Source organism: Elephas maximus, chromosome 22, assembly GCF_024166365.1.
Source record: "Elephas maximus indicus isolate mEleMax1 chromosome 22, mEleMax1 primary haplotype, whole genome shotgun sequence".
Taxonomy (NCBI): Eukaryota; Metazoa; Chordata; class Mammalia; order Proboscidea; family Elephantidae; genus Elephas; species Elephas maximus.
In genome coordinates, this window is record NC_064840.1 from 62766158 (window position 1) to 62832451 (window position 66294).

The 66294-nt window shown below is 43.7% G+C and overlaps 1 protein-coding gene across 2 annotated transcripts; it reads left to right on the forward strand.

Annotated features, from left to right (window-relative positions):
• The first annotated feature begins 23907 nt into the window (after positions 1 to 23907).
• Positions 23908 to 59225, forward strand: RAB11FIP1 (RAB11 family interacting protein 1). 2 transcript variants are annotated; one of them, XM_049865937.1, is made up of 6 exons: positions 23908 to 24357; positions 41589 to 42031; positions 43455 to 44256; positions 45259 to 47127; positions 48099 to 48207; positions 55813 to 59225. In XM_049865937.1, exons 1-6 carry the CDS (start codon positions 23981 to 23983, stop codon positions 56029 to 56031), a joined length of 3819 nt encoding a protein of 1272 aa, XP_049721894.1. In that variant the 5' UTR covers positions 23908 to 23980; the 3' UTR covers positions 56032 to 59225. The 2 variants fall into 2 exon arrangements, with proteins under 2 accessions (XP_049721894.1, XP_049721895.1); XM_049865938.1 differs by lacking the exon at positions 45259 to 47127 and having other exon boundaries at positions 55813 to 59224.
• Positions 59226 to 66294: the final 7069 nt, after the last annotated feature.

Sequence of the window (66294 nt, forward strand, 5' to 3'; positions counted from 1 at the left end):
GAATGTGGCTCAGGTGAAGTCCTGGGTGTTGGCCACAGTGGGTCAACTGTACGTTTGCCTGGGAGGGGTGAAGAAATCCAGAGGCATTCTCACACACCCCTCCATCAGCTGCTGATTCACCCTCTACACAGCCAAGGGGAGCTTCACCAGCTTTGCCTGCTCTTCTTGGTCATTGGGTTGTATTGATGAGAGCTTCAAGTTGCTTTCACACTGCTCCGAAGAGTCTGAGACTCTACAGAAAAACAGAGCAACCACCTGAAAAACATCTCCTTAAACTTTTTTTTTTCGGGGGGGGGTCTTTTTTTTTTTTAATTTTTTATTGTGCTTTAAGTGAAAGTTTACAAATCAAGTCAGTCTCTTATATAAAAATTTATGTACAACTTGCTATATACTCCTAGTTGGTCTCCCCCTAATGAGACAGCCCGCTCCTTCCCTCCACTCTCTCTTTTCGTGTCCATTGGGCCAGCTTCTGTCCCCCTCTGCCCTCCCATCTCCCCTCCAGACAGGAGCTGCCCACATAGTATCATGTATCTACTTGATCCAAGAAGCTCACTCCTCACCGATATCATTTTCTATCCCATAGTCCAGTCCAATCCATGTCTGAAGAGTTGGCTTTGGGAACGGTTCCTGTCTTGGGCTAACAGAAGGTCTGGGGACCATGACCTCTGGGGTCTTTCTAGTCTCAGTCAGACCATTATGTCTGGTCTTTTTATGAGAATTTGGGGTTTGCATCCCACTGCTCTCCTGCTCCTTAAACTTATTTTTAAAATTTCAGACTTTTATCCAGTGAACTGAGGTTCCAGAAAGCATAAATGGTGGAATATTTGGTGAACTGTGGTACCTTTGAGCGTGTTAGAACATGGGATTAGGTGGCACTCCGCCTACCCTGTGAATCAGTATTGATTGTTTCATGGGCTTTGCCCCCAACAATGTTAGGATTCTGGGGAATGAAAACTAAACACTAGTTTGACAGCTTCAGCAAGTTTTAAAAAGCCCTGCAACTCCAAAGCCCAATGTGCCTTTAGAACTTCATGGTGCGCTGGTCTCACTCTTAGCATACTTCTGTGTCCCTACCCTTGTTTTTCTCCTGCTTCACCTTTCTCTTAGTGTTCTAATTTATGTTGTTTAACTCCATCTATGTGGTTTTGTAAACAGCTTTAAATTCTCTTTGAAATAGGGCAGAGTACAAATAAATAGAAAGAAAAACACGTCTCTAACACGTTAGATGTTTTGATATTGGCTGGACCTTGTACTGATGTAAGGAAATGACCACATCCCTTAGTGACCATAATAACATCCCGAACTCCAAGACTGAGAGTGGAGAAAAGGTGGCATATCCACCCAGCCTTGCCTCTTGACCCCCAGGATTCGTGATTGTCCCCCTCTCCCATCTCTCTAGGGTTGATGCTATTATCAGCAAGCATTAGGGTGAGGTAGGGCCAGGAATGTTATTGTTGTTAGGTACTATCATGAACTGAATAGTGTCCCCCCCAAAATATCTGTCAACTTGGCTAGGTCGTGATTCCCAATGTTGTATGATTGTCTACCGTTTTGTCATCTGATGTGATTTCCCTGTGTGTTGTAAATCCTGTCACTAGGATATAATGAGGTGGGTTGGTGGCAGTTATATTGATGAGAGCTACAAGATTAGGTAGTGTCTTAAGCCAGTCTCTTTTGAGATATGAAAGAGAAAAGTGAGCAGAGAGACATGGGGACCTCATACCACTAAGAAAGCAGTGCCGGGAGCAGACTGGACCCGAGATTCCTGCGCTGAAAACCTCCTAGGCCAGCGGAAGATTAATGACAGGGACCTTCCTCCAGAGTCGACAGAGAAAACCTTTCCCTGGAGCTGATACCCTGAATTTGGACTTGTAACCTACTAGACTGTGAGAGAATAAATTTCTCTTTGTTAAAGCCATCCACTTGTAGTACTTCTGTTACAGCAGCACTAGATGACTAAGACAGGTACTGTCAAGTTGGTTCTGACTCATAGTGACCCTGTATATAACCAAATGAAACATTGCCTGATCCAGCACCATCCTCACAATTGTTCCCATGTTTGAGCCCATTGTTGCAGCCACTTTGTCAATCCATCTCTTTGAGAGTTTTCCTGTTTTTCACTGATCCTCTGCTTTATCAACCATGATGTCCTTCTCCAGGGACCGGTCCCTCCTGATAACACGTCCAAAATACCATCCTCACTTCTAAGGAACATTCTGACTGTACTTCTAAGACAGGCTTGTTTGTTCTTCTGGCAGCCCACGGTATAGTCAATATTCTTCACCAATACCATAATTCAAAGACGTCAGTACTGTGCCACTTTAACTATGTTGCCAGCGTGGATGCCTAGCCTTTCTCTTAGTGCCTTCTAGTAGAGCTTCTAAAGCTCTAAACTCAAATGACTTGTAAAGAGACTATGAACTGAAAACAAACTCATTGCCATCAAGTTGATTCCGACTTACGTGATCTCAGGTGTTGCAGAGCGGAATTGCTCCATAGGATTTTCTTAGTTGCTATCTTTACAGAGAGAGCCCTGGTGGCACAACAGTTAAGTGCTTGGATGCTAACTGAAAGGCTGGCGGTTCAAACACACCCAGAGGCTTCTTGGAAGAAAAGACCTGGTGATCTACTCCTGTAAGGGTTACAGCCTAGTAAACCCTATGGGGCAGCTCCACTCTGTCACGTGGGGTCGCTATGTGTTGAAATGGCCCCTTAACAACATTGGCACCTAACAATAACAAAAGTAATCTTTACAGAAGCAAATTACCAGGCCTTTCTTTCACAGCTCTTCTGGGTGGGTGTGAACCACCAGCCTTTCATTTAGTAGTCAAGTACAAACTATTTGTATCACCCAGGGACATTAAAAAAAAAAAACAAACTCGGAGATAAGCAAAAAAATAAACAGAAAACTAACACAAAACTAGGTCATTTAACTCATAAGCTTACTATTTTTATTTTATTTTCCTTTAGAGGGGACCCTCTTCTCTAGTCTCTAGCAGGGTATGCCCTTGTCTGTCAACATTCACAAGGCCTTCCTCTGGGAAGGCTTTTCCAGTTGCTATCTGAGGATCTGCTTCTTCTCCAGATAACTGACTGACACTTGGAATGACCCCCTACCCTTTCAAGGGCTGTCCGTACCAGAATAATGTACCACATGGTGACCTCGACACTCATACAAAAGCCAGTTGGGGCCGTGGTTATTTTATTATGCCAGTTACAATCCTAAGCAATTCTTAAAATGCAGGATCTAATATTGCCCTCACTCAAAATGACCACCCTTCTAGTCCGTCATGCCAGAGTCACTTTCAAACCAAATAATGTTCTGTAACCTCTAGCACCAGCCTTGGTTTTCAGTTTTAGCTCACCCATTTTTTTCCACTACTAGTAAACGAACGTGGCGGTACTAAACACTTAGAAGTATTTCCTTGCTTTCTCTGAAGTGTTTCAACCAAAGGCTGTGGTGAGAGGCATCTAAGCATTGAAAACTCATTTTGCCACCAAAGTGGAATTAAAAGGGTTTTAGAGATGTAAGAGACCTTGTTGTTAGGTTGTTGTTAGGTGCTGTTGAGTTGGTTCCGACTCCTAGGGACCCTATACACAACGGAAGGAAACACTGCCTGGTCCTGCACCCTTTTCACAATCATTGCTATGTTCGAGCACATTGTTGCAGCCACTGTGTAAATCTAACTCATCCAGGGCCTTCCTCTTTTTCACTGACCCTCCACCTTACCAAGTATGATGTCCTTCTTCAGGGACCTGTTCCTCCTGATAAAATACGCAAAGTACATAACATGAAGTCTCTCCATTCTCGCTTGGAGCACTCTGGCTGTACTTCTTCCAAGACAGATTTGTTCATTCTTCTGGCAGTCCCTGGTATATTCAATATTCTTCACCAACACCATAATTCAAAGGCATCAATTCTTCTTCGGTCTTCCTTATTCATTGTCCAGCTTTCATGTGCGTGCAAGACAATTGAAAATACCACGACTTGGGTTAGGTACATCTTAGTCCTCAAGGTGACATCTGTGTGAACCTCAAAGAGGTCTTTTGCAGCAGATTCACTCAATGCAATGTGTCACCTGATTTCTTGACTGCTGCTTTCATGGGCACTGAATGAGGATCCAAGTAAAATGAAATCCTTGACAACTTCAGTATTTTTCCATTTATCGTGATGTTGCTTATTAGTCCAGTTATGAGGATTTTTGCTTTCTTTATGTTGAGGTGTAATCCATACCGAAGGCTGTGGTCTTTGATCTTCATCAGTAAGTGCTTCAAGTCCTCTTCCCTTTCAGCAAGGGATGCTACGTCATCTGCATATCGCAGGTTGTCCGCCAATCCTGTTGCCACGTTCTTCTTCATATAGTCCAGCTTCTTGGGTTATTTGCTCGTCATACAGATTGAATAAATGCGGTGAAAGGACACAACCCTGATGCACACATTACCTGATTTTAAACCAGGTAGTATCCTCTTGTTCTGTCTGAATGACTGCCTCTTGGTCTACGTACAGGTTCTGCATGAGCACAATCAAGTGTTCTGGAATTCCCATTCTTCACAATATTATCCATAATTTGTTATGTTCCACACAGTCGATTGCCTTTGCATAGTCAATAAAACACAGGTAAACATCTTTCTAGTATTCTCTACTTTCAGCAAGATCCATCTGACATCAGCAATGTTATCCTTCGTAGGAGACCACAGAGATGACTTAATGCCATTCTTTCAGAGTACTGAGACTGGAAGGTCTTAGAACTAAAGAGTTTAGATGAAATTCAGGCCTATTGATTCCCAAACCACTCCTTTTCTCTCTCACCACTAACCAGTTGCCCTTGAGTTGACGCTGACTCATAGCAACCCCATGTGTATCAGAGTAGAACTGTGCTCCAGGGGGTTTTCAATGGCTGATTTTTTTTTTTTTTTTGTCCTTTCTCTGGGTGGACTCAAACCTCCAACCTTTTGGTTAGCAGCTGAGTGTGTTAACCTTCAGCACCATGCAGGGACTTCCCTTGCCTCCTTATACTATTCATATTAATCTCTTTCGTGGGTATCATTTCTAAACACAGTTGTAATTGTGACTGGCACTTTCTTTATAGAAGTAGATGGTATATGGTTCAGTGGTAGAATTCTTGCCTTCCATGTAGGAGAGCTGAGTTTGAGTCCCAGGTTTAATTCCTGGCCAATGCAACCTCATGAGCAATCACCACCCACCTATCAGTGGAGGCTTACGTATTGCTGTGATGATTAACAGGTTTTAGTGGAATTTCCAGATGAAGATGGACTATGAAGGAAGGTATGGCTATCTACTTCCTAAAATTAGCCAGTGAAAACCCTGTGGATGACAATGGTCCACTATGCAACAGATCACAAGGATGGCAGTGTTTCATTCCATTGTGGATGGGGTTGCCAAGAGTTGGGGTGGAAGCAACAACAGCTAACAACAACATCATATATCTACATATAGATATATATAGATACGTAGGCATACATGCAGGATAATACAATTGGGAATTAAAGTAATAGAGGAATGATTATTTGTGTTATGTGTACAATTTTACCTGCTCGCAATTGGTGTTTTAGGGTATGCACAGAAGTAAATATAAACTTCTAATACTGGAACAAATAAATGAATCTGTTAGCCACACTGAGGCTCTACCAAGGAAGAAAGTGGGAGAAGAAAAATTAATTCCATCCATTGAATGAAAGAAGACCTGGTGGCGCAGTGGTTGAGAGCTTGGCTGCTAACAAAAAGGCTGGCAGTTTGAATCTACCAGCAGCTTCTTGGAAACCCTATGGGGCAGTTCTACTCTGTCCTATAGGGTCACTATGAGTCGGAATCAACTTGATGGCAATGGGTATTGAATGAAGAGCTCTGGAGGAAACAAAGAAATTTAGACATGGTCCTTACTCTTTAGGAGTTCATGAAGGGTGGCCACATACTTAAATAATTCTAATGTAAAGCAGACTTTGATCAACACTATCACAGTTTAATAAGGAGTTCAGGATTGTATATGTGGAAAAAAACATAGTAATACAAACAAAGAAATTTATCAGTAAGTGCAAGCAAATTCCATTTTGTATAGATGTAGTAGGTGTGTATATGCAGTAGATTTTTTTTTTCCAGCTGTCCATTCATTCACATACGTGTTCTTATTTACTGCCTGGTAAGCATCCAGTAAACCAGAATGGTGTCACTTGGGATTAATTCTTACACAACTTCTAGCTCAGTTTTACGAATATAAAGAAACTTAATGGTTCCTCTCTTATCTTTTGGTTTGGTTCTATGGTCTGAGGAGATAAATATAGTTATATTTCTAGTTCAGATGTCTCCTCTGACCTCTAGACCCATATATCCAACAGTCTGTTTAACATCTCCTCTTGGGCATCTCAAAGATACCCAAAGCTCAACATGCCCAAAATGGAACTTGATCCTCTTCTAGTTCCGTGGTGTCACTGTACCCACTTATGCAAGCCAGAAACCTGGAGCCATTACACTAGAACGTAATCTCCTTGAGGGCAAGGACCTGGCCTATCTTGTTTTCTGCTGTAGCTTCAAGTCTTGAAACAATGCTTAACACAACCCTGTTGCCGCCAAGTAGATTCCGATTCATAGCGACCCTATAGGACAGGGTAGAACTGCCCTATAGGATTTCCAAGGAGTGGCTGGTGGATTCGAACTGCTGACCTTTTGGTTAGTGGCCAGAGCTCTTAACCACTGCGCCACCAGGGCTCCACCTGATGCAGAGTGGGTGCTTAATTAAGTTGTGCGGATTTACCTCCTAAAAATTTCTAGACTATATTCATTTCTGTCTCCACGTTACCACCCAGTCCAAGCTGCCATAGCCTCACACCAGCACTACTGCAATAGCCTCCTAACTAGTCTCCCTCCAGCCATACATACTTGGCCCCATTTCTATTTGTCTTCTACATTTTAGCCATTGATCTTTTCAAAACAAAAATCTGATCATAAGACAAATTTTCTGGCTGTGACCTCCAAGGCCTCGCATGGTCCTACCATCCTTCCAGCCACATCTCATACCATGATCCCCTTTAATCTCTAAATCTAGCCAGTTTAGCATTTTTTACAATTCTCCCAATCCTTACCCTTTCCTGCCACAGGGCCTTTGCACAGATTGCTTTCTCTGCCTGGGCTATTCTTCCCTCCTTCGCCCACTTAACTTCTACTCATTCTCCAGATCTTGGCTTAAGTGTCACTCTCAGGGAAGCTTCCCTGTCCTTCCTAGGCCACAGCCACTATCATAGGCTCACACAGCACCATTGAAGACAGTGTTTATACACTGCAGGTTGCAGCTAATTAGTGGAGTGTGACATTATTTTAGTGGGTTGTGACCAGCACTTTTTTCCAAATGAAACAGAAACAGAACAAAAAACAACAGAGTGAATCACATGTGATAAGGGTAAGTATTATTTCCCAAAAATCTTGTTCTAGTTTTTTTTTTTTTAGTTATAAATACTTAAGATCTATATACATGTGTGTTTGTGTATGTATACGTACATGTATATGTATGTATATATATGTGTTAATGTCAAATGCATTTGATTGGGAAGCCATAGTCAAAACAATTTGAAAAACACTGACAAGAGATACCTTCATAACACTTGTCACAGTTTCGTTTTTACATTTGTCTGTCTTCCTGTATGAGGTCAAAGGACATGTCATCATTTCTCTGTCTTTGTGTGATTTTGCAAAATACCCCTAAAAATATTTCCCTGTAGTCTTTTCTTGCCCGTCTGGACATAAATCCTTAGAAGATAGGTCTTACTCTGTTTTTGGATTAAAGTTTATAAAGATCCTTCCCTGGTACAATATAAATTGTTAATAATGTTTAATAAAAATATCACACGATGATAGATTGTGAGGTCCTCTTTGGTCCCTGTCTTGTGGGATAGTGTAGTGGCATAGCGGGTTGAATGGTGGCCTCCAAAAAGATATGTCTGTACCCTAACCCCAAGTCTGTGAATGTGACCTTATTTGGAAAAAGGGTCTTTGCAGGTGTAATTAAGTGAAGGATCTTGAGATGAGGAGATCACCCTGGATCATCCAAGTGGGCCCTAAATCCAGTGTTAAACTAAAAAATGAATACAGATGGCTTAAGCATAGTTCAACCATTCAGCCTGGAGACAGGGTAGGGACCTCTGGAAGCCTTTCTTACTCTGCGATGCCAGGATTCAGTGATATCACGCAAAGAAGGGTGTTTCCAGGTCATTTTCTGCCATATATGTCTTCTCCTTTCTTGAAGGGTATAGAAAATGGAATGAATTGACTGAATTTTACATGATAAGATGGTTAGAATCACTCAGATAGACTGGTTGTTTGGTGCCATTGAGTCAATTTTGACTCATAGGGACTCCACGTGACAGAGTAGAGCTGCTCCATAGGGTTTTCTAGGCTGTAATCTTTATGGGAGCAGATCTCCAGGTCTTTCTCCTGTGTGGCCACTGGGTGGGTTTGAAGCACTAACCTTTTGGTTTAGCAGTCAAGTGCTTAATCTTTGCCCCACCAGGACTCCTTTCAGATAAGCTAGATGTCTTAAATGTTGTTATTGTGTACTTTCGAGTGGATTCCGACTCATAGAGACCCTATAGAACATGGCAGAACTGCCCCATAGGGTTTCCAAGATTGTAATCTTTACAGAGTGGCTGGTGGGTTCCAACCACCAACTTTTCGGTCAGCACCTAGCGCTCAACCCCTATGCCACCAGGGCTCCTGATGTCTTAAATAGATCCAAATAAGATATGATAAAAAAGGTTCATAAATCCAATAGGGCAAAAGTCAGGCTATTCAGCAAATTATGCTTTAATAATTAATTAGCACTTTGGGGAAGAAAGTAAATTCTATCTTTACACCACATCATGTAGCAATATAAATTCCATGAAGATGAACATGTAACAGGTAAAAATTCAAAACAAAAAAGCTTATATGAAAACATAGGTGAATATTTATCTGATATCCAGAGAGAGGGAGGCCTTCTAAGCTTAAAAGCAGTAGAAAATGTTACACTCCCCCCTGCACCCACAAAAGAATAGTTTTGGCTATGTAACAATGAAAATTTAATGATCAAATTGAAAGCCAAACAACAAAATGAAGAGAAAAAGAGATTATCTGAAACCATGACAAAGGGTTAATAGTGAAGATACTTATAAATGAGGAAAAAAAGCACTAAGACCCCAATAGCAAAATTGGGCAAAGGATGTGAACAGATAAGTCATGTAGGATGAAATAATTGATTGAAAAACATGGAAAAATATTCAATCTTGCTAGAAGTCAACAAAATGCAAATTATACTACCTTTCACTTGTATAGGAAACCCTAGCGGTGTAGTGGTTAAGAGCTATGGCTGCTAACCAAAAGGTTGGCAGTTCTAATCCACCAGGCGCTCTTTGGAAACTCTATGAGGTAGTTCTACTTTGTACTATAGGGTCACTATAAGTTGGCATCGATTCAACAGGTTTTTTTTCCCCACTTGTATAAGAATTACCATTTTAATCTATCAAATTGGCAAAAATAAAAGTGTATTATCCTCAATATTTGTGAAGGTCGGGTGAAATAGCTTTTACCACACATTACTGGGGGGAGTGATATTTGTCATTTCATATAAAGAACATTAAAAAAAAGTTCACTGTTTTTGACCCATTTCCCATAGTCTATTTCAAAAACGACTGCAGCAGTATATCAACAGGGAACTGCCAGAAATTCAGGCTATTTTCAGAAGAGGATGTGGAACCAGGGATATCATTGCTGATGTCAGATGGATCCTGGCTGAAAGCAGAGAATACCAGAAGGATGTTTACCTGTGTTTTATTGACTATGCAAAGGCATTTGACTGTGTGGATCATAACAAACTATGCATAACACTGCGAAGAATGGGAACTCCCGAACACTTAATTGTCCTCATGAGGAACCTTTACATAGATCAAGAGGCAGTTGTTTGGACAGAACAAGGGGATACTGATTGGTTTAAAGTCAGGAAAGGTGTGCGTCAGGGTTGTATTCTTTCACCATACCTATTTAATCTGTATGCTGAACAAATAATCCAAGAAGCTGGACCATATGAAGAAGAACGGGGCTTCAGGATTGGAGGAAGACTCATTAACAACCTGCATTATGCAGATGACACAACCTTGCTTGCTGAAAGTGAAGAGGACTTGAAGCACTTACTGATGAAGATCAAAGACCACAGCCTTCAGTATGGATTACACCTCAACATAAAGAAGAGAAAAATCCTCACAACTGGACCAATGAGCAACATCATGATAAACGGAGAAAAGATTGAAGTTATCAAGGATTTCATTTTACTTGGATCCACAATCAACAGCCATGGAAGCAGCAGTCAAGAACTCAAAAGACGCATTGCATTGGGCAAATCTGCTGCAAAGGACCTCTTCAAAGTGTTGAAGAGCAAAGATGTCACCCTGAAGACTAAGGTACACCTGACCCAAGCCATGGTATTTTCAATCACATCATATGCATGTGAAAGCTGGACAATGAATAAGGAAGACCGAAGAAGAGTTGATGCCTCTGAATCGTGGTGTTGGCAAAGAATATTGAATATATCATGGAGTGCCAAAAGAAGGAGCAAATCTGTCTTGGAAGAAGTGCGGCCAGAATGCTCCTTAGAGGCAAGGATGGTGAGACTGTGTCTTACATACTTTGGACATGTTGTCAGGAGGGATCAGTCCCTGGAGAAGTGTATCATGCCTGGCAGAGTACAGGGTCAGCAGAAAAGAGGAAGACCCTGAACAAAGTGGATTGACCCAGTGGCTGCAACAATGAACTCAAGCATAACAACGATTGTAAGGATGGCGCAGGACCGGGCAGTGTTTTGTTCTGTTGTGCATAGGGTCGCCATGAGTCGGAACCGACTCGAGGGCACTTAACAACATGACAACAACATTTCAAGGAAATACATCTAAATACGGATAGTATTTTATGCATAAAAATTATTGTATAAAAAATTTTTTTATGCAATTATTGTATAGATGCTATTTTATAGTGTTATGTTTAACAATGGGGGATTGTTTAAAAATTAGTGTATAGTCACATGATGTAATTAAGCCATCATTGAAAATTGCATCCATGAATTTTCCTGAAAAAATGTATAAAAAGCAGTCTACAAAATTGTATATACAGTAGAATGTCGAATATATTAAAAAAAAGTGTGCATAGAAAAAAGGCTGGGAAAAATACACTGAAACAATGAGTTGTGTTTTTACAAGGTGAAATATAAGTGATTTTTGAAAACTTTTTAATACTTTTTTTTGTTTTCCAGATTTTCTATGAAACAATCCTAGCTCCTTTCCTAGGTGAAAATACTGATACTTGTTACGATATGGATAAAACTTAAGTAAAGAAGCCAGACATGAAAGGTCACTTATTGTATGATCCCATTTACTTGAAAAGTCCAGAAAAGGCAAATCCATAGAGGCAGAAAATAGATTAGAGGTTATGAGTCGTCATTGACTCGATGGCAATGGGTGTGGTTTTTGGTTTAGTAGGTGGAAGGAGGGGGGAATTGGGGCTGACTGCTAACAGCTATGGGGTGATGAAAATGTTTTGGAATTAAATAGTGGTGATGGTTGTACAACATAGTGAATATAATAAAAACCACCAAATTATTTAAAATGGTAAATTTTATGTTTATGTGAATTGCATCTCAATAGAAATAAATAAATAAAAAGGGACAAGAGACATGAAAAAATCTAGATGAATGAAACCTTCGGTTAAGAATTTAATAGAGCCCATTTCCAAATGGTAATCTCTTTGTGTGGTGCAGTGGTTAAGTGCTCGGCTGCTAACTGAAAGGTCAAAGGTTTGAACCCACTAGCCACTCTGCGGGAGAAAGATGTAACAGTCTGCTTCCGTAAATATTGTAGCCTTGGAAACCCTATGGGGCAGTTCTACTCTGACCTATAGGTCACTATAAGTCAGCATTGACTCAATGGCAAGGGGTTTTGTGTTTTCAAGGGGGCAGCCATAAAAAGATCTAGGAGGTCCCTTTCTTATTCCTGGCAAGTCTAAAGGACCTCATTGGTTGATCTGTGTGTTGGAGAATGGGAAAGGAAGACAGAGGATGAAGGAAAGGGCCCAAACATTGTTCTCTGGCTCCACTAAGGCTCAGAGTGTTTTATAAATTATGAATGGCTATCTAAAAAAATTAAAATTTAAAACCCTACCTTTTACAATAGTATCATAAAACATCAAACATCTAAGAGTAAGTTCAATAAAGGATGTAGAAAACTTCTACACAAAAAACTACAAACACTGAGAGCAATTAAATAAATGAGAAGCCATACTGTGTTCATTGGAAGATTTAATACTGTAAAAATGCTAACGTTCCCCAAATTGATCGATAAATTCAATGCAATATCAATCAAAATCACAGCAGGTTGTTTTTAGAAATTGACAAGTTTATTCTAAAATATATATGAAAAATGCAAAGGGCCAATAATAAGATGCAAATGAAGTAGAAAGGACAAAGCTGAAAGCTTTCCACTACTAGACATCAAGAGATATAAAGTTATGATAATTAGGGCAGTATGGCATTGGCTCAAGAACAGACAAATAGATCAATGAAACAGAATAGAGTTCAGAAAGAATCCTCACATAATGGCGATACTGAAGAGCTAGGAAGAGAAGCTGAGTCCTTTTTTTTCCTCCATTTTTTATTGTGCTTTGGATGAAACTTTACAGAGCAAATTAGTTTCTCATTCAACAATTTATACACAAATTGTTTCATGATGTGGGTTGCAATCCCTGTGATGTGTCACCACTCTCCCCTTGAAAAGATGGGTCTTTCAATAAAAGGCACTGGGTCTATCGGATATCTATATGGGGGGTGGGGAATCTTGACCCCTCTCTGAAACTATACGGGAGGGAAAATTTTGTGCTTCAGTGGAAAACTGTGTGTTATTTGTAGCACACCCTCTGAGTTATCTGATTTTCATTCCATGGCAGCTATTTTACAACTCTGTAACACATAGATTAGCCCACTACTGTCCAGACCCAGAGGATTCTGACTCAGATAACTGATAGGAATGCAAACTTCATGAAAAATTGTATCTGATGGAGGGATGACCCTCTCTCCTCACTGTGAAAAAACTAGTTTTGCCTCCCATTTCATACTCATTCAATGTTCCTAGCCTATAAATGTTTCTGTTCTTTGGATTCTCCTTTGAACTGGTTGTAACACCTTACTAGTTAGCTCACTGAATTAAATAATGTGTTCCTTTTTATTACTGTATGAGTCATGATATTTTATGAAAATTATCTTTTAACAATGCACAAAAATAATTTCAGATGGATTGTTAATGGAAATGTGAAAGGTCAAGCGATAATGCTTCTAGAAGATTATATAGAATAGCTTCATGACTTCTTAAACAGGACATAAAAGCAATAACCACTAAAGAAAAGATTGATAAATCAAATTTCATTAAAATAAAAACTTCTTGTCATCAAAAAACACCATTAACAGAGTTAAAAGGCAAGCCACTGACTGGGAGAAAATATTTGCATTATATGTTCTTTAGCAAAGGTGTGTATGTCTACAAATCAATAAAAAGACACACAACTGAAAAGAAAAATGGGCAAAAGACATGAATAGGCACATCACAAAAGACCATATCCCAATGGCCATTAAACTTAAGAAGAAGCACACAACCTCATTATTCATCAGGGAAATACAAATTAGAACCTCTGAACATTGACCAGCAGGCCAAAATAAATGATTAACAATACCAAGGTTGACAAAGATAAGGAGAAACTGGGTCTCTCAAGCACTGCTGGTGGGAGTGTAAATTTGTATAACCATTTTGGAAAATTGTTTGGCAGTATTTCTTAGTGCTGAACATATATCCACCCTGTTGTTATTGCTAGGTGCCTTGGCTCCACCGATTCATAGTGACCGTATGTACAACAGAACAAAATGTTGCCAGGTCCTGCACCATCCTTACGATCATCGCTATGTTTGAGCTCATTGTTGCAGCCACTGTGTCAATCCATTTTCTTTTTCACTGACCATCAACTTTACCAGACATAATGCCCTTTTTCAGCAATTGGGCCCTCCTGATGACCTGCCCAAAGTAAATGAGACTAAATTTCACCACCCTCACCTCTAAGGAGCATTCTGGGTATATTTCCTCCAAGACCAATTTGTTCCTTCTTCTGACAGTCCATGGTATAGTCAATATCCTTCACCAACACCACAATTCAATTGTGCTAATTCTTCTTCCATTTTCATTGCCCAGCTTTCATAAGCATATGAGGCAAACGAAAATAGCGGGGCTTGGGTCAGGCACACCTTATGTGTATCTGCATGTACCAAAAGACATATGAGAATGTTCATAGCAATTTTATTCCTAATAGTCCTGTATTTGCTTCTTGTGGTTACCAAAACAAATGACCACAAACTTGGCATCTTAAAACAGAGATTTATTCTCTTGTAGTCCTGGAGGCCAGAAGTCTGAAATCAAGGTGTCAGCTGGACTGTGCTCCATCTAGAAACCCTAGGGGAGATTCTGTTCCTTGTCTCTCCTAGTTTCTAGTGGCTGTTGGCATTCCTGAACACACACATGGCTGCATTGCTCCCATCTCTGCCTCCTTCTTTATAGGGCCTTTTCTTCTGTGTGATCTCCCTCTGCCTCACTCTCTCATAAGGACACTTAACATGGGATTTACGATCTACCCGATAATCCGGGATGATTTCCTTATCTCAAGATCTTTAACTTAATTACATCTGCAAAGACCTTTTTTCCAAATAACATCACATCCACATGTTCCAGGGATTAGGACATGAACATATTCAGCCCGCTAACCCGTTGCTGTCGAGTGGATTCTGACTCATAGTAACCCTATGGGACAGGGTAGAGCTGCCCCCATAGGGTTTCCAAGGCTGGAATCCTTTTGCTGAAGGAATTGCCAGAAATTCAGGCCAGATTCAGAAGAGGACATGGAACCAGAGATATCACTGCTGCTGTCAAATGGATTTGGGTGAAAACAGAGAATACCAGAAAGATGTTTACCTGTGTTTTATTGACTATGCAAAGGCATTCGACTGTGTGGAACATAACAAATTATGTATAACATTGCAATGAATGGGAATTCCAGAACACTTAATCGTGCTCATGAGGAACCTGTACTTAGACCGAGAGGAGTCATTGAAGCAGAACAAAGGGATACCACGTGGTAAAAGTCAATAAAGGTGTGTGTCAAGGTTATATCTTTTCACCATACTTATTTAATCTGTATGCTGAGCAAATAATCTGATAAACTGGACTATATGAAGAAGAACATGGCATCAGGACTGGAGGGAGACTCATTAACAACCTGTGATGTGCAGATGACACAACCTTGCTTGCTGAAAGTGAAGAGGACTTAAAGCACTGACGAAAATCAAAGACCACAGCCTTCAGTATGGATTAAACCTCAACATAAAGAAAACAAAAATCCTCACAACTGGACCAATAAGCAACATTATGATAAATGGAGAAAAGATTGAGGTTGTCAAGGGTTTCATTTTACTTAGATTTCACAATCAATGACCATGGAAGCAGGAGTCAAGAAATCAAATAACACATTGCATTGGGCAAATGTGCTGCAAGAGATCTCCTTTAAGTGTGAAAAAGCAAAGATGTCACTTTAAGGACTAAGGTGCACCTGACCCAAGCCAAGGTATTTTCAATCGCCTCATATGCATGTGAAAGCTGGACTATGAATAAGGGAGATGGAAGAAGAATTGATGCCTTTGAACTATGGCGTTGGTGAAGAATACTGAATATACCACGGACTGCCAGAAGAACAAATCTGTCCTGGAAGTACAACCGGAATGCTCATCAGAAGCAAGGATGGCAACACTTTGTCTCACATGCTTTGGGCACGTTATCAGGAGGGACCAGTTCCTAGAGAAGGACATCATGCTTGGTAAAACAGAGGGTCATCAAAACAGAGGAAGACCCTCAACAAGATAGATTGACGCAGTGGCTGCGTGATGGTTTCGAACATAGCAACAATTGGGAGGATGGCGCAGCATTGGGTGGTGTTTCATTCTGCTGCACATAGGGTCCCTGTGAGTTGGAACTGACTCAGTGGCACCTAACGATGACAATGTTAGATTTTAATACATGTTTACTAATAATTACAAGTGATTAGAACAGTGTCTTTTTTTTTTTTTTTTTTTTGCTCATATGGGCTTAGGCAAGTCCCTTCTCTCAGAAGTGTTGGTTCTTGGACATGTGCACATATTTTTAGTCTAACACATCTTGCAGCCTGTTAGACTGCAAGTTACCGTTGGAAATTTTGGGATTATAAACAAACATGCCTGCAAATTATAGCTGCTGAGGAGAGCTTGGAAAAAAAAAATCAACTTGGAGGATCCAATTGTACCCTGGAACAGGCTGTCTTATAAGTTCCCCCAACTATTCTGTAAGACAGGCCTTAGTTTCACTGACATGCCTTGCTGAAGGCATCCTCCCCACTGAATTGTCGGGGGTCGGGGGTGATTCGGACTTAGGAAATGTATTACGTATCCTAGAATGGGTAATGGGTGGGATTTCCTGAAAGTTCACAGAGATATCTACGAGAGAGTATAGGGACAGGCAAGAATGGGCATTTGAGGAGAGAGCCTGGTTAGGCCCAGTGTTGCCACCTAGAAGGGTCTGCTAGGTAAAGAGCTTTATACTGGGCTGCTGCCCCTTGGTTTTGGGTTCAGCTTTAAGCTTCCAGACCTACATGGTGATTACTTGGAGTCAAAAGACAACATACCCATGTGTTGTGGCATCAAAAGGGAAGAAGAGCAAAAGGGAGGCGGGGCTGCTCACATCTACCTCTTGCCTGGCTCTGCTGTGGAGGGGTCTGTGCCAGGGGGCCTAGAAGTTGAGTGAGTGGGGCCCATGGCTGGTATGGGTGAAGATGGGAAGAGAACAAGACCTAGAGGGGTGGCTTCCAAGGAGAAAACTCCAGGAGGAAAAAACACTCAAAACTTCTGCTTTTCTCCCTCTATGCCAGGAATCTAATTCTGGAAAGGTGGTGTGGCGCTCACATCTATAATGAACACGTATTTCCTTTATAATAAGAAAAAATAACCTTTATATTTTATAAAGATGGTTATACAGGGTAGTGCTAAAAGCGATGGTGGCCGGGGTTGAACGGACTAATGCTGAAGGTTTAAGAGTCATTTGTGTGTGTTCTACTCAACTTGAACTGCTTTCTCTTTGCAAGGAATTGGGGGAGCTAGAAATGGCAATACAAAGGTGAGGGACACATTTCCTGGCTTGGGATGCTTACGAGTGAATAAAATGAGTGCTGAATTAAAGTACAAGAAATAAATGAGGAAACAAATAGCAGTTCTGAATGGGAGAGGCAGAAGGGGAGGCTTTGCACAGGAAGTGGAAAGATAAGGAGGAAACATTTTCTACAGCCTTTTAGCTGAGGACTCAGGGGCTTTCTCTGAAGGAACTTAACAAGCGGAAAAGGTAATATCTTTGCCTAATGTATTATGCCGGCATTTTTTAAACAAAGTAATACTGTAACAAGATTGTAGAGGAATGGTTAGCCATTTACCTGTTGAAGTCATTGGGACTTGCCCCTCCCACATCTCACAGACCCCACAAGGCAAAAAATCCTTGCTGCTCAAGCCTACACCTGGAAGGTAGTGTTACCCAACCGAGTGGGCAGGTGGCTGAGGTATCTGGATCTGGGGAAGTCAGATTGCTGTTTACCAAGTGCCCAGTGAATGAATCATTGTCACCACACTCCAGAGTCTGAGGCAAAGGAGAAAGAAATCCAGCCATTACCAGCTCCTTTCTGCTCCCCTCCCTTGGGATAATAGATTAGCCAATGAGTAGACTGGAGAGTCCTAGCCAGTGCGCCTCATTTGCAGCCACCACCTGTCCATCAGAGGAAGCTTGGGTGTTGCTATGATGCTGAACAAGTTTCAATGGAGCTTTCAGACTAAGATGGACTAGGAGGAAAGGCCTACTTCCTACTTACGTTTTGGAAGTGATCTACTTCCAAAAATCAGCCAATGAAAACCCTATGGATCACAATGCCCTGATCTGCAACTGATCATGGGGCTGTCCCAGGACTGGGCAGGTTTTCACTCTGTTGTGAATGGGGTCACCATGGGGCCCACTACACAGTATCTAGCAACAACAGCCCCCAGCAATGATCTTTGCCTTCTGGTTCCTGCAGCTGGGGGATAAGGAAAAGCTGTGGAGAGGGGTGACTGGCAGCCAGCAGGGCCATGGAAGACTCTCCCTCTGCCTCCTCCCTCCACCCCCAGCATGGCCTTCCAAAATCTCTTATTGAGGAAAACTCTTCCCAGCTGCGCTCCAACACAAATAAGGCCTCCCTGAAGGCACAGCATGGCAGCCCTGTGCATCCTGCCTGCTGTCTGTAGAAAGGCCCAGGACCGGACCGTTCCAGGGGCTGGAAGCCGGGCGTTCTGCTTTGCTGCACTGGAGAAGGGCAGCTTTTCCTGTCTAACCTGCCAGGCACCTTGTCCGTGTGCTCAGGGCTGCCTGAAACTCTTTTCCTCTTTCAGTCAGAGAGCGAGGCGGGGCAGGGTAGAAAGAAAGAACACTCATCTGCCGCACCCAGGCCGTGGGAGGTGTTTACAAACACCAGGCTTTCAGAGAGCCTGCAGGGTTCAGCGCCCCTGGGGCCACTGGCAGAGGGGAGAGGGTGCGCGGGGCAGCTGAGGTGAAGCCTCCATGGGGGGGCCACAGAACAAGGGTCTGCAGTGGCCGGCATCGTCCTTGTGCCTGTGCACCCCCCATTCCAGACTGTGGGTCTGTAAAACTGATAGAAGACAGACTCTTACTCCAGGGTGGTCTGTGAGCGAGTCTTGAGGGACAATGTGCTCTGGCCTGGAGGAGAGTAGAAAAAACAACTAAGGAGTGTAGAGGGCAAAAAGCCAGCTCTGATCCAAGTCCAAAGAGCCCTGATGGCACAGTGGTTAAGAGCTTGGCTGCTAACCAAAAGGTCGGCAGTTCAAATCCACCAGCCGCTCATTGGAATCCCTATGGGGCAGTTCTTCTCTGTCCTATGGAATTGACTGGATGGCAGTGGGGTTTTTCTGGTTTGGACTCAAGTCCTGTGCTTCTCTGACAAATGTCCAATTTCTGCCTCCAGTGAGTCCCACTCCTCTGAGTTAATCCCTGCCAGTGTCCAGGATCTAGAGAAGAAAGATCTGGGTTTCTCCAGGGTGGTGAGGCAGCCCTCTCCTCCCCTAACCTACCGCCTCCACTTTAACCACGGAGTCTATTTGCGTCTGACAGAAACCCAAACACATGAGGTCACAAGGTGCTAATAATTTTTCCTTCCTCTCATGCTCTTCCTTGTCCTGTCATCCTTTCCATGAGTAGAAAAGATGTTTCATTTCATACTCAGCCTGTGAGGCTGTTTCATTCCCTGCTCTGTTTATTGTGAGAGCACCGCTAAAACTGCTAGTGTCAGGAAGGAAGGGAGACCAGAGCTGAAAAGTTTACTCCTGGAGTCTGTTCAATGACTGCCCTGCTGGAACACAGTAGAACAGTGGACAAATAGGAAACACAGCCAAGAGAAAAATGGTCTTAGTTTCTTAGTGCTGCTGTAACAAAAATATCAGGTTAGTAGAGTTAAACATTGATTCACCATGTTTTTTGTCTATTCATATTTCTTCTCTTCTGACTTCTCAGTTCATACCCTTTGGCTGATTTTCTATTAAAGTATTCATTAAAAAAAACACAAGAGGGTGGCTTTAAAGAACACAAATTTATTTTCTCACAGTTCAGGACACTAGAAGTCCGAATTCAGGGCACCAGCTCTAAGGGAAGGCTCTCTTTCTGTGGCTCTGGGGGAGGTCCTTGTCTCCTCCAGCATTCCTTGTTTTGAGGCAGACAGCCTTAGAGCCCAACCCTTCTAAAAGACACCTGTGCTGGCTTATCCTACTACATCCAGGAGAATAAGATGCACATTCTTCTGAAGTTGTCCTTAACAAGATAACCATGGAATGGGCCACAGATGGCCTCAACCTACCTCTAGGTGCAGACTTGACATGCTAACGAAGGAAAATCACCTCTTCGTTCATCCCAGAGAATTGAACCCTTGTCTAATGAAAATGCCTAGTCATTCCCAAGTTCTGAGCGCCCCTGTGAAGGTCAATTCTGAATATTCATGATGAATTTGCATTTCCTTGTCTGCTCTCTGTAAAAGCCCACCTCCCCAAGCTGCCTGTGAGCTGTCTTGGAGGCAACAGCCCCTATTGCTTCTTTCCTTGCGCAATCAAATAAAGGCATCTTTCTGATCTCCCAACTCAGCCTCTTGTATATTGACTGTAAAAAGTCACGGCAACATTTCCCTTGGCAATCTTCAAGTGGCATCCATCTTTACCCATTTGTGCTTGCTTACCTCTGTGTCTATGCTGCTCCTCATAACTGGGAAGATATTAGGTTCAGGACATACCCTACAACAATAGGGCCTCATTAACATAACAAAGAAAACCTTATTTACAGACAGATGACATCCACAGGTATAAAACCAAAAACCCATTGCCATGGAGTTGATTCCGACTCATAGTGACCCACAGTGACAGAATAGGGGTTAGGATTCCAGCATGTATTTTTAGGGAACACAATTCAATCAGTAACAAAAATGTATGTCATATTTAATTTAGTATCAACTTAGACACCAAGGATGGGTAAGGGGTGGGGCAGGCTGGGGCTGAAGGCAGACAGTCCCCAGGTGAAAAGAATGAAGGTATCTGGTTGTGACCTGCCCTACTGTTGGCCACTGGACTACTTCTGCTCACACCTGCCTTACAACCTGATGCACAGCTGGTCATGTCACTGCTCAAAATCTTCTGAAGGTTGGCTCACCCTGGCCTAATGGTAAGGCATAAACTCTTTAGCCTGGTGTTCATGATTATGTGATCTGGGCCCACATATCTTGGCTATCTTACCTTCATGAACCAATATCCTCCAAAAGTAGCCTACATTCCAGCCAATATGGAGTACTCCTATCCCCTATACATGCCATGAACTCTCTAGCCACCAAGCCTTTGCTTAGGCTTAGGCTGTCCTCTTCTCTCTTCCTGAAATATTCTTCCTCTATCATCCCTTCTCTGTCTGCCGAATCTTCCTTTTTTTTAATTGTGATTCTCTCTCTCTCTCTATATATATGCATATATACGTATATTTGCCATTTCAGCCATTTTTACATGTCCGGTTCAGTGACATTAATTACATTCACCAGGTTGTGTAACGATCCCCACTATCCATTTTCAAATTTTTCCATTACTCTTAACGGTAACTGAGTGCCACTTCAGCAATACCTCCCCCGTCCCTTTCCCACCCACCCCTGGAAACTATGACTAAACTTTGGTCTCTGTGTATTTGCCTATTCTAGATATTTCACATAAGTGGGATCCTGCAATATTTGTCCTTTTGTGTCGATTTATTTTACTCAGCATAATGTTTTCAAGGTTCATCCATGTGGGAGCATGTGTCAGAACCTTGTGTTTGTGGCTGAGTAATATTCCATTGTATGCGTATACCACATATCCGTTAAATCTTATACATTCTTCAGGGCCCAGCTCAATGCCATTTCCTTTATAAAAATCTACCCAGTCAGAGAAATTGCTCTCTCTCCAATATACTCAAAACATTTTATTTACATAAGACTCGATAGCACTATTTTTTTTTTTCCTTTATAGCATGTAGCATACAGTGCCTTGGAACTGGGTCTGTTTCAGCTTTGTGCCCTCTAGCACATGCCTGGCACAAAGTAATTTCTCAATAAATCTTTGTGGAACTGAACTCAGCCATGAGGTTGAATGAAGTTAATGGATCTTAAAGAAGGGGAAATGTACCAAAACAATAGTGTTCTGTTAGATTTTCCTGCCTCCTACATGTCTGGTGCCGCCTTTCTTTCTTCCTCCTTATCACCATTAAATATTTACAACGTATCAAAGGGGCTTTTCCCACACAGTAGTTGCCCTTGTTTGCAGACCTGAGGCAATACTGTCTGCCCTCTAATGTTTTGCATGGTAAAAAGCCAAAAACACCAATCCCGTAAATCAATTCTGACTCATAGCGACCCTATAAGGCAGACTAGAACTGGCCCCATAGGGTTTTCTAGTCTGTAATCTTTACTACATACTCATGGCTGGCTGGAATAATCTGCAAACTCTTCATTTCAACAGCACTTCCTGAGTACCTGTGTACCCAGATTTCTGCTAAGGTCTCATATAAGTAAGTCATCATCTGATCCCTTCCCTCAAAGGGGCTACAGGAAATCAAAACTTGGAGAAATCTGAGTGAAGCCTTGAAGTGGGTAGCACTTGGCAAGGGCGGCCAAGGGAACAACAAAGTTAGTAGAGGCCTGGAGGTGGGAAGATTAGCTGGGCTACAGGTTAGTTTGTTCAGGAGATAGAGGAGACTTGAGTTAGGGTGGGGCTAAAATAGGAATGTCTCCAAAGCTCTGTTAAGTCTGAAGTTAGTGTGGTAGGTACGTGGTGAGATGTCACTGTCGGATACTGAGCAGGTCAGTGAGGCAAGTGGCAGTGTGGATTGGAGGGGGGAGTGCATGGAGACCAGCAGGGAGACTAGCAGCCACCCAAGGCTGGGGTTCTGACAATCTAGAAGAAGCAAGGGATGCAGTAAAAACACTGGATTGGGAGCCAGGAGACCTGGGCTCTAGTCCTGCCCCTGAGCTAGTGAGATCTTGAACAAGTCACTTCTCTGCTCTGGGCTTTTCCTTACCTGTAAAACCTAAAAACCTTCCAAGTGACCTTCTGAATCTGACAACTGACTGGAGAGCCTTTGAGCTAGGGCACTGGGAAAAAAGGAAAGAGGCCGGTCTAATGGACATTTTAGAACAAGGACGTGTCTCACCTGGAGCCCAGAGACAAAGAGGAAGGAGAGACTAAGAGGGCCCCACCCAAGGGCCCCAGTGAGGGAGAAATGGGGAACCTTGGGGACAGCCCCTCGCCCTGATGACTGGTTTGGCAATCCTGTTTCGGTTCATCCTGTCTTTCCTTCGCCTAATTTAGCTTCACCTCATTCGGTGAGAGCAGGGCAAAATAGGACACGCCTACACCGACCACACTGCAGGGTGGTGGCTTTTTACTTTTCCCTTTTCAGGCCCAGAAATAAGCCTTTTCCTTCCCCATCCACCCGGCGCCTATCTTCCTCCTGAGCAATGTTCGAGGCGTGCAGAAGTGGCAAAGAGCAGTGAGTTTATAGAGAGCTCACAGTGGGCCAGGCACTGTGCTGAGAACGGTAATGCATTATTTTTTCCTCCACAGTTCAATGCAGCGATCGTTACCTCATTGTACAAACGAAGAAGCTGAGACTTAAAGTCGCTAATTAATCTGCGCATGGTCACACACCTACCAAATGGCTATGTAAAGACTGGAAATGAGGTCTGACTACTAAGTCAGCGGAGCTTGCGACCCCATCGCTCACCCACCGCCTCTCAGATCCGAATTCTCGAACCCCGGGCGCCTTCCACGTCCTGTCCTCGCTCTGCCCCAGCCGCACCAGCTCCGCCCCAAGCACCCCGGACGGCGGAGGCGGGGCTGGGGCGCGGGCAGGTGGGGCGGGAAGGGGCGGGGGCGTGGCCGGGGAGGAGGGCCCTGGCGGGGGCGTGGCCGGGAGAGGAGGGCCCTGGCGGGGGCGTGGCTGGGGAAGAAGGCCCTGGCGGGGGCGTGGCCGGGAGTGGAGGGCCCAGGCGGGGGCGTGGCCGGGAGAGGAGGGCCGTGGCGGGGGCGTGGCCGGGGAGGAGGGCCCTGGCGGGGGCGTGGCCGGGGAGGAGGGCCCTGGCGGGGGCGTGGCCGGGGAGGAGGGCCCTGGCGGGGGCGTGGCCGGGAGAGGAGGGCCCTGGCGGGGGCGTGGCCGGAAGCCTTAAAGTTGCCGGGGCGGCAGGGCGGGCCGTTGAGGCGGCGGGTCGCGGTGATCGTCTCACGTCCGAGCGGACTGTGCCGCCGTCACCATGTCCCTGGCGGCCTCGGCGGACCGGGGCGCGGGGTCCTTGTGGTCCCCAACCCACGTGCAGGTGACGGTATTGCAGGCACGGGGCCTGCGGTCCAAGGGCCCCGGGGGCACGAGCGACGCGTACGCGGTGATCCAGGTGGGCAAGGAGAAGTACGCCACCTCGGTGTCCGAGCGCACCCTGGGCGCGCCCGTGTGGCGGGAGGAAGCCACCTTCGAGCTGCCGCCGCTGCTGTCCTCCGGGGCGGCCCCCGCGGCCGCCTCCACCCTGCAGCTCACCGTGCTGCACCGCGCGCTGCTCGGCCTCGACAAGTTCCTGGGCCGCGCCGAGGTGGACCTGCGGGAGCTGCACCGGGACCAGGGCCGCAGGAAGACCCAGTGAGTGCGGGCCGGGGGAGGGGAGAGGCAGCGGAGGAAGGCGCGGGCCCCTGGGGCAGTGGGACACGGGGTGGGAGGGAGGAGAAACATGCGGCCTCGACGCTGAGACCCTTTTAGAGTGAGCGCGACAGTCACGGTGCGTGTTTCAAGGGCACGGACGAAGAGAAGCTCTTCGAGAGGGACCCTCTCTACCAATACTCCTACTCTCACCCGGCTTCACTTCTTCGGCTGTGCGCCCTAGCTTTCCCTGTATTTGAGCTCCTTGAAAGTAGGGGCGGCACCTGGGGGAATTTTAAATCTGCAGGAGGCTGCTCAGCCCCTGGCACATTCATAGTAAGCTCTTAATGACTTTTTGATGAATCGAAAATGTATGTAGGTCAGGCGAATTCCTCCTTATGTGGGTCGTGTGGATATGTGATACGATTATTAATTTATGTAGAAAGTCTCCTGGGTATTTCACTGGCCTGGGCACTCGGAGTTAAGGGATGGGCCAGGGCGGTGGGGATTAACTGGAGAATTGAGACTCACTGACGCCCTGGGGCAGAGTAGAGGCATTACAGTACGGATGGGTGGGGGTGGGACACGGGGAATGCAGGCTGCCCAGTGAGAGCTAACCCACTGCCCACCCGGCGCGGTAATGCCTGAGGCCCAGGGAGAATGCTAGAAGAGTTTAGTCTTTCCTTTTAGGCTGAAAAATATTAACCCTGTTTACCCTGGGCCTCATATTACTAAAAATTTCCCAGTGATGGCTGGAGCCAGGGTCACCCCTTGGCCAAGTGGAACTGGGAAGCCGGCATTGTTTCTCTTTGGAGTTTGTCAAGCTCCCCTCTGTGATCTTAATCCTAATGGATGGCTGCTCATCTGTATCTCCCCCATCAAGGGTTCTGTGTCAGGGTATCTGTTTCCCACACAGAAAGCTGGTCAAAACCCAGTTCACTCCAGTGTGTTACCAATTTATTTGTTCTCTTTCACAGGTGCTTGGAAAGGGCAATGCTTAACCCAATGGAACACTCAATAATTATTCTCATCTAGTTAGTATACCAAAGGAACCCTGGTGGCGCAGTGGTTAAGAGTTTGGCTGCTGACCAAAAGGTCAGCAGTTGGAAACCACCAGCCACTCCTTGGAGACTCTATGGGTTAGTTCTACTCTGTCCTATAGGGTCATTATGAGTTGGAATCTACTCAAAGGCACTGGGTTTGGTTTTTTTCTTCTTCTTCTTTTTTTTTGGTATACCAAAAGCTGGCCTTGCTGATTTTAGTTGGGACACTTTCTTGGACCTTAAATATACAAGCCAATCAGGTCACCACCTAAATTCTACAGTTTATGAAGTACACTGATTCAGTTTGTGTGTCTTGTATACACCTAATATTTTAACTTTCCCTTGTAAGGGAGATAGGAAAAGCTAGAGGATTTGAAGTTACCAGGCTCCCTGTTCTATAGGGTGAGTCCAGTTTGAGCATGCATGTTTGCAAATGCAATACCTGATTCATTTATCTGGCCAAAGATGAAAAGACTTCTGAACTCAAAGCAGATAAAAAGTAGAGAGCCTTGATGTGAAGATGGATGGGGTATCTCTTGGCATCAAATTACAAGCCACAAAGTGAGCAGTGTCATCGTTCAAGAGGGGCTGAAGCAATGCTAATTTTCCATCTGATTAAATGACGTTTGGAATGATAAGTTGGCATCCTTTTCAACTTCATCTGGGTGCTGTTGACCATCCTTTATCTTGTCCTGCCCCAGGATGTGTGGATATTAACTTTCATCACAGCTATCTGTTTCTTCTGTGAACATTTTATCCCCTTGAAAGATGAATCTCATCTCCCGGCCAGAGATGGGGATTCCAGATTCCTGGGTCTGGTGCCAGCTTTGGTCCTGACTAATTGTTGGGCTTCAGGCTGCTTGGTCTCTTAAACACCCGAGTTTTCCTATTTATAAAGGAAGCTTGTTGCCAGCCCTAATTGATGTTTGTAAGACGTTTCTGGCTTCCTGGATTAAAGGGACCAGTGTATAGATTCAAAAGATTCTGTAACTGGTTTGTGAGGAATGAAAACCTTTGTAAGCTCCCTTTTTCAGGAAGAGTTCAGTCTCTGCACCTTCACTTTTCTCATCCTCTTCAGTGTAATCTTTGATGGCTACTCTTATTTTATGAGCTGATTACCGCTGAAGTTACTGTATGACTATCAGGGAGATGGTGCTTAGTTGATGGTTTTTAATAACTGCAAAGGACTTCTTTGTTTCTTTACCACTAGGTGGAATTGCAAGCTTCCATTCTTCACTTCCTGGGACCTGCCAAGGTTCTGGGACACCCCAGTTAAACGAAGCCTTTCTGATGCCCCATTATATCACCTGGGTGCCTGAGATAGCTGAGATTTAGAGAATGAAATATGCACACTTTGACTTGGAGTAGCACTAGAGAGGCGGAAGTTTAACTGAAAGAAACTGGTTGGGCTAGAAAAGTCATTTGAACTAGCTATTAATGGTTTGACTCCTCCGCAGACATTAAAAGTCAGAGACAAAAGCTCAATTCTTGAACTGGTGTGTGTGTGTGTGTTTGCGTGTGTGTGTGTGTGTCTTAATCACTAGCAAAGAAGAGTTGCTGTAAGAGACTGAGATTTGTCATGATTCCAGAAGCCGAAACTCAAGAGCTTACTATGTTAATGTTTCTCTTTGCTCTCTTGATAAGCCTCTGCCTGTCACATTTATTTGGAGGCAGGAGATTATGCTTTCTATCATGACTCAGAATTTGCAGACCTTAAATTTAGTATGATGACACACACCTTTAAAACATCAAACAGAAGCCGCCATCTGTATAGAGGAAACGTTTAGTTAATACACAGATAGGTCCGTAGTTAGAAAAAACAAGAATGGATTGATTCTGCATTTCTACATCTGTTACAAAGACCTGGGCTTTGGTTAAATGGGAGTCAGCATAATAAGTACCATGGTCACAAAGCAGACACGAATCTGGGGGGCAGAATCAAGTGACCAACATATAGAATTCTCTGCTTAGCTCTCTAGTCTTATATATAGTTCACGTAGAGCAAGGAGGTGTGGGGAAATAGTTGTGAAAGACAGATTAAAACAAATATTTGAATGGAGACTTAATATTGTAACAGTCTTCCAGATATGAAGAGATAGTGTGAGTTATGGAGGGTCATTTTCTTATATTTATTGAAGTTGCAAGAGGAAATTCGCCTGATACGAAAGGATTTGGATATCGTCAAGGTTGGCTATCTTGAAGTGTGATGTAGTGAGATGCCGAAATAAGTTGCCAAAGGAAATTTGGGTTATTAAAATGAAATAAAGGCTAGACATGTTTTTCTGGGAGAGTTGGATGCAGAGAAACGGCTTAGATAACCACAGAGATCTATAATTCACAAACTATAAGTAGCTGGTGTCTGTGCGTATACCTTTCCGCTTCCTAAGCATGTTTAAGGTTTTGTAACAGATAAGAGCCATGTTTCCGTTAAGTTTTTGTTTTCTTGGAATTCGCCTCAAAGATAACATTTGGCCTACCTGGAAACCAGTCACACCTCTCACCAGGTCATAGCTCCCTCCCACCCTAGTATAGGAAACTGATAGCTCAATGCCCAGGACAGTTCTCTGTAGATTCTGGGATAAGCAACCCTAACCTGCTTATAGCAATGGAAGGAAATGACTAAGAAAGTCAAAGTCATGGCCTGGGTGGTGCGAAAGATGCTCCCAGATGTTTTTCCACGGTATTATTTGGTTATTGCATTTGTAAGACATTCGGTTAGTATGGGGAAAGGTCTAACTGCCTTTTTTTTTTCCTTCTTGTCTCTGGTGTTCATTCATTGTTTTAGTAAATATTTTTTAACACCTAGTATGTGCCAGGCACTAGGTATTCAGTGTAAACAGTGATAAGCAAAACAGGTATGATTCCTGCTCTCAGGAAACTCAGAGCCTTGTAGGAGGGAGAGGCATTAAACAAATGAACACAAATAAATAATCATGTATTGTGATAAGTACTGTAGAGGAAGAGAACAGGGTATTATAAGAAAAACAAGCAGGAAGGACATGATTTAAAGAAGGAGGTTGCAGACAGTCTCTTTGAGGAAGAGACCAGAAGAATGAAGAGGAATTTCCTAGTGAAGAGTGGAGGAGTGGGGTGGGTTGGAGGGGAACAGTGCCTAGGAAGCTGGAGTGATTGTGTAGGATGAGGCTGGAGAGGAAGGCTGGGCTTTATTTCAGAACAGTGGGAAGTCATTGAGTGTTACAAGCCAAGGAGTGGTGTGATCAAGTTTGTTTGTCAAAGATCACTGTGGTTGTTGGGTGGAGAATAGATTTGAAGGAGGCCAAGCCTAGGATCAGACAGACCAAATAGGAGGTTAATTGCAGGAATCTCGTGGTGCAGTGGTTAAGCACTCAGCTGCTAACTGAAAGGCAGGCAGTTCAAACCCACCCAGCCTTTCTGTGGGAGAAAGACCTGGTGATCTGCTTCTGTAAAGATTACAGCCAAGAAAACCCTGTGGAGCAGTTCTACTCTGTCACAAGGAGTCACTATGACTTGGAATCGACCCAGTGACTTCCAACAACAACATCAACAACAAGGCAACTGAAGATCACGGCTTGGTCTAGGGTGATAACTGGGGAGATGGATATATTTCAGAAATATTTGTGATGTTGAATTGACCTGACTTGTCATGGATTGGATGTGGGAGAGGGTGAGTGAGAGGAAGTGATGAAAATGAACCAATAAAATCAGGAGAGCTTGGTGTTGAAAGTGAACCAGGAAGTGGCAGCTGCTTTCTTTTCCCATTGTCACTATGACACTAGAGTGAGGTCACCGTTACAAAGACAAAACTGGGCTGTGACACCTGTGAATTGAGTCTTCTGTTGGTGTGAACTAGTAGGAAGTACCATTGAAACCAGGATTGTATATGGGTGTCCCCAGGTATTTATAGTCTTAGTACAGGTCCAGACTTTGTTTTGTAATAGGGTTGTTGTTGTTAGGTGCTGTCAAGTTGGTTCCAACTCACTGAGACCCTGTGTATTGATGTAGTATAATACAGTAGCTGTTGTAATTGTATGGATGTGTTCTAACACAGCTGTTGAAGTCAATGCTTTAAGGAACATAGGTCTTAAAAAAGGAAAAAATAATGTATAACATTAAGAAAGATAAACCCATAAATGAAAACTAAAACTCTGAGACAAGCAGGTGAACCATTTCAGTATTTTTCCCATTAGGGAAGGTGAGTGTAGACAAAAGTCTTAGTATGCCTTTTTCATTTTGCTTAAACTTCCTTTTGGTTACAAAGACTTCTGTTGTTTTTCTTTTATTATTTTCTTTTTATTGTGCGTTAGGCGAAAAGTTTACAGAGCAAATTAGATTTCCGTCTGATAGCTTGTACATAAAGTACTTCATGGCCTTGGTTTCATTCCTATTGTATTTCTCTACTACTAGAGGAAGGTTTTTTTTTTTTATATAAATAGTATCTGATATGTGATTTTAATTGTGGTTATTAACTAAAAAATGTTATAATTATATTAAAAGGAATACACGTGCTTATTAAAATGCCATCAACTCTAACATACATTTGCTGACATCACCCTTGTCCCCTTAACTATGATCTTAGACATAAAATTAAAATATTATAATCGTAATTGTCATATGTCATGGAAAATCGTGCTTCCCACCCTGTACTTTGGAGGAACAGCTAATTCTGACTAGCTCCGGAAGGATTAAGAAGCACCAGCCCTAGATGGAGGGAGTGATAGGAGGTCATTTTGGCCTTATCTTCATCTGAGAGCAACTCCTGGGTGGCCCTACAGTTCTGAGTCTGTTATAAATCCTGAACCTCAGGGTTTATGAATTCCAACAAAATGAACACCCAAGTCCTTATCAGTCATCTGCCAAAGAATTGTTTATCCCAGAGTAAAATTGGCCAAGGGGTCCTGTGCCCCAGAAGGTGTCCTGCACCAGATCTCAGGCCCCAGCTGGCTCAGGGGAAGATCAAACCTGACTTTCACCTTCTTTTCCCTTGGCGCAGGGATCATGCCTGTCTTGTTCTTTGTTGTGTAACCCAACAGACAAGTGGTGGGACCCAACACAGGGGCTCAATAAATGTCTCTTTGTGCGAGTGAGAGGGGGGTGTGCATCCTGTAGGCACAGGGCAAGCGGTAGTTTGAGTGGACACAGAGGACTGTTGAATTTTTCATTTAGCCCAGCGGAATAAGGACTAGGGATGTCCCAAGCGTGAGACAAAAACTCTGTGGCTTTCAGCTTTCCAGTTCTGGATATGGCTTTCTTGCCAGTGCCCTTTCTTAGCACTGCCAGCAGCTTACCTTCCACAGCTCGGTCGCTAACGATGCCTTTGGCAAAGGAGCCAGGCTTAGCCACTGGAAAAAAAAAAAAAAAAAAGAGAGAGAAATTCCTTGCCTGCGGGGAGAAGGCTGCAGATATCTGTCAGAGAAAAATCAAGGGCTTTGGTCTCCAGGGTTTCCCTGGGGGACACATTTAGGAATGTGCCTGTGGAGAGAAAAAAGGCAGCTGTAATTAAGTGTCTTTTCCTGAATGCTGGCGCCTGTGTGGAGCAGAGGGAAGGCATCTGTAAGAATTCTCAGGAAAATATTTCTATAGGGGTGGCAACCACACACTTCACTTTTTAAATACTTTTTTTTTTTTTTTAATTTATTGAAAAGGGCATGTCTAACCTCTAGGTAGGACAATTAAGGCCTCCAAAAAGCCTGGTCTGAAAAGGCCTGTTGTTATCATAGAGAAAGGGTGTCCTGTATGCAGGGCGCTCAGCAGCAGGCCGTGTCCTAGGATGTTTCTTCACGCTCAGTGAATTGCAACATGCAGCTCACCAACGTGGAACTTTTCATGTTTACCAAGCATTTGTTGTTAAATACAGGATTCAGAAATGTTTGTTGGTGTTGGTTGTTGTTTGGCGCCGTTATTGGTGCTGTTTGGTGTCCTTTGGGCTTACCTACAAGACTAATGGTAGCTACTCTGCTCCCTTGTGAGGAACTCTTCTATCTTCTAGCAAGGGGTGGGTGAATCTGTTTGTGGGATGTAGAGCGGATTGGATGTTCTTTGATGTCTGTCATGCTGAAGTCTCTCTGTTGTTTTCTTTTGTTCTGGCAAGGGATGGTGAAGCACACCATTTCATTTCTTTTTCTACCCTTAAAGTTTCTTGCCAGAGGAATAAAGGACCCCATGTTTGCCAGGAGGTACTGTTTTTTGGCAGATCAAATAAATACATCAGTGGCATTTACATTTGGGCAAGAGGTGAGATACCTAACCTGATAGTAGAATATTAACATCTGTGGCTTTTTGAGATATGATCAAGTTTTGTAAGAAGTTGATTAAGCAGACAATTGCAGGAGGGGTAGACTTACATGTTTAGAAATGCTTGATTATTCTAGTTCTCAGAGAATTTTAAAAGTATTGCTCCTGGGCATTTCCTTTAGTCTTAGTCTACAAAGAGTTTAGTATTTCTTTCAATCAGAGAAATGTGTCTTGATCCATATACTTAAGTAAATAATGCCATCATGGCCCACACTGATATTTTGGGAGCCCTCTGTTTCTTGTCTTTCCTACCTATGTTGAAACCCTGCAGGGTTCTATCTGGGGATCATTAACTCTCTCAATAAGTTAACAGAAAAAAAAAAAAGATACACTGATCAGGGTATTCTTTTTATTCCTGTATTTTTAATTTTGAGAAACATATGAAGGGACAGAAAAACTATGGTATCTATGTACTTCACAGAATATCAGAATACCAATAAAAATGGTAGCTATGAAGTCTATAAGGCAGTAATGCATAACGTGCTACAAATAAAATTGTGCGTGTACTCTGGTAATAATTATAGCTGACACCAAGTGCTTACTATGTGCCAGGCGCTGTCCTAAGCACTTTACATATAGTAAGCCATGTAGTTCGTTATGAGGTAGGTGCCCTTAACCCTACTTTAGAGGAGCCTGGTCCACAGAGGTGTTAGGTAACTTGCCCAAGATCTCTTAGCTAGTCATTGCTAACTTTTTTAAATGCATAGGAAAAAAGACTGCAAGAAAATACACAAAAAATTAATGGTTGGGTTAGCATGGAGTTGAGTCCTTTTTTTAGTTTTGAGGTTTTTACAATGTGTTTTGACCACTTGCCAAGGGAGTTTCTGTAAGAGCAGATAATAAAGGACCAAAGCCATTTTTAACCTGCTTTTTCTGTTATCTTTCTTCCACCATGTCTTTGACCAGTTTCAAGGATTGAGTCTCATGGCTATAAATAGACTTCCTGTGCTGCTCGAATGTCTGTTTTTAGGGATTAGGGTGAAAAAATGAGCTATTGGCTGCTCTCATGATTTATCAGGAGGTCTTCCAAGTCATTGACAATGAGCAGAGGGGAGTTTCTAGGAAGGTGAGGTAATTCTGTATTCAAATTAGGTAATGATGACCAGCTACCTTGTTCAATAACAAAACTTGTTAAACTGCACACCTTCCGTCAGGTACATATCACCAGCTTTTTATAGGTCATACACATTTCTGTCGCTGTTTGCTGTGCATTGCTTCCAGGCTACCAAGAGAATAGTCTGGAGGTTTTACCCTATGGAATGACTCCTTTTCAGAATCCTTTTATTGTTATTAGGTGCCATCGAGTCTGTTCCTGCTGATAGCGACCGTTTGTATGACAGAATGAAACACTGTCTGGTTGTGTTCCATTCTCACACTTGTTGTTATGTTTGAAGTTGTTGTTGCAGCCACTGTTTCAGTCCATCTCCTTGAGTGTCTTCCTCTATCACTGACCCTTTACTTTACCCTGGTGGCACAGTGCTTAAGTGCTACGGCTGCTAACCAAAGGGTCGGCAGTTCGAATCTGGCAGGCGCTCCCTGGAAACTCTATGGGGCAGTTCTACTCTGTCCTGTAGGGTTGCAGTGAGTTGGAATCGACTCGACGGCACAGGGTTTGTTTTTTTTTTTGGTTTTACTTTACCAACCATGATGCCCTTCTCCAGGGACTGATCCCTCCCGATAACATGTCCAAAGTACCTAAGATGAAGTCTTGCCATCTTTGCTTCTAAGGAGCATTCTGGCTGTACATCTTCCGAGACAGATCTGTTTATTCTTCTGGCAGTCCATGGTATATTCAGTATTTTTCGCCAACACTATATTCAAAGGCATCCGTTCTTTTTCGGCTTCCTTGTTCATTGTCCAGCTTTCACATGCATATGGGGTGATTGAAAATACATGGCTTGAATGAAGCACCTTAGTCCTCAAACAGACGTCTTTGCTTTTGACTACTTCCAGGAGGTCTTTTGCAGCACATTTGCCCAAAGCGATATGTCATTTGATTTCTTGACTGCTGCTTCCATGGGAGTTGATTGTAGATCCAAGAAAAATGAAATCCTTGACAACGTCATTCTTTTCTCCGTTTATCATGATGTTGCTTATTGTGAGGATTTTTGTTTTCTTTATGTTGAGGTATAGTCTATACTGAAGGCTGTAGTCTTTGATCTTCATCAGTAAGTGCTTCAAGTCCTCTTCGCTTTCAGCAAGCAAGGTTGTGTCATCAGCATATCTCAGGTTATTAATGAGTCTTCCTCCAATCCTGCCACACTCCTCTTCTTCATATAGTCCAGCGTCTCATATTATTTGCACAGTGTACACATTGAATAGTATGGTAAAAGGATACAACCCTGAGGCACACCTTTTCTGATTTTGAACCAAGTAGTGTCCCCTTGTTCTGTTCCAATGACTGCTTCTTGGTCTATGTATAGGTTCCATATGACCACAATGAAGTGTTACGGAATTCCCATTGTTTGCAATGTTATCCATAATTTGTTATGATCCATGATTTGTTATGATCTGTACAGTCGAATGCCTTTGCATAGTCAAAAAAACATGGGTAAACATCTTTCTGGTATTCTCTGCTTTCAGCCAAGGTCCATTTAATATTAGCAATGATATCCCTCATTCTGTGTCCTCTTCTGAATCTGGCTTGAATTTCTGGCAGTTCCCTGTTGAGATACTGCTGCAACCGTTTTTGAATGATCTTCAGCAAAATTTTACTTGTGTATAATATTAAGAGTATTGTTCGATAATTACCACTTTGTTGGATCACCTCTCTTTGGAATGGGCACAAATATGGATCTTTCAAATATGGTTAGCCAGTTTTCTGTCTTCCACATTTCTTGGCATAGATGAGTGAGCACTTCCAGCTTTGCATCTATTTGTTGACACATCTCAATTGGTATTCCATCAATTCATGGAGCTTTGTTTTTCACCAGTGCCTTCAGTGCAGCTTGGACTTCTTTCTTCAGTACCATCAGTTCTTGATCATAGGCTACCTCCTAAAATGATAGTGCATCGAGCAGTTCTTTTTGGTATAGTGACTGTGTATTCCTTCCCTCTTTTCATGTTTCCTGCATCATTCAATATTTTGCCCATAGAATCCTTCAATATTGCAGCTTGAGATTTGAATTTTTTCTTCACTTCTTTTAGCTTGAGAAATGCCAAACATGTTCTTCCCTTGTGGTGTTGTAACTCCAGGTCTTTTGACATTTCATTATAATACTTCACTTGTCTTCTCAAGCTGCCCTTTGAAATCTTCTGTTCATTTCTTTTGTGTGATCATTTCTTCTGTTCGCTTTAGCTACTCTACGTTTGAGAGCAAGTTTCAGCGTCTCTTCTGACATCCATTTGGTCATGCTTTTCTTTCCTTCCTGTCTTTTTAATAACCTTTTGCTTTCTTCATATATGATATATGACATTCATATATGATGTCCTTGATGTTATCCCACAGCTCGTCTGGTCTTCGGTCATTAGTGTTCAGTGCATCAAATCTATCCTTGAGATGGTCTCTAAATTCAGGTGGGATATACTCAAGGTTGTACTTTGGCTCTTGTGGACTTGTTTTAATTTTCTTCAGCTTAGCTTGACTTGCATATGAGCAATTGATGGATTGTTCTGCAGTTGGCCTCTGGCGTTGTTCTGACTGATGATATTGAGCTTCTCCATTGTCTTTTTCCACAGATGTAGTCGATTTGATTCCTGTGTATTTCATCTGGCGAGGTCTGGGTATATACTTGCCGTTTATGTTGTTGAAAAAAGGCATATGCAATGAATAAGTCATTAGCCTTGCAGAACTCTATCATGTGATCTCCAGTGTTGTTTCTATCCAAGACTATATTTTCCAACTACTGATCCTCCTCCTTTGTTTCCAACTTCCACATTCCAATCACCAGAAGTTATCAATGCGTCTTGATTGCGTGTTTGATCAATTTAAGACTGCAGAAGTTGGTAAATATCTTCAGTTCCTTCAAATTGGCATTAGTGGTTGGTGCGTAAATTTGAATAATAGTTATATTTCTGGTCTTCCTTGTGGGCATATGGATATTATCCTATCACTGACAGCATTGTACTTCAGGATACATCTTGAAATGTTCCTTTCAATGATGAATGTGACACCATTCCTCTTCAGTATGTCATTCCCAGCATAGTAGATCATATGATTGTCTGATTCAAAATGGCCAATAGCAGTCCATTTCAGCTCACTAATGCCTAGATATGGATCTTTATACATTCCATTTAATTTTTGATAACTTCCAATTTTGCTAGATTCATACTTTGTACGTTCCATGTTCAGATTATTAATGAATGTTTGCAGCTGTTTCTTCTCATTTTGAGTCGTGCCACATCAGCAAATGAAGGTCTCGGAAGCTTAACTCCATCCCTGTCATTAATGTTGACTTTTCTGAGGAGGTAGCTCTTTCCCCCAGTTGTATTTTGAGTGCCTTCTAACCTGAGGGGCTCACCTCCCAACACTATATCAAACTAATGTTCTGCTGCTATTCAAAAGGTTTTCACTGGCCAATTTTTTAAGAAGTAGATTGCCAGGACCTTATTCCTAGTCTGTCTTAATCTGGAAGCTATACTGAAACCTGTCCACCACGGGTGACCCAGCTAGTATTTGAAATACTGGTGGCATTGCTTCCAGCATCATAGCAACACGCAAGCTACCACAGTACGACAGGTTGACAAACGAGTGGTGGCAGAAGCTTGTAGGTGTTCTCAACTGCTAACCAAATGATTTTCAGCTTTGTTTTTATCCCATAGGGAAAATAATTAAGGAATTGCTTTTTTAAATATCTTCATCTAAGCAACATTGAATGTATCTTCTATCCCAAACAGGATGTCACATGCTGTTCTGCTCTTCCTGCTTCTTTCCTCATTGAAGGACATAATCCCCTGTGTCATGATGCCTGGTTATTGTGGAGATGATTAATGCTACAAGTCATGGTTGAAATTTTGAATAGAAAGTAGGCTGTGAATCCATGCTGGACCCATAGACAGCTACGCCCTGGAATCAAGCACAAAAACTTCTAAAGTGTTTGAAGTAACATGTAGAGCTGGTTGTCCTCCTTTGCTCTTCTGGAGCCTCTGTGTTGAATACACCCAGTTGTCTTTGAGTCGATTCTAACTTGTGACAACCCCATGTCTGCCAGAGTTGAACTGTGCTCCATGGGGTTCTCAGTGGCTGATTTTTCAAAAACAGATCACCAGGCCTTTCTTCTGAGATGTCTCTGGGTGGACTTGAACCTCCAACCTTTCAGTTAGCAGCTAAGAGTATGTTATTATTCACCACCAGGGACTCCACATTGATATAGTAGTTACTAATTTTGCTGAAGAGTTCCTAAGCAAGTAGTTCTTAGAGCCTTGGGGGGTTAAATTAGCTGAGAGCCTTATTTGTGTGTGAATGTCCTTATTTGTAAGGACATTGTATATTTTAGCAGGAGTTTCTTTTCATTTTTAATTAATTCCCCGTGCTTCAAAGTTAAAAAAGAGTAGGCAGCAGTTATCCCAGTATTACAAATACTTTGTTATATTTGGTGAGCTGCTTCTAGCACACTGGAGGGTAAGCTTTCCAGGGGCAAGGACTGGTCTCTTCTTTTTGTTTCCAATGTCTGGCATATATGTGGTAGTTGCTCAAAAAAAAAAAAATTTTTTTTTTTTGAACCGAATCTCTGAAGCCATCATTTCTCTGTCTGCCCTCTGGAATGCTTTAAAGGAAAAACATGTTTGCTGCAGCTGCAGAAAGATTATTTTTGAGACATACCAGTCAGTCCTTCACAAGTGTAGTCCTGAATGTCTGCAGGGATGGACCATGAGACTTTGCGTCTCCCAGTAGCAGGAACCGCACTGCCCTGCCCCGGCCACATTCCAGTGGAAAGGCCCTCTGGGCCAGCTTACGGTGTGTTTGAGAAACTGTATGTTCTGAGGCAAACTGGCATGGTGGGATGGTTTTACCATTCCCAGAATGACTGTCTAAAAGCCTAAGAGATTTTACAGTGCCGGTCCAAGCACTAGCCCCCAGTCAGGTTACTTGGGAGGCAGATCTGTGTTCTGCAGCCTGCTCCTGCATGTGTCTTCCTTACTGTATCTAGTTCATCCTTTGTCTAAAAACTCGTTACCATCGAGTTGATTCCGACTCCTAGCAACCCTGTAGGATAGAGTAGAACTGTCTCATAGGGTTTACAAAGCTGTAATCTTTCCAGAAGCAGACTGCCACCTCTTTCTCCTGTGGAGCGGCTGGTGGGTTTGAACTGCCAACATTTTGGTTGGCAGCTGAGCGAGCGCTTAACCCACTGCACCAGCAGGACTCCTTATCCTTTGTCTCCACTTTCTTATTTCTCTTAATAAGATGTCTTTTTGAAACTATGGAAGAGTTAAATGACTTTTTGTATACTTTTAGCCATTACCTTGGGTATGACCAAAAAGAATGGTCAGGTGGCCTGTTCAGAGAATGTGTATTTTTGCTTGTGTGTGCCCAGACCACCCCCAGAGGGCATGCAAGAAACTGGTCATAGTGGTCATGTCTGGGAGGAAGCCTGAGGCAGGGGCCCAGGAGGAGTAGGAAGATTCAACGTGTCATTCTATACCATGTTGTGTGATTTTTTTACCCCAAGTTTATTCCCGAGTTATTACTTTAAAATGTAGTTTATGTAAGTTTCCTATCACTTTCTCGATATGCAGAGATTGTTTTAAATTTGAATTATGAGTAAAAATGATTATTTGCTTACATAAGAGATCATTTAATTTTTTGGTAGACTCCAGGATTTTTCTAGAATATGGGCATTTTTTTTTAAGTTGTTATATTGGGATTATGGCCTTCTTTCTGTGCTTTGCCCTTTGGACCAGGAAAACGGACGCAGCCCTGATGTCTGAGCTAGCCTAAGCTTCCTGGGCCTCCCTGAAAGGTAATGCTAGAACACACCCATACTGTATCACATGCTCTGTGGCCTCTGCTGGGTCTTCATTATTTATGAACTACTTCCGTGAGGTGCAGGAATTACGCAAACCAAAAAACAAAGGCTCAGAAACACTTAAAGTGGAATTGATGCTTAAATGTGAAAACCTACAAACGTGTTCGGAATTTCTCAGCGTGAGCCATTCTTGGACCACGGCTTTCACCTTGTTATCAAATTATGCCTGTGTCAGATAACCCTCGCTTAAGCAGTTTTTGAATGTAACGATAGGGATAGTCTTGGGTAATAGAAGAAGCAACTCCTGACCTCCTTTCCAGCTTTAAGAAGTCCAGCTCAGAGTTTTAGATATTCGGAACATTTGCCTGAAATGCTTACCTGCCCATGAGCCGGCAGAGTTTTCACATCCTGAAAGAGCCCTGTGGCTTCTCCTGCTACCTACCTGGTATTTGGTTTTAGGTGTTTGCACAGATGCTTGTGAAAATAAGCAGTAAGAACAGTTGGTGTAGTTTCTTTTCACACCTCCTTATTGGTGTTGGAAGTTTCCAAAACAAATTCCACTTTGGTGCCAGGGGATTGGGTTTGAGTATCAGGTAATAATAGGCCCCCAGGGAAGGACTCGGGCGGCGTAGTGGTTAAGAGTTACGGCTGCTTACCAAACGGTCGGCAGTTCAAATCCACCAGCTGTTCCTTGGAAACCCTATGGGACAGTTCTATTCTGTCCTATAGGGTTGCTATGAGTCAGAATAGACTTGAGGGCAATGGGTTTAGGGAGGACTCTGGAGTTGGCTGTAGCCTCCCTCCAAATAAACAGACTTTGGCATTGATACTTTCAGGAAGGCGAGCCTGGCCCCAGGAACTGTCAAAGTGGCCTTCTTTGAAGGCCTGTAGCTGCTGACAGAAGAGGCTGTATAAAGGAAGCCCCTGGCTGACCCCTCCCCTGGACGGACAGGGGAAGCACCCTGCCTGCCTGCAGCTGCCCTGGTCATCTGAGCCACAGCTTTCAGGCTTTCAGCTGTCAGCCACTTCCCCTTTTCAGGTGCCTACAATTGGTATTTACAAAAACCTTTCTGTCACCTAGGCTACCGTTTAGCACATGACTGTCAGAAGAGAAAAAATACAAATAATCCTCTCAACATCGAAGTGACAAATAGACAAATGATTCCAGGTCAGGCCCTGGAAACTATATGGGAAAGACATTAAGCTGGCAGGGGTGAAGTTGTCTGTAAAGACAACACCCAACCCTTCCGCCCCCCGCCCCCAGCTGTGGATTGTGGTTTTAAACCATAGATTTCCCCTAGAGGTCTAAAATTGGAGCTTACATCATTTTATCAGATCCGGGATACGCACTGTGTTAATCCAGTTTAAATTTTTCTTGATGACTTTGCATGTTGGACTTTATGTAATCTTGTAATTTACCGATTGATGGCAAGCTACGGGTTTTCCCCACTCTCCTTTTATCTTGGAGTATTTTAAATTAGAAGCTTAAACTTGCTTCAAAAAGAATTTAAAATCGAGCCTTTCTGTCTGTATTGCAAAAGATGGCCCACAGAAGGTAAGTTAGGAGAGAGAGTACAAAGCAGGAAACCTGACGGAGGAGAGAGAAGTCTGAGCTTTGGAGAAATGCAGAGCTGATTCAGAATCTTGTCTGTGCTTCTGAACAATTGCATGACTTAGTACAAAGGACCTAACTTCTGAGCCTTGATTTCTTCATATCTGTAGTGGGTGGAATATCCACTTTGTCATTCTTGTGAGACTTCGATAAGGACATTTCTAAGTGTGTTCAGTGCCAGGTATGTCGTAGGTGCCGTTTAAATGTTAGTTTTCTGCTTCCCTCAGCCTCTTTTCTCTGAGTGTAGAATGAGCTAAGATCGTGGAGGCAGCGATCAGCCCTGTGAACAAAACACAGATGAAGGTGAAAGAGGAAGCTGTACTTATTTGGGCAAAATCATCATTTCCTTAAAGTCCACGTCCCTCAGCTCTGAAGTAGGTCACTGGAAAGAACGCCAGAATGTGGGTTCTCAGTTTGTGAGGGTGACCCTGTATGGGGAGCTGTTTGTCTCGCAGTGGTTATGCCACTAACCAGGCTCACATTCTTGCAGTTTACCAAAGAGATCAGATTCCCAGACGGAAAATGAATACCAAAGGAAGATTTTCTTTTTTTTTTTTTAAAGTGTCTGGCATGTAGTAGGTGCTCAGAAAAAAAAAAATTTTTTTTGAACCGAATCTTCGCAGTCATTTCTCTCTCAGTTCCGTGGTGTGTTGGCTTAACTGCACATTGTTTTTAAGACAGACCAGTTAGTGCTCACCTGCTGCCAAACCAGTCAGTGGCATTGGACTGATACAATACCATTTGCCATATCTTGAAATAGTTTGCAAATTCCCAAGTGAAATGCTTAAATGATTGAAATATTCATTTCTTTTTTTTATAACCTTTAAGCTAGGGAGGATTGCGTCCTTTCCAGTTTTTCTCTTTTATTAATCTTTGTCTTACATATTCCGTTACTAAATGGCAGGGACTGTTCCTTACTACAAACTCTTCATTTTTCTCTGAGATTTACATATAGGTTTGCACACTATCTTCTTAGCTGTTTTTGTATGATTTTTGAATTTTTAGCCTACTGAAGGAAAATACCAGTCATCGGAAATGACTTTGTAGAATGGTTATGTTATATATATATATATATATATATATTTTTTTTAGAAATAGCTTTTTACTGAATCAGGATTTTAGGCAATGACAGTAAGTACAAAACCAGACCAGATCTTTGCCTCGTGAGTGTCTTCTCAAAAGTTCTGCCCTCATCCCCCACCCCACCCACTGCCCCTGCAAAAACAGAGCATAAGAACGTGTTTGTGTCTGAAGTTGGTAGTAGCAGAGAGGAGAGGCTAGTTAGGCTTGGAGATCGTTTGTGAAAATTGTTTCAATACATGTGTATTTATCACAGTTAAAAAAAATTGCTTCAGGCTCTTCAGTTCAAAGGTAACCTCTCAGCCTTTCTCCTTGTAGGTGGTATACCTTGAAATCCAAACCAGGAAAGAAGGATAAAGAGCGAGGAGCAATTGAGGTTGACATCCAGTTTATGAGAAACAACATGACTGCTAGCATGTTTGACCTTTCCATGAAAGATAAGTCTCGGAACCCATTTGGAAAACTAAAAGACAAGATCAAGGGGAAGAATAAGGATAGCGTATCCGATTCCGCTTCTGCCATTGTCCCCAGCGTGACACCCTCAGCTGACAGTGATGATGAGTCTTCTAACAAAGACAAGAAAAAGAAATCAAAGATCAAGACCTTGTTCTCCAAGTCTAATCTGCAGAAAACACCACTCTCCCAGTCCATGTCCGTCCTGCCTACTTCCAAGTCAGACAGAGTGCTGCTTCGTCCTGGAGACTTTCAGTCCCGGTGGGAAGATGAAGACAATGAGGACGACTCCTCTTCCACCTCAGACAGTGAGTTTCTTCCTTCTTCTCACTGGGTTTTTCTTCCTTAACTTAGCCTACTTGCTTTGGGAGAGAAGAAACAAACGCATTGTGTGTGCGTGTGTGTGTGCATGCGTGCGTGCGCACGTGTGTGCATGCGCACCAAAAACACGTTTTAAAGAAGAGATTTTAATTCAGCTCTTATTTACCAAGATGATGAGGATGAGAATGAAGATGATGGGGTATCTTAATCTTGGTTAGGCGGCCCTCTCTATCTTCTAAGCCCTCTGGTTTCTAAGAATGTATAAATACTTTTAAAAATGCCTGGTACTGGTCTAGTTGCTTCCATGAACTACTGACTCCTTTGCCATGAGACCATAAGAACTGGATGGCGCCCAACTACCCTTACTGAACTTTTTGGTCAAGGACTCAATAGAAGAGTTCTGATCCAAAGGGGAAAAAATGTGGAACAGAATTTCAAATTTCTTAAAGAATCCAAACTTACTGGACCAATTGAGATTGGAGGAACTCCCAGATTTCTTGCCCTGAGAAAATTTTTGAGCCTTGAACTGAAACTATCCCCTGAAATCATCTTCAAACTAAACAGTGGTTTAGCTGAACTAATAAAAAATGTTCACCTTGAGCGTTGTGCTCTTGTAAAGGATTATCTATATCAGATGAAATTGACAATAGTAACTTTAACGAATAGATGAGTAGTTTATGGGGTAGTGAGCCTAAGTCAATGGTGGTGAAAATATAGGGAGAGATAGCAAGAATGGTGATGCATTGTGAAGAATATAACGAATGTCATTGAACTGTACATGTGGAAATTGTTGAATGGGTTTATGAACTGTTGTGTATATTTTCACCAAAAAAAAAAAAAAAGGCCTGGTTTTGTAACTAAGGTGTATTAGGACACATTTTGTAAGCTAACAAAGTTTATCAATGTTTTTTTAAAAAGGGTAAAACATTATAGTAATTATATAACCTTATAGTGTAGTATTTCATTAATTTATCAGCTATTTATTGAGCTTCTATTTTGTGCTTTAACCCTCATGGGATACATTCTAGTGGAAGCTAAAGAATCCACTTCCTTCTACTCTGAATTAACTGTATTTTGAACTTCAATTTTAATTACCAAATCCTTACTATTGGCCAGATTATGTTACTCCACCGAGAGTGTTGCCCTTTTCATTGGTTTAACACAGGGTTTCTCACCTTTAGCACTATGGACATTTTGGACTGGATAATTCCTTGTTATGGGTGGTGGGAGGGCTGTGCTGTACATTACAGGACGTTTAGCAGCATCGCTGACTACCCACTAGATGCCAGTAGCACCCCACTAGTTGTGGCAACCAAAAATGTATCCAGACATTGACGGATACCCCCTCCCCAGTTGTGAACCACTTGTTCAACTTCTTATCCCTTTCTGTTTTTGTTTTTCTCCCCATAGTCATGACTGACAAGAGAACAACAAGTGCAGATTCCAAGCAACTGAACCAGATCAACTTCAGCCTGTCCAAAAAGGAAGGACTCTCCTTTCTCGGTGGCCTTCGGTCAAAGAATGACACCCTTTCCCGCTCTAATGTCTGTATCAATGGGAACCATGTTTACCTGGAGCAGCCAGAATCCAAGAGTGACACCAAGGACAGCAGCCCTTCCTCCTCCCCGTCCCCCCAGGGCTTCACGAGGAAGCATTTGTTCTCATCCACAGAAAACCTCGCTCCTCGGTCTTGGAAGGAGCCTGGGGAAGCAGGTGGAGTGGCATCCGACAGGCAGCCCTCCGAATCTTCCACACAAGACTCTTTGAAATCCATGTCTCTGCCATCCTACCGACCAGTGGCTAGTGGGGACGTTAGGGGAAACCTGGCCCCAGGGAACTTGGAGACTGCAAAAGAAACCAAAGAAAGCAAGAAGCAGGAGAACAAGAAGCCCTCTTTGCTTTCTCTGGTGACAGGAAAGAAGGATGTGACTAAGGGCAGTGAAGGCGAAAGCCCTGCTACCATCCCAGTGAAGGAGAAGGAGGGCGTGCCCCCAGAAATCAAACCAAAGCAGGATGGGTTGGAGCCTGTTAAAGACGTTATGAGACAGTCTGAGAAAGATACTCCAGCTCTTGTCTCCGGACGGGGTAAATCTCTAAACCCCTTTGAAGAAATACAGATCACAGAACCAGAAGCTGAGCCAGAGTCCAGATCTGAACCTAAACCACCTGTCCTCTCTGCAAGGGCTCCCCAGACCAAAGCTGTCAAACCTAGGTGAGTCTTGGCTCTTCTCATGCAGGGCCTCCCACCTCACTACTCATGGTATTCAGCAAAGCCTACCATTAAAGCGCACCTTGCTTATTCCCTGGCGGTACACATCTATGCCAAAGGTGTACTAGTCTGAGTCGTTTTTTTTTAACCAGTCCCTGCTACCTGCCTAACCTGCCCCACACAAATCAAAATAATGTTGCCCAGCCCAAAGCCACTGGTCCAGCAGGCATAGCCTGTCCCTCTCAGTATGACAGTCAGACCCCAGTGGAAGTTCATGCCGTGGTCCCTAGCAGGTTCTGAGTGTTGCAAGTTGGGAATACTAGATTTGGGTTGTGACAGGTGCAGAATGTGTGTTTCTTAAGCTCTTCTTGCAGATCTTCCTCAGAGGCAAATGTTTTCTCTTTGCACATTGCCGTATTGGTTTGCTGGCACGAGGTCCACTCTTGAGTGTGTTGCAACAGTTCTCTCTGTGTTTACTTTGCCTGCTGTTGCAAGAGCCCAGGTGGACCTTGGGGAATTTCTGCTTTTGGCATGACTCACATTCACGTCGACAGTACCTCTGTGGCCTGGGGTGTGAGAGGCTTTGTTTTGGAGATTCTGCTTACTTTGGTCTGACACACACACACACACACCCAGTTCCTCTTCAGAATCTGGGCCTGTTGTCTCATGATACATCTTCTACTGCTTTGAACTTTTTAGATGCTTGTCGCCCTGCAGTAACCCAATGCTAGGGTTCTGTGTTGATCACCGAAAGAAGCCGTAGGCTGTTGCTTTAGGATCTTTCCATTTCTGTTGCAGCAGACCTCTGTGTTGCAGATGTGCTTGGTGATGAAAGTGGCCCTTTCGTATGTTAAGTATTGGTGTTCTTTCTTTAGTTTGTTAAGATTCTGCCCCAAAAGTAAAAAAGTTCTCCCCTTTTGAACAACTTTAGTTTTATTTATTTATTTTGGTTTCTTACGATGCATCTGCAACTGACCTGCAGACTTTATTTTGTCCTTTTTACAGACTGGACGTGTCTCCAGAGGCTCAACCCAAAGCCGGGCTTCCTTCTTCCCCTGACTCGCCTCTCTTTTTTTCCACTCTCTCGTCCGATTCTGGTCAGACCCCTCTCCCTACTGAATTGGGGCGTGATTCAGAGACACAGTCCTCTGAAAGTCCTTCTGTCTTCTCCTCTCTCTTATCTCCCATACCAGCTCCCATTTCCACATCCACTCCTATTGAAACCTGGCCTTACACAGACAAGGGCCAGGCCAGTTCTGAAGAACCATCTCTGCACCTTAAAGCAGAGTTGCAAATGGAGAGTGTAACGCAAGTTCCAAATACTGTTTCTTCTGCCTTGGGATCACTTTCCAAACAGCCACCCGATCCGGTGTGTAAAGGGGCAGAAGACTCCCCAGTGGGGAAGACCGATGAGTTAGAGATAGGGAAGAATACCAGCAATGAGGAACCCGAAAACTCTCTCCTGGAGCAGCCTGAAGCGGGGCAAAAAGGGGAGCTTCTGAGGTTTTCCCCGCCAGAACAAGACTCCATCCCTTCATCTGAAGAGGCCCAAGAAAAAACATTTGCCCTTTCAGTCAGAAGTGGCAGAACTGAAAGCTCAGTGGGGAAGCCACACATGGGGGAAAGCACAGACTCTGAGACTCAGTCTAGATCTTGGGTGGAAAACAAATTTAAAGAAGATGAGGTGAGTTCTGCAACTGAAGAGGTGGCACCCCCTCTTAAAATGGGAGAATCAGTCCCCCCACTTGATTCGGTGACACAGAAACATGAAGAGATGGATCTGAATGCCAGCAAAGGCCAAAAGAAAGTCCAGAAGCGTGTGTCATTTTCTGAGCAGCTCTTCACAGAAGAGGAGGTGGAGAGGTCCACTGGATGGATGGAAGAAGACAGAAGTAACTCCCAGGAACTGAACCGTGAAAGGGCTGCTGCTGAAAGTGTGTGTGGCGGGGAGCCCTCTAAGTCTCCCCACACAGAAGGCTCAGAGAGGGAAGCTGTGGCTGAGCCTGGGCTGTTGGACTGTGGTGTGTTGGCTCCCATGGTGGAGCATGAGGAGAGTTTCTCAGAAGCCCCCATGAGTGAAGCAAGCTCAGAGAAAGACACTGTACCCATTAGAACAGCGGGAGACGATACCCTCATGGAGCAGTATCAGAGCAAAGCCAGTGATCATGAAGGCCTGTTGTCTGATCCCCTGAGTGATCTTCAATCTGCCGCGGATGTTAAATCTCCAGTCATGGCCGATCTGAACCTAACGCTGCCTTCCATTCCTGAAGTCGCATCGGATGATGAAAGAGTAGACCAGGTTGAAGGTGTCAGAGAGACAGCAAGGGTGGCAGCTCTGGAAGTAGGAGCATCCTCCTTGAGCATGTTACCTCCCTGTCCTGAGAAGAAAAAGGGACCGAGTGATGTGGGAGATGGTTCTGCAGTGCCTGCAGAGAGCCCTCATGACTTCAGGTCTAAAGCATCTGTTACAACTTCTTCAGAGCAAATGGCAGCTTTAGGAATTCATGAAGCACATCTTGGCAAGAGCTCCAGCTTGGATAAACAGCTGCCAGGTCCTGGCGGCAGTGAGGAAGAAAAACTGGAGGGAAATGAGAGGCCAAGCCAGCCTCCTGGCACGTCCCTGGACCCTCCCGTTTCCAGTCCTTCCCTCTCTGAGCCCTTTTCTGCCACACACTCTCTCCCTAGCTCTCCACATTCTAACACTCACCACACTAGTTCAGCAGAATCTCCCCAAAAAGCCACAGCAGAGGGCTCCGCTGCTAAAGTTGAAAATTCTGGGAAGAGGAAGCCGCTTCTTCAGGCCTGGGTCTCACCCTCAGAGACACATCCAGTCTCAGCTCAGCCAGGCGCTGGAACTTGGTCAGCCAAGCACAGGTGAGAGACGGGCAAGATTGTCTTCATAAATGTGAGCCATGTTCCTCCTCTTGGCTTTTTAACTGCAGAGGTTTTGGCTTTCTAGCCACACAGAGGTTCTGATGTTATAACCAGTCTGTTTTGTTGGTAGGGCCTATTTTAAAGGGCTTCCCCCCGTGGTGGGAATACCTCAAGACCCCCCTGTGTTTTAGCAAGAACACAGTAGTAGTCTTCAAAGATAGTTTAGGAATTGTCCTGCAGTCAGATCTTGAGCTCTGAAATTGTAGCAATGTTCTGTGACCAGTATCTCAATAGTCTCAGAAACGTGCTGAGATTAAGTGGTAGAATCTAGCAGTGTGAAAACTTCCTTTAATTTAAGCACTGCCTGATGTAAAGCTGGCATGTTTCTTCTGAACTTTTTACTGTTGAAGAACATAGGCCCTGCAGGGACTTGCAGGGTGGAATCATAGGTTATAGTTACCTCCAAAAAGCAACCCCCTGCTGTCGAGTCGATTCTGACTCACAAAATCCTATAGGACAGAGTCCAGCTGCCCTGTACAGTTTCTGAGGCTTTAAATCTTTACGGAAGCAGACTGCCACATCTTTCACCCACAGAGCCACTGGGGGTTTCGAACTGCTGACCTTTCGGTTAGCAGCCGAGCGCTTTAACCACTGTGCCACCAGAGCTCCTTTCCCAAAGTAAGAGACTGCCTTTTATGTTCTCCTGGTATTCATGAGATAAAGGTCTTGTGTAAATATCAAGACACCTGACCAAGGGTATGCTTTGCTGGCTTGCATGTGGCTGCTTGGTTCTGACTTCTTTCATTTCACAGGACCTTAGACATTGGCATGTGTTGGATTGGAGATGTGAACACAGCATGTCGCCAGTTGCCTTCCTTGTCGATCTTTCTGGCTGCCATCTTTGAGATGGGCAGTTTCTCAGTTCTGCCATTACTGAGAGGTCTAAGGGTCCCTTTTCTCCTTCTCTTTAGACTTCATCCTGTGAAGCCAATGAACACAACAGCCACGAAGGTTGCTAACTCCAGTTTGGGAACTGCCACCATCATCAGTGAGAACTTGATCAATGAAGCCATGATGAAGGTATGTCTTCTCTAAGAAGGTGGCATGGTAGTTAGGATTCTACCAAAAATGTCTAGAGCCACCATTATTTACATCACCCTGGTAACAGGTAATGACAGGACTAGTTTAATCATACTTCTGGTGTCTTTGGATAGCCTTTGAAAGCCCCTAGATTTTCCACTGGATAATTACTCTTTCCCTGATAGTTATTTAGTTATTGTTTAATTTTTTTTTATGTCTCAAGGAGCATGGTTGACTCCAACACTTCTTTTTGGTGAGAAGAAAATGTCATCTACAATCTGGCCCATTCAAAGCAGGTGTTTCAGTTCCCACGTGTCCTTTCTTACCTTTCAGTAAGAATATATCATTGTCGTTGTATTCACTATGTGAATGTACTTTTTTTGTGACTTTATTTTGAAATCATTTCAAAGCGATAAAAAAAAGTTGCAAGCATAGTACAAAGAACTGTGTGTCCTTCATCCTGATTTACCAGTTGGTAACATTTTACCAGTTGGCTTTATCATTCTCTCCCTTGCACTTTCTCTGTCTTCTCACTGTGGATATGCTTACACATATTCATACATTATTTTCTTTCCAAACCATTTGAGAGTAAGTTGCCTGCATCATGTCCCTTTCCCCTTAAATAAGTGCGTAAACCCTAAGAAAAAGGACTTTTTTCAAAATCAGGAAATGTAGCATCAACATAATACTATTTTCTTATCTGTAGTCCATATTTCAACTTGACCAGTTGACCAGTTGTCCCAGTAGAATCCCTTTTAGTTGTAGTCCCCGCCCCCCCCCCCCCGTCAAGGATCCGATCCACAGCTGTTCGTTGCATCTAGTGTTCTTGCCTCCTTGTCGTTGTCAGTTGCTCGTGAGTCTATTCTGACTCATGGCAACTCCTGGTCTTCTCTGACTTAGCATCACACAGACTAGGAGAGAATGATTTACTAAGGAATTGGTAACCTTAAGTTTGTAAGGATGTGTTGTGTTTCAGCTGCTCCATGGGATTTTCAAGGCCGTGACCGTTTGGGAAGCAAATCACTAGGGCTGTCTTCTGAGGTACCTCTGGGTGGGTGTGAACTGCCACCCTTTCAGCTAGTCAAGCATTTAACTGTGTCACCCAGAGATTTCTCTTGTTTCTTTTGTTGTTTTTGTTTTGTGCCATCGAGTTGATTTTGACTCATAGCGACCCTATAGGACAGAGTAGAGCTGCCCCATAGGGTTTCCTAGGCTGAAATCTTTAGGGGAGCAGGTCGCACAGAACGGCCGTTGGGTTCGAACTGCTGACCTTTCAGTTAGCAGCCGAGTGCTTAACCATTGCACCACCAAGGTACCTCCTTGTCCCTTTACTCTCTTCCGTTCTGGAACAGTTCCTCAGCCTTTCTTTGTCTTGTTAAGACACTAACTTTTTAAAGAGTTTAAATCCGTTGTTTTGTAGACTTTTCCTCAGTTAGGGTTTGTTTGATGTCTCCTCATGATTTGGTTGAGGTTATATTCATTCTGACAGGAATTAACCACGCAAGTAATGCTTCCTTCTCACTGCGTCATTAAGGAGGCACAGGCGATCGTTTTGTCCCGTTAGTGGGCGTGTTAACGCAGATGACTTAGCATGGGTGATGTCTGCCAGGTTCTCCACTCTAAAGATGCTATTTTTTTTTTTTTTTTCTTCACAACTAATAAGTAATTTGTGGGGAAATGATTTGGTACTATAAATATCCTGTTCCTCTTCAAGCTTTCACTTCAACTTTCCGTACCCATTGACAGATATGGTGGTTGCAAAATGATGATTTATTTTCAAACTCTGCCACATGCGTGGGAACGCCCTGGAGTTCTCTTTTTCACTTAACAGTACGTCATAAGCTTTTCTGCATGTTGCTAGTTGATTATACTTTGAAATGGTTATACCAGTAATTACTTAACCATTCTCCTATCACTGGATATTTAGGTTGTTTTCTGTTTTCTCTATGAATAGCACTATCATAAACAATTTCTAGCATGGAACTTTTTCTCTTCTTTTAGATTATTTCCTTAGGCTAAGTTGCCAGGAAGAGTATTACGGGATTAGAGGGCTTCCTCTCTTTCAAAAACATGAACTAACATTAAAAAACAACCGCTCTCCATAAAAACAAGACTAGCCTCCCAGATTACATCCTCGATGATCTCTGCTTTAGGGTGTCTTCATCCCGCCCTTTTTGGTGATAAAACTGGAATGATTTAGAATGCTGCCTTGTCGCAAACTCCTGGTCTTCTCTGACTCAGTGTCACGTGGACTAGGAGGGGATGATTTACTAAGGACCTGATGGCCGTAAGTTTGTAAAAAAAAAAAGGACGTGTTGTATTTTAAATATGTGGAGAGGAACTTCCTAATTGACTACTGGGGACTGCAGTCTGTACAAATAAACTTTATTTTTATTTAGCAATAATTATTTATATTTTATATGGCACAGTGGTTAAGAGCTTGGCTGCTAACTAAAAGGTCGGCAGTTCAAATCCACCAGCCACTTCTTCGAAACCCTCTGGGGCAGTTCTACTCCGTCCTATAGGGTCACTGTGAGTTGGTTTTGACTCGATTGCAACAGGTTTGGGTTTTTTTTAGTTTGTTTATATTCAGCAGTAATTAATTATTGCTGAAAACGAGTTAGCATCTTCTGACCCTCTTGCCCTTTCTTCCCTTGTAGCACTTGCGGACAAGCAGATGGTCACCGTCATTCTCAAAGCTAGGAGCCCTAACCAGAACTGTGTACCTGCTGTGTGCTAGGCCCAGTCCATCGAATGTCCCCTAAATTGACCAGTGCAGCTTGGCTAGCGTCTGTGTTGCAGGCAGAAAGGGCAGCACTTGTCTTCCTGGAGCTAATGCTATTTACCGGGAAACTGGGCAAAAGAACAGTATAAAGACATCAGCACAGCCAGCATAAGCGATGATAATGAAGATGGATCATTCAGCAGCCTCCCGTATACCCTTCCTTTTAGTGTGGAATGTAACTGGGCTGCAAAGAGAGACAAACACCTAGCTTTTGGGAAGTTAGGCCCTTGGCTCCCATTTTATTTACCCTTCAAAGTGCATTTAATCAGGGGTTTATCTCCTGGTGCTGATTTGGAGAGTCCTCTTCATTGTTATTGTTGTGTGACCCTATAGGGCAGAGCAGAACAGCCTTATAGGGTTTCCAAGGCTGTAATCTCAAGGCAGATTGCCACATCTTTCTCGCATGAAGTGGTTGATGGGTTTGAACCATTGACCTTTTGGTTAGCAGCGGAGCACTTAACTGCTGCACCACCAGGGCTGCTTCGATTGGGAGAGTAACTTGCCTTGAAGCAAAGGCAACTGCAGCTTGATTTGCTCATGATTTCTAAGCCCTGCTTCTGCCCCTCTGCCCGTCTGCAACCCGGCTTTTGGTCCTGGACCATACATACCTAGTAAATACTCTGAGTAAATATGGAAGGGTTTCTGGAGACTCTGTTATTGGCTTGCCATATAGACACTTTGTAATAAGGCATAAATAAGGCAATATTTATTTTCAAAAAACAAAACCCAAAAACCATTCTTGAGGAGGTTGCAAAGTAAGAGGGAGGTTAGGGAACGAAGTTGCACAGCTAAAGTTATGAAAAGCTAGTGGGGTCATTACTACAATGGCTTTTTTTTCTCCCCTTGGTTATTGTTTTAGGACCTCCACCCTGTATAGATGATTTATAACTAGGAGTATATTATTTGCTCCGGTGTCTTTAGCACTTCTGTTTTAAAATAACGAAGCCAACTAGATCCAAAAACCATCTGTCATATTATATGGAAAGTGTTGGACACGTATTTGAATGTACCTCATTATAACGATGTAAAAACAAAATCCGGTGTAAAACTTCTGGCAGGAAATATGTGATAACAGGCACCATCGTTTTTTTTGTTTTTTGCTTTAACAGGTATTTTTTCCTTGCCTCGTCCTTTCCTCCACAGTTGCTCACTTTTCTGTAGTGGTGGATTGTCATAATGGTTAAGTGCTATGGCTGCTAACCAAAAGGTCAGCAGCCCGAGTCCACCAGGTGCTCCTTGGAAACTCTGGGGCAGCTCTACTCTGCCCTATAGGGTTGCTATGAGTCGGAATCGACTCGACGGCAGCGGGTGGTGGTGGGTTGTCATATAATTTTTAAAAATCATCACATGAATGGGATTTTCCTATGATTTAAAAATCTTTTATATACCTACACATGTACACGTACATCCTCCTCTCCCCCTTTGGATTTCAGAATCCAAACTCAGTAGCCGTTTGGCAGTTTGTACAAAGTACCTTAGGCATGCATACCTTTCCATAGGTACTTACCCTAGACAGCTGTGTAGATGCGATACCGCCAGAGATACAGATTCCTGCATTTTAATTGAAAGCAGCCTAAATATCCAGCAGTAGAGGATTGCTTAAAATATAATGGAATTTTAAGTAGCCATTAGAAAAGGAATTTTTGCTAAAATTTAACGATGGGAAAATGCTCACGAAATAATAAGTAAACCAAAAAAAAAGCTATGAAAATATTTTTTGTACCATGCTAAAGTTGTAAAACATGAACAAACCTAGGAAAAATAAGAAAGAGACCTAAATGTTTATGTGTCAGAATTATAGGTAATGATTTTTTCACACTTCTGTGGTTGGGATTTTTCTATGTTGAGTAATATTCCTTTTATTTAAAAAAAAAAAAAGCTGTTATTTTTGGGGAAAACCAATTTTAATTCAGCCTTCAAGGTCTAGTTCAGATGTCACTTCATAGTTGACATTTGTCCCGATCACCTGTGTAATAGTGATCTCTTGCCTGTCCAGGCTCCTGAAGCACACTGCACCCCTGTGGACTCTAAGCCAGTGAGCCTGTATTCCTGGCATTGCCCCGTATATGTCGGATACTGTGTGGACCTGGAGTCGGCAAATTGCTAACCCTGGCCCCTGCCCTCCAGGAGCGCCTGCCTGGTCTTAACCCTCCATCGTCAGCCTCTTCATCTTTTTATCTCCCAAGCTCCCTTGCAGAGTATCTCATTTTTCAAAATCCTTACATGACAGAGATACAACCTAAAAAGCCTTGAGGGTATATTCTTAGCTATTGCATACAAAGACTGTTTTCCTTCATATGAAATGTAAACATGCTGCTTTTTTGGTTTAGTACTGCTTTTGAAGTCACAAACAGAGTGATTGAGGCCCAGATGTTGTCTCTGAATGTATGCTTTCAGTAAGCCTACAAAAAAAAAAAAGTTTAAGGGAGAAGCTGTTTTTCAGAAAATTACCACTTACTATTTGTGTGCAGCTTGTCTTGTGATGCACCTGCTAACCAAAAGGACAGCAGTTCGAATCCACCAGCTGCTCCTTGGAAACCCCATGGGGTAGTTCTCCTCTGTTCTGTAGGGTCACTATAGATTGGAATCGACTCAATGGCAACGGGTTTTGTCTTGTGTGAGGTTAAAACTCTATATATGAAAATGTCTGTGTGTGAGTGTCTAAGCCAGTATTGCAGTCATCATGCTTTGCTTCTTGGCCAAGATAATAGAGGTGGGATTTCTCTCCTGGATTCTGGCTACATGTAGGCAGCTTGCATCACTAGACTGGGTAGGGTCCTGCCATGTTGCCACTGAAAAGTGATCGTTGACGCTCTTCTTAACTTGGATGCTTCTTATAGAAGGTAGCTTCCTACCCTCCCTGCTGGCCTGTGAAACTGCCATACCCTCAAGGCAGGCCTCAGAGTTCTGCAGGCAAAAGTATTTTGAGGTTGTTCCAGGACTTTGTTTTTTTAAACTTGTAAACTCCTAAGCCAGAAAAAGTGAGTTGGGTTTTTCTGTGTGTGTGTATGTGCTTTAGATGGGTTACAGAGCAAATTAGTTTCTTATTAAACAATTAGTACATATATTATTTTGTGACATTGGCTGCCAACCCCACGATGTGTCAATACTCTCCCCTTCTCGACCTTGGGTTCCCCATTTCCATTTATCCAGCTTTCTCGTTCCCTCCTGCCTTCTCGTCCTTGCCCCTGGGCTGGTATGCCCATTTGGTCTTACATACGTGGTTAAGCTACATGTATTATTGTTTGCTTTATGGGCCTGTCTGATCTTTGGCTGAAGGGTGAACTTCAGCCGTGATTTTAGTACTGAGTTAAAAGGGTGTCCAGGGGCCATACACGCGGGGTTTTTCCAGTCTCTGTCAGATCATTAAGTATGGTCTTTTTTGTGAGTTAGAATTTTGTTCTATATTTTTCTCTAGTTCTGTCCGGGACCATCTATTGTGATCCCTGTCAGAGTAGTCGGTGGTAGCCGGACACCATCTAGTTGTGCTGGACTGTCTCGTGGAGGCTGTGGTAGTTGTGGTCCGTTAGTCCTTTGGACTAATTTGTCCCTTGTATATTTAGTTTTCTTCATTCTCCCTTGCTCCAGACAGGGTGGAAAATTAGTCTGCCCCCCCCACCCCCACCTGGGACAATTCTACTCTGCCCTACAGGGTCACTATGAGTTGGAATAGACTCGATGGCAGTGGGTGGGTTAGTGGGTCCTAGAGACTTGGCACAACATGTTACTTTTTATTTAATCCTTATTTTGTGTTTCCTCATGGTTCGGGTCTTGTCAGATTGCAGTTAGACTCCAGTTGTCCCAGATTATAAATGCCAGTAAAGTACAGTAACTCTTGAGGGTGCCTGCTCATTCATCAGGAGTGGGAACATTACATCCAGCTTTAGTACAGCCCTCTGTGTACCCAGAGGGTGCACCCTAGATGTCTGAGGGCAATGACTGCAATATGGTGGCATTTGGCCTTGACTCTGCAGAGTTTTCCTGAGTGTGAAATGACTGCAGGTGAGCGCTTTGCGTGGCCCCTGCATCCATCTAATCGCTGAATCCTCTGAGTGTCGCTTAGGCAGTAGGAGAAAGAGGGCCTGGGCTAGACACGACCTGTTGTGTTGGAAGGAAAGCTCTCGCCTGCTGTCTTCCTGTTTTTTGTTGGGCCCCGTCGGGCTTGGGGCTCGTCGTTCAGCTCTGCACTGATGCTGGCCTGTGCGAGCTCTTAGTGTCCAGGGAGGCATGGACACTCATTTGGAGGATTGAGTGCTCCAGTGATTATACTTCTTAAACCCTAGACCCAGAGTCTAGTCCAGGGGTCTGCAGCCTGCGAGCTAAGTACGATTTTTAAAGGAATCCTTTGGTGGTGCAAACAGTTACTGCACTTGGCTGCTGACCGAAAGGCTGGCAGTTTGATTCCATCCAGAAGCTCCTCGGAAGAAAGGCCTGGCAATCTACTTCTGAAAAATCAGCCTTTGAAAACCTTACCGAGCACAGTTTTACACTGACACACATGGGGTCACCGGGAGTTGGAGTCGACTCCACAGTGACTGCTAAGATAAAAAGCAAAAAACAAGGAAGAATTTGCAACAAAGATCATATGTGGCCAGCAAAGCCTGAAAGATTTACACTGTGGCTCTTAAGAGAAAAGTTTGCCACCCCTGGTCTAGTCTTTAAACTTCATCAGTCAACAACCTGTTTTCAACCTAAATTGAAAACACAGAAACCCAGGAGACCCAGATCACTAATTTGCCTTTTTTGCATTTCTTTTAGACACTTGATTTCTATGTTGACTTTGTAACCTTTTTTTTTCTTCCTTTCTCTCCTCTGCACAGAAATACAACCCCTCAGACCCAGCTTTTGCTTATGCACAGCTAACCCACGATGAGCTGATCCAGTTGGTCCTCAAACAGAAGGAAACAATCAGCAAGAAGGAGTTTCAGGTTCGAGAGCTGGAAGACTACATTGACAATCTGCTAGTCAGAGTCATGGAAGAAACCCCCAACATCCTCCGCATTCCAGCTGAGGTCAGCAAAAAGGCAGGGAAGATGTGAATCCCCAGAAGAAAACACTGAAAGGTTTTTGTGAGTTTGTTTCCACCTGCCGTCAATGTCAAGGACTTGGTATGCCTGATAACTAGCAAACAGGCTCCAAATCACCGTCTTCCTTACGTGTTATCTGGCAAGGGTCAATTCTACCAGTTGAAGCCAGGTTAATTATTACAATGAATCTTTTACTGTACGTTCCCAGGGTTTTATCTTTAAATGCCACTGTGCCTTTAACTATGCTGTAAATATTTTATGCCCACCAGACACATGGTCATAAGATCTGACCCTGGGCCGGAGATTCAGATGGCACAGGAGATATTGGTGTATTCTAACTCCGGGGTTTTCTTTCTGTGAGCTTGAGGTTTTAAAATACATATCCTCCAGCCAATAAAACTTAGGATGAAATGAGAAGGATCATGTTGGTGCTGTGACACATACTTTCTTGGCTTGTGAGTAGCTCAAGTGTGATTTTCTGGCTGCAGATGCTAAATTTTGTCACCATGTAAACCTACGGGCTTCTCATACTTGGCTCTTGTTGGGTTATTTTGTTTGTTGTTTTCGACCAGAACAGAGGAGTTGAGGGAAAACCTCTGAGTGTGCCTTTTAGACTTTGAACAAGCTGCCTTTTCTAATCAGCTTTCACTACTCTCCAGCCTTGAAATAGGCTCTGTGTGGGTCCATGGCCCCTTCTACTGCGGATACCACACGTAGACTAGGGAGTTAGAGACTCACTTTTCCCTCAGTTGGGGAAGTTGATCAAAGTCCCCCTCTGGTGATAGCAGGGTTCCTGCTGGCTAGAATGGCCTGTTAAGTGCCTTGATAAGGGGTTGGCTCACCCAGGCACTTATGTAAATGGTTCCCTCAGGTATGGAATGACGTCAGTAGGATTCCTTTGGCCGTTTCCCCCTGTGTCTTTGTTGTTTGGCTCCCCGGTGGTTTCCTTAGCAGCAGTTCCTGGAGGACAGGACCCACCAAATCCTCCTAGATGAAGATGCCCCTTGGTTGTGCAGGCCACGGGGAGTCACGGGGTTGGACCCTGAAGGGCTTGAACTGGGTCCTTGTGGCTGTTTTGGCCCTGCTGGAACAGAAACCCAGGCTACTTCTGGGACACAGGAAGTTGTAGTGAGGGGCTTAATCTAGTTCATACAGTGTAAAAGCTAGTAGAAAAGCAGCAAGCCTCAGCCTTTATCCTGTGCTGCTTTTTCATCTTCCCGTCATGAAGCGACTCACAGACATTCTCGTTATACAATTGTGAAGAGCAGAATGATACTTACTTTGGATTGCTGTATTTTTTTTTTCTAATTAATACACTTTTTTTTTTTTTTTTTTAAGGACACCTGTCTTCTTAATAGCACCAGTTCAGATTTTTCAGCTAACCTGATTGTTAGTAACCTAGTATTGAAATCAGGACGTTTCCATATTGGTCGTTTCTTCTCCCGGGAGTGATAGAATCTCACCAAATCTTGACATCTGCCCGGAGGAGACAGGCCATCGGGGTGGGCAGGGGTGAGATGATTGTGGGTTAATTAACTGGGACTGTCTTCTATGTATGTTGTGATGCTGTGGCTAAGAGCAGAGGTGAGGGGCAGCTGGATCTCTTTTCATGCTCACTTTTGGCAACAGTGTGGGTCACGTTGGAGCACTTTAATCTGAAGGATAATACTGTAACTTGATTTATCTGAACAGCCTTTAATTATCTACAGCTATGTTATTTAACACTCTCCTACAGTGCTGGGGGACCATTGTAAACTTCTCAGATGACTTGTGTTTTGTAGTGCTATGAAATCTTTTTACATGCCTATAAAGAAAATTGTATATTCACTTGAACTCTGAAAATGTATGTATTTGTTCTGTATTATGTTTTTTTACTTGATAGAAATGTATTCTTACTGTGATAGCCCAAGTGTACTCTGAGCAGACTCTCTTCCTCTGGAGAGCTGGCTCCGAGACCTGCACTGTTCACGAGAGGAGGTTGGTCTGGAGGTATCTGCCGTTAGGACCTTGGGCATGTCACTGGGTGTTTGAGAAGGATGCCTTTGAGTGGAGGGGTGAATTTCTGTGCTCTGAAATGCCACTTGGGAACTCTGGAGAATGAAGGACACTTTACTTCAAGGGTCTCTGGCTCCTACCACGGCAGGACAAAAATGCAGTCTATAGCATTCTTGCACCTCGTTATGTAGATAGCCTGGAGGTCATTCAGTTAATAACTGTCCTTGAAGACCTGACTTTGGGGAAGAGTTTATCTAGAAACAGCTGTTGCCTGCTCTGAGCCACTAGCAGAGGGTGGGGAGTGGCGTGCTGGAGGGCCGATGACTGGGGTGTGTATACGGGTACAAGTCCAGTAAGACAAGGAGAGCTAGGACTTGCCTCAAGCAGCTTTAATTGCCAACCTAACCGATGCTCTGGGAGGAGGCTTGTGCTCTGTAGCACCAGGAGTGCCTTGCCAGCTACTTCCAGAAAGATCAGTCAGCACTTTCAGGAAGCATCAGATTAAATACCAAACACCACTCAGTGAACTTGAACTGGAGGCCAGCTTCCTGAAAAAATGCCAGTCCTTTGGCCAGTTGTTGTATATCATCTCATTCCTGGGACTTTGACAGGTGTCCTGCCTCCCTCTGTCCCAGTGTGTTCACCTCATCAGGGTAGCAGAGTGGAGGGGAAAGAAAGTCAGTCTGCTCTTCATGCTGAACAGCAGTGACACTGAGTGGAGATGTGTGTGCTGCGTGAATGGGGTACATGTGTGTGGGGCCCAGCACTGTTAACAGTAGGAGCTTAAAAGGACAGAGAGGGAGCAAGGTCTGTGACTGTTAGCCACTTATGTATTGAAAGTTAGAGGCAATTTAATGTTTAAATATGCCAGACCTCCCCTCCCTGGGCCCCTTCTCCCAACCTACCTTTTCTTCTTTTTTAGAACTACTAATTAATGATCTGTCAATTGCCTTAGGTGGAGAACCTAACCTCCTAGTATCCACACCAACCTCAACTCTGTGGTTTCTTGGTATCGGCTACGTGAGGTGCTAAAGTGGTCCTTTCCCCCAACTGAAGGATCACTCAGCATTTTTGGATTCCAAAATTATTAATTTCCAGCTTTGTTACTTTGGGAGCTTTGAATTTCTTGCGTTTCGTTTTTGAGAAGTAACCTAAAATGTCCTAGAACACTAAATAAAACGGTACTACCTTTCAAAAACTTGTGTCTGTAGTTAAGTATCTGTGCGGTAAAAATTCCTTCTCCAACCCCTGAAATGCCACTTGGGAACTCTGGGGTCCCCAACCCCTTTCTCCCCCAGAGGACAGGACCTCTCTGATCCCTTACCTGTGACACACCCGTCATCCTGGCCTGGAGGGACCATGGCGTTCACCGGATGAACGTCATTTCAATTTTTGCCACCAGTGCTGAAACCAAAAACTCGTTGCCGTTGAGCCGTTCCCACTCAGAGTGACCCTATGGGACAGTGTAGAACTGCCCCATGGGGTTTTCAAGAAGTGGCCGGTGGATTCGAATTGATGACCTTTTGGTTAGCAGCCGAACACTTAAGCGCTGCGCCACCAGGGCTCCACACCAGTACTCGAGGCAGCCGCCTTTTCTTTTGCAGCGGGTGCCTTTGGATGAGCACATGAGCAAGGGTCCTTTGACTTCTTTCCTCACCACCAATTGCCCAAAGAATGGAATCTTTACTTTCGGGCCACAAGTTAAATTCCAGTTGGTTTCAGAACTACCCTGGAACTACTTTCAGAACTACTACCGGAACCAGGTCTCCGGTCCAGTCAACTTAGTTTATCATTGCTAAGTAGAGGGCTGTACAAGGAGTCCCCTGAGCTCAACAATCCCAAACTCCGAGCCTTCCCTGATCGGGGAGGGGTGTACCTGCCCCACAGGCATAGGCCTTACGCTCAGGGGCCCCAGACCTCTTGAAAGGGGGATATACTTTTTCTTTCTTAGGGAAAAAGTCACACTGTAGAGGGACCGGAGGCAGGCAGTGCCTGGGAAGCTCCTGGGGAGGAGCGGGTAGACCTTCCCTAAAGGCATCCCTGGTTTTGGTGGAGGGACTGGTTGATGTCAACGGTGGGGCCACCGTGTAGTGATCTGAAAATAAATTCTCTTAATAAAACACACAGTTTTCCAGGTTTTTTTAAAAAAGTCCTCCAAGGAAGAAGTTACGCAAGTGACCCCAACTTTTTCCTTCAAGATTCATTTCCCTTACTTTGGAATTCTCTCAATTTGTTTCCTATTGGTGGTGGTAGTGGTTGCCATCAAGTCAGCCCCCGACTCCTGACGACTCGGTGTACAACAGAACAAAACCCTGTCCGGTCCTGCGCCATCCCTATGATGGGTTGTGGATTGGACCGTTGTGATCCGTAGCGTTTTCATTGGCTCATTTTCAGGAGTAGATCACGAGGCCTTTCTTGCTACTCTTAGTCTGGAAGCTCCACTGAAACCTGTTCAGCATCATAGCAACACACAGACCTCCACTGGCAGACGGGTGGTGGCTGTCCAGGAGGTGCATCGGCCGGGAATGGAAAGCGGGTCTCCCCCATGAAAGGTGAGAATTCTACCACTGAACCCCACGTGGTTCCTACTACTGCCACCAAGCCCAGCCCTGAGAAGCAGGCAGTTCTATCTTTAAAACTGCAACCCAAGCAGGGATACAACTCCTTCCTTTACTTCGGAGTCCCCTTACCCCAGGTGCTAATAACGGAAATTTTTTAAAAAACAGTACCGAAAATAAATGAACTATTCAAGGCTTATGAACAGCAATGAAAAGGGAAGTTTTCCCAAATCCAAGTTTCTGAGCTGAAGGAAGTCAAGCTCTAAAGTCAGGGGACTTGGTAGCCATCTGCCTGTCTCTGCCAGTGGCCTTAGGTTCTTCCCTTGTCGTCTTGGCTGCTTTACAGGTCCCCCACGTTCCATCTCTGGGTGAGCCATAGCCACTGCGTCTGCCCCTCCCTCCACTCCCCTGTCTGCTTATCCAATCTGTAGTTTTCTATAACGTTACACATGTTTATTCTTGGAAAAGAAAAAGACATTTCCCTACTAACCAAGAGGTAACCAATGTCATTTTGATGTTCCAGTTTTGTTCCCTCATATGGATAAATACACTTTAAAACAGATGGGGGTCACACAGTACATATTGTTTTGAACATTTCTCCATGCCTTTAGATGGTCTTCGGAAACTCTGGTGGCATAGTGGTTAAGAGCTACGGCAGCTAACCAAAAGGTCAGCAGTTCGAATCCACCAGGTGCTCCTTGGAAACCCTATGGGGCGGTTCTACTGTCATATATGATCGCTATGAATCGGAATCCACTCAATGGCAACAGGTTTTGGTTGATTTAGATGGTCTTCACAACAAGTCCTGATACTGATTTCTGATGGAGAGCTTAGCCCAGTTAACAACCCTCTACCTCAGAAGGGCTGTGGTGACTGCAAGGATGACCTTAGCCATCTCTGGAGCAGAATGAGAACTTGCAGGGTGAGCGCCCTCCCCACCAGTGGAAAAGGTCACTTTAAGGGTGTGGTTACTGCTCTTTAACCAGGACCAAAAGGCCAGCAGGATCTGCAGCACACCCCCTCTAATCTTTGAACCCAGTCTCTGAACAAAAGCATCCCTTCCCCTAGGTTGCTCTTCAGGTGTCACCTTTTGGGCTCTGCAGTCCCCTCTCATCCTGGGAAGGCAGTGGGCACTGCCTCAGGCTCAAAGACGGCTCCCTTAGCATTGTGTGGCCAGCATATCCCAAAGCCAAAACCTATTCTTAAGGAGGATGTCCTCGCTTTAGCCTTTCGGGTTTGGATTATTGTACAGGAAACCTGTATTGTGAGCCCTGGAAATAGTCATCCTGGTGACACTGCTCTGGCCCTCAGAGCTGAGAGAAAGCTGCTTTTGTCCTTGCCTATCAGGTGTTCTCTCCAGGCTAAACCTTGGCTGCAAGAGGAAAGCCCATTCATTGAGTTCCTACTATGTACCAAGCACTGACCTGTACTGTTGATAATTCCCGTCAAGGTAGATAACATCTCCATTATGCAGATCAGGAAATTGAGACTTAGAAAGGCATAAGACCTTTAGTTTGCCTAAGGTCACATCGTTAGAAAGTGGTTAAAACAGGATCTGAACTCATCCTGCTGTCAACCTGGAAGGTCTAGAACAGGGCTCAGCAAGCTACCCCTACCTCCTGTGTTTGTATGGCCCTCAAGTTAATGGTTTTTACATTTTAAAATAATTAAAAAAAAAATTTGATGACAGGTGAAGAGTATATGGAATTCAAATTTTGGTGTCCACAAATAAAGTTTTATTGGAACACAGCCACACTCATTTATTTTCACAACTGTCTCTGGCTATCTTCAGGCTACAACAGCAGAAGTGAATAACTGAATTTATCATTTGCAAAATGTAAAGTATTTACCCTCTGGCTCTTTACAGAAAAAGTTTTCCAACTCTTAGTCTAGGATCATTCTGGCAAAGAGGTAATGCTGTGATTCACTTGGAATCGTGGAGGATTGGAGCAGGAAGAAAAATGGAGACCATATAACTCAATTCCCTCTTAGGACTTGCCATGTGGCCAGATAAAGCCACAGGTTTCCAGAGGAGGGAAGTTCCAGGCATGGTGTCTGGTATGTATGCTCTGCGTGTGTGCAGTGAATGGGGCCTGTGACTGCCTTGTAGTTATCAGATGCCTTTGTTCCTAGGAGTTCAAGGAATTGGACATATTAGTCCTCAGGCGAGGAGAGGGGAAGCATGTGAGGGGACACTGTCTATGAGACAGTGGGGAAACTGTCTATGAGAATGGAAAGGTGTTTGATGCCAGAATTTAGGAAGCCCCGGCTGTGCTGTACCGTGGCTGCCTCACAGCGGGTGTTCTAGAAGCATGGGTGTCTACTAAAGAACTGCAGTGGTGGAAAGGAAACCCAGTCAGAAAGGCTCCAAGGCCTGAGCCAGCTGCCAGGTTTGGTGTAATGATAAGAGTGTACTCAGGGCTCAGAGTGAAACTGGTTCAGAATCACAAAGTTTCAGTAAACTGAGCTGGGCGGAGTACAGGAATGAGGCTGGATTAAGGACCTCAAGTGCAGTCCCTCCCTCACCACTTGCTCTAGATTAGAAGGATCCTGCCTCTGAGGAATGCAGTCTATCTGGTGGATCTGACAGGCCTCCTGAGGGATTGAGCAACACTTCACTGTGTGCCAGCCCTTGCTGTCTTTCCCCTGTGTGTGCCTCTGTGCCTATCTCTTCTGCTCTTGTTATAAGACACTCCTGAGTGATTAGGTTTAGGACCCACCTTACTTTGTTATGACCTCATTATGTTATGACCTCATTAACATAACAAAGGAACACCTTTCCAAACAGGATCATACTTTTAAGTACAAAGGTTAGGACTTCCACATTTCTTTTTGGGGGACACAATCCAATCTGTAACACCTTTCATGCGTTCCTTTTTAGTCTCCCCTCTAGAAAGAACCCTGGCCTCCAAGCTAGCATTTCACTTTTGGACAATGGCTTCCCCTCTCCCGTAGCTTTCTACTCTAATCCAGCCCGTTCTGGGGGCTCTGCATTCTGAAAGCCTGTGTGCCAGGCATGGTATGGCAATATGGAGAGCAGAAATATGGTCCCAGGTTCACAATCTGGGAAGGTTGAGGGGATCTGTTAAAGAAATAATTATCCGTCATTGAACAATGATAACTCTTAGAAGAGTTTGTAGCAGGGGAGGGGCACCCAGGATGCTGTGTCAGTTCTAATTTCCTGGAGCAAGCCAAGTACTTTTCCCAAATACTTTTCTGGAGAGAGTGGAGAATCACGGACTTAAACGTCTTAGTGGAGGGCGCCATCTTCTGGCCTGGATCCTGTCCACGTCCCAGTCTGTTCTAGCACCTGTTTGTGTCTGAAAGAAGGCTGTCTTACCCTACGTGACTGGAAAAGTGAGTGACCTCTCTACCCCTATAAAGTGGCCGTTTAGAGGATCATAAAACCCTCTTCCACTTTACAGTGAATACTGTTGGGTAAAGTGTAACTTCAAGGCTTCTGTCACGGACAGATGGCTCTGTAACAAAATCTAGCCTTTTTTTTTCCTTTTAAATGTAATTAGGATCCAAGATCTGCACAAAGTTGGGGGTAAGAGAAGCCTGACTTTTTTTTTTTTTTTGTATAACAATGTAAAGAACTACACTCAGTGCTAAATATGCTGCTTTTAGGCACATGTTTCTCTTGCCTAATATGGATGGCAACTCCGAAGTAGGGGTGTGTGTGTGTGTGTGTGTGTGTGTGTGTGTATGTGTGTGCATGTGTGTACTCGTAAGCATATGCAACTGTGTCTCCATATTTACCTGCTGGACAACCTGAAATAAATCCTTATCTCATACTTGACACTAGCAGGGAAATCTAGAAGAGAGGCGACTTAGAATGCCAAAGCCATGAAGGAAACCAAGGGAAAGATTAGTCCAAAGGACTAACAGACCACGACTACCACAACCTCCACCAGACTGAGTCCAGTACAACTAGATGGTGCCTGGCTACCACCACTGACTGCTCTGACAGGGATCACAATAGAGGGTACTGGACAGAACTGGAGAAAAATGTAGAACAAAATTCTAACTCACAAAAAAAAGACCAGACTTACTGGTCTGACAGAGACTGGAAAACCCCGAGAGTATGGCCCCTGGACACCCTTTTAACTCTACTGATGTTACTCCTGAGGTTCGCCCTTCAGCCAAAGATTAGACAAGCCCAGAAAACAAAACAAGACTAAATGGGCACACCAACCCAGGCGCAAGGACAAGAAAGCAGGAGGAGACAGGAAAGTTGGAAACGGGGAACCCAAGATCGATAAGGGTAGAGTGTTGACAGGTCATGGGGTTGGCAACCAATGTCACAAAAACAATATGTGTATTGATCGTTTAATGAGAACTAATTTACTCTATAAACCTTCGTCTAAAGCACCATAAAAAAAAAAAAAGGAAAAAATCAAACAAACAAAAAGAATGCCAAAGCCCATCCTGTGCTGCTCTGCTGAAGTCCCCCGGTGATGTGGGGCTAGAGCAAGTAATTCAAAGTTTAGGGAGTGGGCCACTGGGGATTATTACGTCTCTTGGTTGGGGTAGGGGAGGATCCTTCAGTGTGATCAAGCCCTGAAGTAGATAGAGGATGGGATTTCTCTAAAGGGAAATAGGGATTCTCACATTCTGAGAAGACAGTTTCTTGGCGGGGGGGTGCCCCAAATCTGTATGCCAAGGATACAAACTCAGTGTGAAAAAGAAGGGACTGACACCTTGTAAAGCTATTTTTGTTTTGTTTTTTGTTAATTCTTTCCTCTTGAGCTGTGAAGACAGTCTTGTGAAGGTTCCAGTTTTTTAAAATATTTTTTTCCATCTATATTATAATCACTTTAAGTTGCTCAACTCCTCAGTAAAGCCTGTTAACAGTCTCACATGATGCTGGTGTGGAACATGAAAGAGTGGAGGTTTGGCTACTTTATGTTCAGGGGTCAACCATTGGCCAGTGAACAGAGGCAGCATCCTGCCCGTTCACTAAGGCTGAAGTGCAGGGATGTCTGTCATCCAGTTGTAAGGGAGGAGCGGCCATGGAGTAGCTGTGAGCAGAAGGAAGGGACTTGAGAGTCAGAGGGGCTTTTGCTGAGTAGACTGTTCTTGCAGAGCACATCACCTCTTTCTAAATTTATACTAAAGAAAAGTGACATGTGAAGCAGAAAAGGCTGATGTGTGGATTATAGATGAAATATTTGTGTCAGGGATGACCTTGGTCCCCACTGTGGTCCAGGGAACTCAGTTTCATTGGGCACAGAGGGAGCCCTCTCTACCTGACGACTGATGGTGGCTCTTTCAAAAGAGCCTATAGTCCTGCCTGATCAGATTCTTTCTTTTTGAGGCTTAAATCCTTTGTCTGGGGAGTCACTAGGTTCAGGGCCATTGTGTCCCCTCATCTCTTCAAACTGATATGCACTGTTTTTCTTTTTGAATTTTTTTTTTCAGTTCTGGGTTGCATAAAATTTATTGGCATTCTAAAGAAGGCAGCTGTAACCTGTATCTTATTCCTCAAGGGAGTGTGCCTATTTCTTAAGGGGCTAACAAGATACCCTTAATATCCCTCAATTCATTCTGTGCAGGAGCTGTCATTTACTCTTCCCAATGGGAAGAGCTGATCTCACCCTCCACCCCCAATCTACAATGCTAGGATAAAAGTAAGTCCACAACAGCTTCTAAAATCCATTAATGCCAGGGGCCTACCTGAAATTCTCCTTGTCAGCCTGAGAAACAGAAAGTCTCCACG

Excerpts from the sequence above, each read along its gene's own strand:
- RAB11FIP1 (XM_049865937.1), top strand. The coding sequence starts at position 23,981 with ATGTCCCTGGCGGCCTCGGCGGACCGGGGCGCGGGGTCCTTGTGGTCC. Across the intron at positions 24,358-41,588 it reads CAGGGCCGCAGGAAGACCCA|GTGGTATACCTTGAAATCCA; the intron begins GTGAGTGCGGGC and ends TTCTCCTTGTAG. Across the intron at positions 47,128-48,098 it reads ACTTGGTCAGCCAAGCACAG|ACTTCATCCTGTGAAGCCAA; the intron begins GTGAGAGACGGG and ends CCTTCTCTTTAG.